Here is a 72089-nt window from a genome sequence, read left to right on the forward strand (position 1 = left end):
GCATCCCTTCCACACCTATTGTATGATTCCAGGAACTGATGGCTTTATACCTTTGATTATGCATTATGTGACTTGAGAGTTAACATATTCCATTTGGGGGAAATGGCCTGTGTCCTGACCTTGCTAACACGAAGTGAAATCAGGGAGGAAGGACAGCCCTCTCTCCAGCAATGGTACTTACTTATACCCAAGCATATTGATTGTTTGATAATGGCAATGATATTTCGGTTCTCTTACCCAATGCCTGTGTTGTCCATTTGACAGGTCCTTTCTTCAAGTCAGAAGTTGCCTGGTAATCTGTTTATATACAGCACCTAGCACAAGCTAGTTTGAATTGAATTAGTTTCCTTGTTCAGTATGGTAATACAGACAACAGAGCACTAGCCATTTAAATGCTGGCTCAGAACACCACAGCCAAACTGCCAAGTTGTGGATGTGTATGGGGTTTCATTCTAGATTTGTGCTCCATGGATACATAGTCATTTCATTTTGCCATCCTCATTCTAAGTTTCCTGAGCAGAGGGTGCTAGCTACATTGACAGGTGGTTTGGAGTTAAAGTTATACGCTGACTGAATCTTGTCAAGCTTATTGTCTTTGGTAATCTGACCATCTGACTCAAAAGAACACAGAGGCAATAGGCTAATACACACCTTGGCAACATAGTACTTAGTTCCTTTGTAAATACATACTGCTGTCTCTACACACATCTTCACATGGCATATGATGTATTACAGCTGCCAGTGCCAAGTGGTGGGGGTAAGAGAAAGGCCTGCTTTCACCTGCCTTTTCTAGCAGGTGGCATCTCCATGTAAAATGCCTGTGAAGATGCAGAGTGGAGATAAAAGCTACAGAGAAACTGGCTAACCACGTACATAGAATTGCTAGGGAGCTAGCTATTATATGAGTACATTCTTAGGTGATTTTGCTGAAAAAGTGCTTACATTTTTTTTTTCCAACAGAATGTTCATATAAACCTTATAGGCAATAGAGGAAAAGGATGCAGTGTCTATAACCAGCTCAGGCTGTTTCTCCCTCTGGGAGATTTCGAGTGATTTGATTCAGCTCTCTAACATTGTTCAAGGTAGACTTCATCTCCCCTAGCACTCATCAAAGCTGCTAATAGGTACTTCAGAACTCATAAAGAGATGACCAAATCTTGGGCATTGGGGACTCTGGCTCATTTATCTTCCACAGGCAGAATCAGATCTGATTTTTTACACTGCCTGCTCAGATGCTAATGCAGTGCATGGTCTCTGCCACTTCATGGAAGCTTCCCTTGCAATAACGGTTTGCTGTTAAAACACGGAAGAGGCAACATTGGCTTCACATGGCTTCTATATTTAGTAATATCTCTATGCAAGACAGCTAGGTAGATAGGTAAATGAAAGCTAAGCTTCATTGCAGGTTAGTTATAGTTAAGTAAGGGAATTCCCCAAATAAGCTAATTGTTCACACTATTGTTCCAGATGTGCATAAGAAGTTTTCTTGAAATGCAAGCAACTGCCCACATGAATAAGGACTACTAACCAGAGTAAATTTTCTGAGTTAACATGAATGATTAGATCTATGCCTCTGTAAATAAGATGATAAAATGATGTTGCTAGTGTCTGATTAGCATTGTGTCTTCTGAGTTATGACAGTCTTTTCCTCTTTGCAATAAAGATCCAACTAATATTATGCTGCTTCTCAAAAAAAGAAATGCAGTGTCTGGATTCAGAGTTAGAAATGCATAGAGGAGTTGCCATAGTGGAGTGACATTTATGTGAGACTTGAAATATCTGCACATATTAGGGACAATTTCATGGCTAACTAGTGAGAGAGAGAAGTGACACTTAACAGTCCTTTTTGCCTAAATGACTGTTTTGATATAAAAATGCTTTCCGTTGATGGCAAGGATGTGCAAATCCATGCTGCTGGGATTATGATTGGGGTTGGCTTTTTTTAACCTTTCCTTTCAGTTAAGCTCAATTTCACTTGATGTGCAAAATTCTTCATACAGCTCTGACTGCTGCCTGTCTTGTAAAATGGGCCAGACTGATCATCCGACAGTCTAAAATATCTACATATTGTCTATCTACACAGCATTGCACATCAGACATCTCTAAGAAAAGAAAGATGAAGAGTTCAAAGTGTCTTGCACTGAGCTCAAAGGCTGCAAACACTCCATGCCTTATGTATAAAATGGAAGGGTATTCAACTGTTATAGTTTGTGCAATCCTAATTGGGCTGGGTGGGGGCAGGGTGGGAGACGGATGAAGATGGCAGACCTTCACAGGTTTAGTGCTTTTCAGATGGTCAAAACAACAGCTAAAAGCACCTAATTTCCCTCCCCCACCTTCCTCCTCAGTCTGTGGTTCTCAGTTCATAATTCCTTCCACAGGACATTACCTGGATAAGGGGTCTTGGGATAAATTGGGCTTAAAACATCAAATTTAAGATTAGTAGATTATCTGTTTCCATCATAAAGAATGTGGTAGCTAAGTGGTTTAATTTGTATCAGGAGCATTGGTTCAAATCATTGCTTGGATTGTATCACAGAATCAAATTCAGTTGGATAGCTGTAGCCAAGGCTTTAGAGGTTGTTTGTCTAAATCAAAGATAAACTGATCCATGATTACTGCTGTCTCCTCAAAGGATGCCTATAGATGAGTTGCAAGTCCTCACTGAGGCATGCTGACAGATATGGGGGGAAAGAAAGGGCTTTTTAATATTACTATGACCCAATTTCTGAAAGCATCAGTGGCTTGCACCTCTGAAAATTAACTATTTAGTCCATTTGTCCCATGAGCTCTTGCTCATTGTTTCTACTTCCTCTTTTTGCTATGAGTTGAACTAACATTTTTAGTTGCATGGGATGTTACCCAATCTGCTTTCTGTCCCCAAACTCACATTCAGCAGTGCCTTCCCTCTGCTGAATTGCTGCTTTTATCTGCCTTTTAGTAGCCTTTGCTAATGACATAAGTTAACACTATACATAAGCTTATTGCTCATTTCCCCTGTGCAGTAGGAGACCATTGCAAAGGCATTACAGGCTTTTTTGCAGACAAAAGAGCGGAGCCAGTCTGAGAGATGCTAATCAGATGAGGCACCATGGTCTAGTGGACATCAACAAACCTGGCCTCTATTCATATCTCTCTGCTCCTGACCTACTGTGCAACCTTGGGCAAGTCACCTCCCCTCTTTGTGTGCCCATGATTCCCCTCTTACCCTTTGTCTGCTTAGGTAAGCTCCCTAGGCAGATGCTGTCTTTCACTGTATGTTTGTACAAGTGCAGCACAATAGGGCCCTGATCTTGGTTGAGACCTCTAGATATAAAACAAACAATCAATTCCACACTGAAGACAAAACAACATAGGATGATGAACAGAGCCATGTTTATTGGAGGGCACTGAGAGATGAATTAATACATTAGCTCAGTACTGGGGGGGGATGCTAGCCAAAAACCGTGAGTGCTCTTGAACAGGTAGTCTTATCCAAGGACAGTCAGTAGCATCGGTTTATGTAGAGTAGGTCATCCTTAGCAAATATGATTAACTTCTCGGAAAGGAGGTGACAATAAGACCTGACAGGGGTGAAACAGCAGACATAATTGACTTGGACTTCCACAAGGCTTTTTGTGATACTGTATTGCATAAAAGACTTAAGGCTAATAAGTCTGGCGTTGATAGTGAAATTCTCAATTGGGTAAAAAAAAAAAAAAAAAGACTTGGAAACTGAGGTTAGACAAGTTAGAAAGTAGTGGTAAATGGATACAGATGGGGCAGTAGTGGGAGGTGAAAAGTGGAGTACCCCAGGAAACAGTCTGAGGTTGGGGCTTGTTCATGCATCAGTGACCTAGAGGAAGGACATATGAAGTGAAGTGTGCACATCTTCAGATGACACAAAACTGTGAGTGCTAATGAAAGGTGAAGTGGGAGACCTCATTTGAGGGGGCAAAGATAAAAATAGGTAAATGAACCAATAAGTATCACTATGCAATTTTGTATTAAAAAATAATAAGTTTCAAGTTAAACTTGACAAATGGTAAGGTATGCATTTATTTTTGGTCAAATGGACACATACTACAAAGCAATGATCAAGGAAGAAATGGGAAATAAGAGCAGAGCAAAACAAAACAAAACAAAAAATCACATCTGCTAAATGCCAGACAGTTGACAAAGCAAAGGTATGAGGAGGGTTTGTCTAAGTAAGGACTGTGATAAGGCTCTACAAAAAGCAGGGAACAATAATGGCTACTACCACTGGATTAATTAATCCACTGATTAGTGAATGGCTTACTCATATATTTATATGTAGTCCTCGCCTTTGTGAGGTACAAACATCTGAAACGATCAGAAAGCTTTTTTTTAAGCCTTAACTCTTGGAGTCAAGTGATTTTATATGAATGTCAGCTTATCTAATCTTTGCTTTGCCATAAATGAATAACAATATTAAAACTATACAGCCCCAAAAAATTACATTTAAGGGACTGTTAAATATCAGACAACCCATCCCAGAAAAGCACTTAACCAGACACTGAACATCAAAAGGACTTAAGCATAAGCTTCAGTGCCTTGCTGATCAGTCATTTTGCAGCGTGAACCCTTTTATACAGCTCTATGGTGTAGGCTTGGAAGACATAGGGTGTGGAGACTAAATGATCACACTGTGTTCCCTGTCTTGTTTTCCTTAAGAGCAAAGCCATTTCACCTATGTCATGTCTAACTTGTAATTATCCTTTGTCTGTTTCAGGAGTTGTGCATGCATTTAAATTCCTTTTTGTGTCCCCTCCCTCTACAGCATTCACCTCTTGCTTCTGATCCCTATCATCATTATTTAAGGAGAAAGGAAGAAGACTTTTTTCTTTATCTGCACAATTTGACATAGAAAACAATTTTTTTGGTTATGCTTCCTATGTTAAAAAGCCCCCTCAAACTCTTATTTTATGGTCTTTAAAAAAAAAAAAAGGCATAATTTGACACATCCCAGAGGCAGCATAGCGCTCAATTACTTGATGAGACAGCTTTGTGGATCACAAACACAATGGCCCCTGAGAAAAATACAACCTCCAAGGCCTCAGCTAGAATCTCTTTGATGCAGAAGGGGTTATTATTCTGAATATTATGCAGAGACTCAGGTCAAGTTCTCACTAATTTAGATTTACTTCTATATTATCCCTTAGATGTTTCTGTAATACACACACACACACACACATACACACACACACACACATATATGTGCGCGTGTGTGTGTGTGTGTGTATATATGTATATAATGTAAATGTAAATACGAGCTCACGGAGCAAGGTCTTAATTTAGAAAATCATTTAAGCTTATGCTTAACTGCAAACATATTAACATCAGTGACTTTAATCAGTTTACTCACATGCTTACAATAAGAATATGCTTTTTACTGTGAGTTACCTTGTAAAAACTTATTAGCTTAATTGCATTTATCCTGTTACAGTTTAACGTTTTAGTAAATTTTCAAAAAATCATATTTCATGTTGCCTATACAGTAGGCATCATTAAAACTCAGCATTCTGCAAACCAGGTAACTAGAAGAGTCATTAGTATCTGTAATAACTAGAATAGCTGGCTGAGTTATTCATTATAACCAACTTATTCAATCAATTTATCCTTTTTTCTGTTCAAAATGTGCATGGGCATAGTAATTTTAACAAATTTGCTCATTATTCACATCTGTTCAATGAATAACTGATGCAAACAAATTACAGCCTATTTGCTTGTGATCTGCTCATTGAATTTATTTATCAGCTCTCCACTTGATTTGTGTGACTGGTCACCCAAAGTACATGATCTCCATTTATTAGAGCTGATCAACAAATCATGAAACAAAGACTGCCCTAGCTCTGAGATTTCCTCCTTTTTTCATTCAAAATAATCTTTACCTTTTCAAGATTTGTCAAATCATTTACAGCACCATTGCCTGTCAACAACAGCAGCTTTCTTTCCATTTCTGATGATAAGACAGATCCTTGGGCTTACCGTCCAGTTCTTAGCACAACTATTTGAGCCTATTATTCAATAAGGTTCCCTATAGGAAAGAGAGAGAGAGACAGTGAGAGTGAGAGAGAGAGAGAGAGAGATCAGCAAGGAATATAACTGTACTTATTATCAAGTAGACTATAGATAGTATTCCTTAGAATGCATTAGCAGGACACTCCCAGATCACGTGTAGCAACTTGTAAATGTTCAAGTGTGATGAATTTACATATGAATTATTGATTTTATTTTCTTTAATATATTTTCTGTTAAATGTTCAGGAAGTGAAATTGCACTGGGATTTCATATACCTCTGAAAGTTTATTCTTTATTAGACAATGTTGTAACTGCTGAGGCAGTTTATTAATTATATGCTTTTGATCAAATACCATATTTTATAGGACAGCAGTAGGTTCTGTGTTGGAAAATGTTGCTCTGTAGAGACTTGTGTAATGAGAGAGAACTTCCCTTGAAGAATTAGCAAAGACAACTGAAGGTTTTAAAATTATGTGCAAATTCCAGAAAACATTCATTTTCATAATTTAAAATGTTTCACTGACAGCACAGAAATGCTTTGAGTTTGTTTTTTTTAAATCTGTGTATAATAAAGCAAAGCAAAATTAAGAAAGGAAAAAAAAAACCTGTGGCTTTCTATTTTCAGAATTTTTTTCTGTCTTTCTTTCTAAACAAAATCGTGGAAAAATCCTTCTGATTTCACAAGCATATTGATCTTAATAGAACTGTGTATTCAGGTACTATATAGTTCTGTCATAATTACTCCAGCCAGCTTACACAATTGTGTAATTAATGATTCAGCCCTATTTGGAGAAAAAAGAAAACCATGGCTGGGATTAGATCTTCTCATAAGGCAGCTTTCTTCTAGTATATGCTGCAGTGCTGTGGCAAGGAAGTCTGGCACCCAGGGTGAAGCCTGCAGTAGCAGCCCACCCTCACCCTGTGCACAGATCCAGGGGACATGTGCCCCCCCCCCCCCCAAGCTTGCCTGAGAGTGCACACAGCAGCAGGAGCCGCTCTCCCCCTGTCTCCGTACCCCCCAAAAGGAGCAAATCACAGCTCTGTCCTGTGCCCTGCCCCAGTTGGGCAACACTGGTTGGTGCCCCTTTGCTTTGGCACCCAGGACGGTTGCCCCCTGGTCCTGCTAAAGCACTGGTATCCTATCACAGAGGCCTTGCAGTAGAAAGCCTAATTGGATGGAATTTGAGGCATAATGTCTGGGAACCACCTCCCACAGTCCTTAACAAAGCATTGTTACCAAAGGAGAGTTCCTAGCTAGCTAGGATTCACTGATTCAGGTGAGACTCCAGAAGGCCCTGAGTGCAGTTTACAGCTGCTCTCCCCTTGCAGAATCCTAGCTCCCCCTCCCTTGCATTAACTCTCACTCTGGTCGGGAAGTGAATGAAATCTAATCTTTCTTATACCTGTATTTGCAGGAATAAACTCAGAGGTTCGGTCTTACTCCTACTGAAGTTAGAAGCAAAGCTCCCACTGAGCGGCCTGAAGTTGAGTGGGAAGGGGACACCAAACAGCTCCAGGAAGGCAAGGATAATCTATTTTTCTCAGTCCCCTTCTACTTCAGGTGAAGAGGAAACAGGGCTGGCCCACAAGTTTTGGGGCCCTGTGCAAGATATAGTTTTGGGGTCCCCGATCCATTGAAAAATCAAAATTGCGGTTAATTGCAATATAAACTTACTGAAATAAAATAGTTGGGGCCAGGCTGTGCACACATGGGCTTTATTGTGCAGGGTGCGGGGTGGGGGCAGCACCTGCTGGGGACACCTGGGTTACCTCCCCATGGCCAGGAGCGGAGCCGGGAACTACTGCCCCACTCAGCCGGGAAGGGCCTCCCTGCTTGCATCGAGCCCTTTAAACATGGTGCAGGCAGTGGGGTGCAAGCAGGGCACAGCCCTTTGGCTTCAGGGCCCTCTGCAGCTGCAGGTTCTGCAGGATAGGACGGGCTGACCCCAAGAGGGAAAGCATTACTCAGAAGAACCCCACACTTTCCCCTGCCTCCCCATTGTGAACCGTCACAAAGGATAGACATGGTCTTAGTTTTGGATTGTCTCTTGAGCTAGAAGAGCTGTGTCACAGATAAAGGGATTACCCTGTTAAGGATGCTCATTTTATCTGTTCTATTCACTACAGTTTGACACCTGCAAGAAACATTGTGGAGAAGAGATCAGTGACTGTTTGGCAAACAAGGTGTGTGCAGAGCCAAAAGACTCTATTATTAGTGATTCACAGAGTTGGCATAGAGAGCTAAGATTTTGTTGATAGCTTGTTTTCAAACCCAGAAAGAAATGTTGGTCTTTAAAACAAGGTTATTCGGAGCTATTGGGATACAGTGATCCAGCAACTAGTCCCCTTATGGTGAGTGAGCCTTATCATGTTACAAAGGAGGGGAGGATTTATGGAAGTGGCACTGAATTATTGACTAAGTCTGCCCTACCTTCTCTAACTACCAAACACATGGGTAACCATTACACAGTACATTAAAAACCAAAGAAGATCCCCACAGATTAGATACAGTGCACTAATACTGGGAAGGAGTGTATGTGTGTGTGTGTGTGTGTAGGGGGAGGGAGAGGTTGTAATTTTGACCTGGAAAGACTTGTTAGCACTTCATCCCACATCCAAACATTGTCTAGAGTCACACTCACTGCTCCCTGAAAGCTGGTTCTCAGAGTTGTCATCCCTTTTGACAACTCTTAGATAGCTGCTAACACTACTTTGACTCATGGGACAACTGTGCTTTCTGCTCAGGACAGTCATCCGGAGCCTCCTTTTTCCCCCCTGCAGCTTATAATCAACAAGAGATCTTGGAAGCGAGCTTGAAAATCCAAAGTATGTGTGGTAACTGCCTACGTAAGCTTGGTTAATTTAATTACTTCTGGGAGATTGATATCTCTTACTGCTGAGCCACATTATTATTACTAATGTCAGCCACACCTGCTGCATACACAGGTTCAGACAGGAAGGCTGACGCTTCACTCAGCTGGGGCACAGAGTGCAAATATCTCTTGAGATGAGGATGAGAAGGTATAAAAGCAGGACTTCTGGCTGTTTTCTTCAATGTGGGAACTCAGATTGGTTGGGAACTCTAATTCTAAGAAACAACTTTGCTTTTTTGAGTTTCATCCAGTGCTCAAAGGAAAAAAATAGGTTATGATCCTCCCTCCAACCACACACCTATACAGGCCCAGTTTGTGAACTAGCTGTATCCAAATGAGTCCATGCACAATACACTGCAGAGGGTTCAGTTTAGCTCCACTGAGACACAAAAGGCATTCAGAGGAGATTGCTACTAAATCTGTTCAGACCTCAGAAAAGGTTTGGTTTCAATCAGAATTGGCTCTTATTTGCAACCCACTTTGCCTGCAACTCTGCCTGCAGAGACTAATAAAACACAAAGATCTGCAAAAGTCATTTAGGTGCTTCCTTTTTCTTACTCCTCTTGGGTGATGTGTGGTCTGAGAGCACATCTGGGCATGCAGCTCTCTCTTACTCTTCTGTTGTGTGTACAAGGATGATGGCAAAGCATTCTGCAAACTAGCTAAGGCTAAGGGCAATCTATTTCCCTGTTCCACATCATCCTTATTATAGCATACATCTTTGAACGGTCTCTATGGTGCATCTATAGACAGTTCTAGAGCCTAGTCTTATAAAAAAGGAGGACATCCAGATGGTTCTCATTTAAAATGCATGATTTCATTCAAACAATTGTAATTCAATCCAAGTTCCAGAGCAGCCCTTTGCAAATAGAAGTAATGTATTTTCATAGCTAATCTCAAAAACAGCATTTACTTCTTATCACTTTCTGTGTCTAGAGTTTTCCTGGTGTCCATGGAAGGGTTAAAGCTATTCTGAAACCATGTCTTTCCTTTCTGAGTTTGATTAACTGATGCTTGAAAAAAAGCAGTGAGCTAGGAGCTGTGAGAAGATAGGGGTAGTACCAGACAGACAGACAGGCAGTTGGAGACATGAGAGTCTTTTTAAGTTCCTGAAACAGATCTGAATGAGGTCTAAATTACACCAAATAATGTGCTTAAATAAACTGCTAGCAAAGGAAACAGCTGTCAGAATATTATACTTCTGTGGATCCAACTGCATACCCTACAGTCACAGAACAGAAAATTACTAAATGAAGATTTAAAATGACAAGTTCTGTGTGCAGAGGCAGCTGCAGGTAAAATGCCAGAGTCATTTAAACTGACTGCTTAAGTGTCCCATCCACTGAGTGTTGACATTTGCACTAGTTAGCTTCTGACCTTTCCCCAACAACACATCTTCTCATCCACTAAATACAGCAGAGTCCAGTTCCCACCTATAGAATCAAAACAGCAGCTAAAATTGGATTTGCTGCTCTTATAACCCTGGTTTAAGGAATAATGAATTTCATTGAACTAAACTGCATCTTTTAGGTAACAATTAAAATGTTTCTTGTCCTGGCGGTAAATTGTGCAACAAGTACACGCACTTCTAATATTAATAGGGAATATTACTTTTGGAGAGTCCAAGAGAGCTTGAATCCAGACAGTTATTTCACAACCAGAGTAACTCTTTTCTAAATTACTATATTTTGTATCAGTGGCTTAACCTAAAATTGTACAAGCCGTATGACATATCAAAGAACAACTGATAACATTTGACACATTCCAGATACAGCACAACATTGAAGGCTGAGTGCCTCTTCCTTCCTAGCAAATGTGAGGTGGAGCGGAATCAGTTTTATAATATTTTATTTGTCACATCTTTTATCTGCACCTAGAGCTTTACAAACACAAATGCAACACACATCTCTGTGCAACACTGTATTATCCCCATTTTACAGTTGGACAAGCTGAGACAAAATGCAAGATTATCATAGGTTCATAGTTGTAGGGTCGGGAGGGATCTGAGCAGATCATCAAGTCCGACCCCCTGCCCTGGACAGGAATGAATACTGGACTTGTGTGACCCCTGATAAGCTTAAGTTCATATGACCCCAGCTAGGTAATTATCAAGCCTCCTTTTAAAGACCCCTGAGGCAGGAGCCAGCACCACTTCTCTTGGAAGCTGTTTGCAGATCCTGGCCACCCTGACTGTGAAGTAGTGCCTCCTGACGTCTAGCCTGAACCTACTCTCAATCAACTTATGGCTGTTGTTCCTTGTTACTCTGGGAGGTGCTCGGGGGAACAGGGTCTCACCCATTCCCCCCTGGTAAGTTTATAGACGGCTAGTAGATCCCCTCTCAGCCTTCTCTTGTGAAAGCTGAACAGATTCAGGTCCTGTAGCCTCGCCTCGTAGGGTCTGCTCTGCTGCCCCCTGATCATGAGAGTGGCCCTCCTCTGCACCCTCTCAATACTGGCCGCATCCCTCCTAAAGTGTGGTGCCCAGAACTGGATGCAGTACTCCAGCTGTGGCCTGACCAGTGTCGCATAGAGGTGGAGGATCATCTCCTTGGCCCTGCTTGTGATGCATCTGTGGATACATGACAAGGTGCAGTTAGCTCTACTGACTGTGTCCTCGCATTGGCGGCCTATGTTCATTTTAGAATTGATAATGACTCCAAGATCTCTTTCTGCCTCTGTGCTTTTGAGCAGGGAGTTCCCCAGCCTGTAGGTATGCTGCTGGTTCTTACTGCCCAAGTGCAGCACCCTGCACTTGTCAGTATTAATCCCATCCTATTCACATTCGCCCATCCCTGTAACCTGTCCAGGTCTAGCTGTATCCTGTCCCTCTCTTCTAGCATGCCCACCTCACCCCAAATCTTGGTGTCATCAGCGAATTTGAACAGGGTGCTTTTCACCCCCCTTGTCCAAGTCGCTAATAAAGAAATTGAACAATACGGGCCCGAGGACTGAGCACTGGGGGACCCCACTGCCCACATCCCTCCAGGCCAAATATGACCCATCCACCACCACTCTCTGGGTGTGGTCCCCTAGCCAATTTGTGACCCATCTGACTGTGTAGGCATCAATGCCACAGTCCTTTTTAATGAGAATGGCGTGGGAGACAGTGTCAAAGGCCTTCCTGAAGTCCCGAAAGACTCATCCACCATGACACCTGCGTCCAAGGATTTTGTGACCTGACCATAGAAGGCAATCAGGTTGGTTTGACAGGACCTGCCTCTAATGAACCCATGCTGGTTGCCCTTGAGCATCATCCCCCCTGCTGGTCCCCCACAGATGTGCTCCTGGATAATTTTCTCAAATTATCACTTCTTCACAACTAGTGGCAGAATCAGGAATAAAATCTAGGGACAAAATTCTGGGGTCTTTGAAATCAATGGCAAAACTCCCTTTTGACATCAGATTTAAATTTTTTAGTCCCCAGGTCCATATTCTAAACTAGAGGTGGCTAAGCTGTAGCACAAGTGGCATGGGCAGCCTCTGTGTGTGGCATGCAGCAGGCTGGGACAACACAGTGGCAGACAAAGCTAGGTGCAGAAAGCAGAGCATCAGATCAAGGAGGGAGCACAAGGAAGGAAGCAGAAAGCAGAGCAACAGCTTAGGCAGGGAGCAGAAACATGAGCAGTACCTCAGATGAGGGAGAAGGATCTGAGTGGGACTCAGGGAGGTTGTGGTGCTAATATGCAATACATCTACCAAAAAGTTTGGCCCCCACCGTTCTAACAGTTGGCTTATATATAGTCACCCAGTCTGCTTACCCATGCATAGGGATAATATTGTATATATTATAAACAATATAGTATAGTATATTGATATCATGTAAATTTACATAAGTCAAAACAAATATGCCAAGACAGAAGTACAATATCATAGAATCATAGAAAATTAGGGTTGAAAGGGACTTCAGGAGGTCATCTAGTCCAACCCACTGCTCAAAACAGGATCATCCCTAACTAGATCATACCAGACAGGGCTTTGTTGAACTGGGCCTTAAAAGCCTCCAAGGATGGAGAATCCACCATCTCTCCAGGTAACTCATTCCAATGCTTCACCACCCGCCTAGCGAGAACATTTTTCATAATATCCAACCTAAGCTTCCCTTGCTGCAACTTGAGACCATTGCTCTTTGTTCTGCCATCTACCACTACCGAGAACAGTTTAGCTTAGGGGAGGGCAAAATATGGCCTGCAGGCTGGATCTGGCCGACCAGGTGGTTTCATCTGGCCGCAGACACCCACCAATTAATTGTATGCTGCCCAGCCCACACTCTTCATTTCCACCTTCCTGCCCAGCCTGCACTCTTCACTCCCACCCACCACCCTCCCACGCTCTTCACTCCCACCCTCCTGCACAGGCTAGCATGTATAGCTTCTGGGTGGGGCCACCGCTGCCTCTGTGGAGGGGCCTGTTCAGCTTCCCTGGCCTCCAGTCACTCCTCCTTGTGTCCCTGCTGCAGCAGGGTTCCCTGCCATTTCCAGAAGACTCCTGTGAGCTGCACATGGTGGCAGGGTGTGGCAACAGCAGCTGGCTCCATCACACAGGGCTTTCCCCCATGGCGCCTGTGTCCCAGGAGCTGCACATGAGCTCTGCATGATACGGGAGGGCCAGACTGGCTCTGCTCCTTGCCACCACGTGAAGCCCCCGGTACTGGCTAGAGCTGTGCGCCACTTAGTGGGAGCACCTGTGTGGACCATGAGCACTCTGAGGGCCCAACACCAGCTGTTGCTGCCACTGCCAGTGGCAGGGGCTGTGTACCATGGGGGGAGGCATGTGGGGGGTCCCCACACCCACCACTATCCCTCACACTCCACAAACCCCACAGCCCCCCACAACCCTCCCACATATACACATGCCCACACCCCCAACATATCCTACATGCCCCACAGAGCCACACCCCCTCACAAACCCCCCACATACCCAGCCCACCATACACACACGCTCCTCCCTCCCACACACAAAATACAAGGATAGGACTTTATTTTTGAGCTATTATGCTATCACCTCTATATACACTATGCAAATGCACAGGACAAAAATATTTTTTGAAAATAAAATTAAAATACATTATAGTAGATGTTTGACTTTTAGTATATGATTTGGTTTTTCCTGGTTCCAAAATGGCAACCCCCTAAAAAGGAGTACTTCTAGGGGCAAGGGGAGGGACTTCCAGTGGCAAAGGGGTTAGGGAGGTGGGACTTCTGGTCCAAAGATGGAGACCAGGGGGCAGGGTACCTGTCAAGTGGCAGGGCTACCATGTGGCCCTTGACAGCTCACCAAAACTTATGAAGCGGCCCTCCAGCCAAAATAATAGCCCACCCCTGGTCTAGCTCCATCCTTTTTGGAACCAAGCTTTAGGTAGTTAAAAGCTACTATGAAATCCCCCCCTCAGTCTTCTCTTTGGCAGACTAAATAAGCCCAGTTCCCTCAGCCTCTCCTTGTAAGTCATGTGCCCCAGCCCCCGAACCATGTTTGTTGCCCCCCTCTGGACTTTCTCCAACTTGTCTACATCCTATCTCCAGTGGGGGGGTCCAAAACTGGACACAGTACTCCAGGGCATTTATACACATGCTCCAGGAGTTGGGGAGGAGGCTCCAAGAGCTGCTCTAATTAAAGCACCTTTAACAGCTTTTGTATCAGTCTCCCCACACTTAAAAATGGCAGCAGGTTGCTTTAACTAAAGCTCATTCGATGAGCTTTAGTTAAAGCACCTCCGCTGCCATTTTAAAGTGCAAGAACACTGAAACATGAGACGCTGGAGTCTGCTGGAGTGTGGTAGTTACCACGCTCCATCAGATTCAATTAATTGAGCCTGCTCCAATGCACTCTAATTACAGTGTGTCAGAGCAGCCTTGCTGCTCATGTATAGGCACCCCCAGATATGGCCCCACCAGTGCCAAATAGAGGAAAATAATTACCTCTCTCAATCTGCTGGCAACGCTCTTACTAATGCAGCCCAGTATGCTGTTAGCCTTTTTGGCAACAAGGACAAACTATTGACTTATCTTCAGCTTTTTGTCCAACGTAATCTCCAAGTCCTTTTCTGCAGAGCTGCTGCTTAGCCAGTTGGTCCCAAGCCTGTAGCAGTGCATGAGGTTCTTCTGTCCTGAGTGCAGGACTTTGCACTTGTCCTCATTGAACCTCATTAAAATTTCTTTTGACCTAATCCTCCAATTTGTCTAGGTCACTCTGAATCCTAGCCCTACCCTCCAGCGTATCTTCTGCTTCCCCCCAGCTTAGTGTCATCTGTGAACTTGCTGAGGGTGCACACTCCATCTTATCTTCCAGCTCATTAATGAAGATATTGAACAAAATTGGCCTCAGGACTGACCCCTGGGGCACTCCACTTGATACCAGCTGCCAACTAGACATCGAGCCATTGATCACTACCCATTGAGCCAGATGATCCAGCCACTTTTCTATCCACCTTACAGTCCATTTGTCCCACCCATACTTCCTTAACTTGCTTGCAAGAATGCTGTATCAAATATCAATATCAAATATGCCAAAGAGAAAAGTACAACGGGGAAAAGCTTGCTAATGCTTTACATTACAGAGACACTGATAAGGTCAAGAGGCCTTAAATTTAAGTGGTCTTAAGCACATGCCTAAATATTTGACTGAGTTGGGGTTTATAACAGTACTGATGGGGAACTGGGCCTATTTAGATTGGGGCAAACTGGTGATTAGATTTTGATCCTGAGCATTTCAGTAATGAGAAAAGTTAAGTTGTGCCTGGTAGGGGGATGAAAGAACATGTTCAAACTGATCTGTCCCTATGGCATCGTAGCAGCTGTATTTTTGGAAACTGCAGTTCTTTACATTTCTCTTTCTCCCGGCTCTGCCTGTGGACCTCATTAATCTCCATAGTATTTGCAAGAGAACAATTACCCTAATTCAACCTGGCTCGGGTAAAAAAAAGTTTGAAACTTTCCCCCTTTTTTTGTTGTTTTTTTGTTCCTCTTTCCTTTCCTTTCCCTCCTTATTCTGGAAATTCCTGGCAATTTAACACTTAGCTACTTGTTAATGATATTTCCAGAGCTAAGTTGTTCAGTACATTTCGAGAAATGGTATGATTAATAGCAGGGCATATGGAAGCTCTCTGTGGGCCAGGCCGCTGCTGTTGCATTGACCTTGTTCCATAGCGGATGATCTTTCTTAACACTAGAGAATCAAAATTAGAATCCAAAGATATAGGGATAGGCTTTTTTTCAGGCTTTTCTGCATTTGATCGACTACCTCATTCTCTTTAACAATGAATGTATGAAAAGATTCCCCCTTGAGAGCCAAAAATAAGGAATATATGAAGCGACCTGTGGATGTAGATTAAAAATGAAAGGATGGTGACGAAAGAGGCCCTTCTTTTTGTGACAGACAACCTGTCACTCAACGGCTACAAAAGTCAAAAGCCTAGTGCTAGAGTAGGGTGAGAGTGGCTGAAAGTTGAGTAAACTTCTCTGGGGTTGGTTTTGCTCAAGTTACTTTTGTGAGAGTTCAGAAGGAAAGGGTGAAAAAACAATTTTCTGACATGAAAATGTTTCCAGGAAGATTGACTTGGGAAACACAAAGAACTGCCCCTCCAAAGTAAATACTAGGCTCTGCAAAGTAAAATCAACTGGCTCCTCCAAGAAAAAGAAGTTTCAGAAGTCTTATAATCTGTTGGCTCCTGTATATTGCTTTAATAGTCTATCCCCTCCCCACAACACAAGGCAATTCCTTTCAATTTAAAGCTCAGTTCAGATAGTGTTGTGCCAGTTTAAAAAGTAGTTTTTAAAAATGGTTTTATGAGATTCTGCCAGTAGTGTAACTGGGCACTGGCTTGAGGGGGGAGGCATAAAAATAGCAGCTGCTGCAGCTACCAAATAGCCATTGCCATTGCCCAGAGCACACAGGTTCTGTATTTATTGTTTCTTTTTAATCCAAGAGCAAATTGGCTCAACTGACACTTTCTATTTACACTGCTCCCTCCACCCTAGTCTCAGTCTTTGCAAATTTTGATTCTGAAGGTCAGATTCTGTCCTCAGTTACATATTTCCAAACCCACTAACTTTAAATTTTACCCCACCAGTAGCTCCTACACCTGCACCTCTCCTAACAGCTCTGTTTTATAATGCATGGGTCAGATTCAAGTCCAACTCATTCTTAGTACTTAGAATGAAAGTTAGTAAAAAGCTTGGTTTGTCTTAATAGAAACCAAATGTGACCTTGAATATACACAGGAAGCTAAATTTGGCAAAGAGTTACCCCAGTGTAAATCTGATACAACTCCAGTGATTTTCATGGAGTTAATCCAGATTTACAGGAGGGTGACATTTTTATATAGTCTCATTTCCAGTGAAATCACACTTAAAAACTTTCAGAACTTCAGTTTCTTTTAAAGAGCACAAAGGGTTTAAGCCAAGTTCTCCTATCTCCAAACAGCCCTTTGCTGCTGAGATTTTCCCCTATTCTCTGCTTGTCTCTTTCCTTTTGCAGCTTTCAGTCTTGTCTCCCTCTCTGACTTGAGAAGTCTTCTAGGAGTAGCTTTGACTTTGCAGTGAGATTTTATTTAACATGACAAATGCAAGACATGGCTTTCCTGAAGGGATGACATATTGGCCAGTGTTATAATTCTTTCAAGCCTACATTAATTCTTATTAATGCCGTTAGCATAATGTATGGGCTAAGGAAAGGAAGGAACACAACTTAGTTTTTTTAGACAACTGCTATTCCCTTTATCCTATATTGTGTCTTTCCATCAAGAGGTTGCCTTCACAGTTGAGGCATTTACAAGGTGTGAACAAGCATTTTCAGGACCCAGCTCAGGTTTAGGTAGCTTAGTTGGAGCCTCCTAAACCTGAGTCAGGATCTGCATGTGCAAGCATTCACTGCTTGCTGGAAGAAGTCACAGGGACTTAGAGACAAGTACACTGGGGGAGGGGCTACTAGGTCCACAGGGGGTAAAATAACAAGTCAAGGGTGGGGGGTGGGGGGAAAATGGTAAAAATGGCACAACCTCAGGGCTGTGGAGAGTGGCTGGACTTCCCAGCCCTGGGGCTATGCTGTGAATGTGTGCAAATGTTCAGTAGCCTGGAATAAACTTCGATAGATCAATTTAACCCCATGCCAATCTAAATTTAGTTCATGTTGAAGAAGAACTAACTTCAGATTGGGGGCACCATTTTTAAGATAACACAAGTCCTGTGAATGCTTATGCACCCAGCCATTTAAATTGCCCTAATCTTGGCAAGTGTAATGTTTGTACATATGTCAAAACACAAAGGGTATGCCTACACTGCAGGTTGGAAAGCACGCAGAGAAATCCAAGCTAGCTTTGAATTATCTGCCTTGGACATTGGTAGCAGTCTAGTTAGTAGTGATCTATCCAAAAAACAGGATAAATTAGCCCATGCTGAGTTTTGGGTTGCCACAGCTGGACAGTTAGTGGTTTCTCATCCTGTTGTATAGTGACTACAGGTCATTAACATGATGCCTGTGGTTAAGTCCATCTCAGTAAACAAAGCACTTAAGCAATGTGATTAACTTTAAAGGCTACCTATACACATGCTTGGAGGTTGGGGAGTGGGGGGTAAGCAGCCGCTCTAATTAAAACACTCCAGCATCATGTGTATTAAACCCCTGTGCATTTAAAAAAATGGTTGTGGGACTGGTGATCTAAGTATCATTCAATAAGGCTTAGTTAAAGCACTGCACAGACATTTTGAAATGTGTGGGGGCCTCAGACACATGATGCTGTGGTGACACTGCAGCTTTCTAATTAGAACGTAGAGCCAACTAGATTAATTGAACACTATTTAGAACGTTAGTACTAAATTTAGAAGGTTAGTGCTAAACACCAATTAGAATGCTAACAAGCACATGTATAGGAAGCCAAAGAGCCTAACGTACTGAAAGTGGGTCACTTACCCAGCTTTCCTATTGAGGCCAGTCAGCTCCATGGTTGGATTTACAGACTGTTTGTTTTACCTGGGTAACCTTCCACAGAAAAGACAAATAACAAAACATGTGAGTGTGCAAACCTCAAACAATTGAACAAACAAAACTCAAAAGCTCTGGCTTTCCTTCAGACCCTGAGAGACATTACACAGGCTCAGTAATTCCCCCTAAGCACTACACCTCCCTCTTCTCCAGGAACTCTTAACTCCCCTTCTAGCTCCATCCTTGAATACTGATCCTCAGCTGCAGCTGTTCCCAGCCTTCCAGCATGTGCTGTGGTAAAGTGCCTCTGCCGCATGGCTCCGAGTCCTTGCTTGCGCACCTCCCCTGAGCGCTCCTATGCGCTGTCCAGGATCAGCCACATGTGGACAGCTGTGTAGGGGCCCAGAGAACAGGCATGGGCTAAGAATGTCATCCTCATTATCCTCTCCATTGAGCCCCAGCCTTGTGCATATGTACAGGCCCCCAACTGGTCCTGGGAGGAGGTTGGCAACTTCATGGTGCTCTGGGCCTATGTCAACTGCAGAGGCAGTTCATGTGAGGTGGGTGCTCAAGTGCCCACATTTATGAGGCTCTATTGGGTGGCATGCATGAGCAAGGGCACTCCTGGTTGGCCTGACAGTGACACATTAAGGTCAAGGCCTTCCAGGCACAGTAGATAGCCATGACTGACTACAATCATAGGAGGGGGTTCTGTTTGTGGAGCAGGGAGGGATGGGGGTGGGTGTTGTTAGGGAAATAACTTTTTTTTGTTTCAACCATGTGTGTGTCCTGAGAGTGGTGATAGGGGTGGGCAGGGGCTAGGGGCTGTGGGGGTGGTGGGGCAGGCAGGCTGAAGTAACAAGTACAGGAGGAGGGGCTCGCCCAGGGCCTCCTGCAGCCAGCCAGTACCTGGCCCCTGCTAGTGGGTAAGTGGCTTTTCTGGGGCCCGGGTGTGGGGAGGACTGCTGGGGTCAGCAGGGCCAGCACCATGGTCAGCAGGAGCATGGGATGCTGGTCATCAATAGCAGGGGCAGGAGCAGCCCTGCCATAGGGAGGCAAGGTGGGCAAGGAGGGAGCTGCCACATGCTGCCCCTGCACTGGGCACATGGCTCATGGGCAGGGAAGGGACCGGCCAGGGATCAGAGTTTTCAAGATGTCTGCCAAGTGCTGAGAACTGACTCTGGTTTCAATGTGGCTGCTTAAGCGCTGGCAGCCATGTGGCTGGAGGATGGAGCTCCCCTCCCCCCCAGTGGCCACAGGGGCATATGGCAGGGTTGGAGGGACTTGGCACTAGTTTTAGTGTGCAGTAAATTTAGTTGCACATAAATGCATGTGTAGACGTGCCCTATGTAAATTAAATAAAGAGCATTCATTAATAATGAAGGTGGCGTGTTCCAAGCTTTTCCAGTTATATTAAGTAACTGAGGAGCTGCTTAGATCCAACTTGTACAAGATGCTGGGCATATCTACACATGCATTTGATCCTGCCTAAGTTTACACTTGTGTAAGCTACTCTGGAGTAGGCACTTTTGGGCAGGTGTCTACACATGCAGGGATTAGGGAGAAGATTTACTGCCTTGCAATGGGCACTTGTTGCCATTGGGGAGGAACTCTAGGCTCCCCCTGGGTGCTAGCGCAGGGGCTGGCGGGGAGCCCTGGACTAGGAAACAGCTGTCTTCTAGCCCCAGGGGGCTGCTTGCTCCTGGGGTAGGGACACTGTCCCCCTGCCTCGGCAGCATAAAGCTCCTGGCCTTGGCTCCCCAATCAGGGGCAGGGCACTTTGAAAGAGTTGCAGGGGAGGGGCAGGTCCCAGCCACCTGCCCTGATCTGCCATTTGGGCAGCTAGCACCTAATTGTCCCTGACGAGGACAGTTTCCAGTCCCCACTCTGCAAGCTGGGTGGAGGCTGGACAGCTTGTTCCAGAAGGGTCTCCCAGCACCAGCCCTGCAGTTGCGGAGCTGGCACTGGTAGATAAGGGTTTCCCAGAGTCAGTCCCATGGTCACAGAGCTGGTTACAGATTTCATAGACATTAGGGCTGGAAGGGACATCAGAAGATCATCGAGTCCAGCCCCCTGCCCCAGGGGCAGGAAGTCAGCAGGGATCATAGGATCCCAGAAAGATAAACATCCAAATGTCTCTTGAAGGTGTTCCAAGTAGGTGCTTGAACCACCTCCAGTGGCAGTCTATTCCAAACCTTGGGGGGTTGGACAGTAAAGAAGTTCTTCCTTACGTCCAGCCCAAAATGGTCATGGAGGAGTCTGTGACCATTCAACCTTGTCATCCCTTGGAGTGCTCTGGTGAATAGACATTTCCCAAGATCCTGGTGAGCACCCCTGATAAACTTAGGTGCCCACGAAATCACCCTGAGCCTGCGCTTTTCCAGGCTAAAGAGCCCCAGGGTTCTCAGCTTGTCATCATAGGGTCTGCTTCCCTGACCTCTGATCATGCACGTGGCTCTCCTCTGCACTCTCTCAAGCTTCTCCACATCCTTTTTGAATTGTGGAGCCCAAAACTGGACGCAGTACTCCAGCTGTGGCCTCACCAAGGCCGAGTACAATGGGAGAATGATGTCCTGGGATTTGCTTGAGAAGCATCTATGGATACAAGCCAGCATTTTGCTTGCTTTATTAGCTGCAGCATCACATTAAAGGCTCATGTTCATCTTGTGGTCAATCATGACCCCCAGGTCCCTTTTGTCCATAGTGCTAGCCAGTGTATCACTGCCGATCCTATAAGGATGCTGCAGGTTTTTCCTCCCAAGGTGGAAATTTTCGGTGTTAAACACCATCAGGTTCTCATCCGCCCATTTGCTGAGCCTGTCAAGGTCAGCCTGGATCACCCTCCTGTCCTCAGGTGTGGACGCTTTACCCCAGAGTTTGGTGTCATCAACAAACTTGGCCAGTTCACTTCTGATACCAATGTCCACATCATTAATGAAGATGTTGAATAGTGTAGGCCCAAGGACAGAGCCTTGAGGGACCCCACTGGTCACAGCGCACCATGATGGCTGACTTCCTTCAACCTCTGTGTCCTACCATGGAGCCAGTTCCCCAGCCTGGCCAGTGGATCGTGGTGAGGCCGAGGCCACAGTTAGCCAGTTTTGCTAAGAGGTGATCATGGGATACCAGATTGAAGGCCTTTTTAACGTCAAGATATATGACATCAATTTTTTCTCCCTTGTCCAGGTAATAGGTCATCTAGTCATAAAAGGAAATAAGATTGGTTAAGCAAGACCTACCCGCAACAAACCCATGCTGGTTATCCCTCAGGATGCTGCCATCGATTAGTCTGTTAAGAATGGGCTCTTTGATAATCTTTTTTAAGACCTTCCCCGGGATAGAGGTCAGGCTGACAGGCCTATATTTTGCCAGATCCACTTTCCTCCCTTTCTTGAAGATAGGCACCACATTGGCCTTCTTCCAATCTTTGGGCACTACACCAGAGTGCCAGGAGTTCTCAGAGATCCATGCCAGGGGCTGAGCTATGACTCTAGCCAGCTCCTTGAGTACCCTGGGGTGTAAACTGTCCCTTGGGTTGCAGCATATGCCCATCTGCATGAAGCTGCTAGTAGGGTGGCTGCGGCTGGGACTGCCTACCCTAGGGGGCTCATAGGCAGGGCCTTGGGCCCTCCCACTCACCCTCCTGCACAAACTCCCACGCTAACTCATGTGCTGGGCCCAGAAGCGCGCCTGTTTGCGTGTCCTGTTCGCATGGCTCCCTGGGGGGCTGGGTGGAGTAGGAACCAGGGCAGGGTGAGGCCCTCCTCGGCTCCACTCAGCCTCCCCACAGCTGGGCTATGTCCCTCCCACCACGGGCCCCGCTTACTTCCAGCAGTGCTGGGGGTTGGCGGGGTGCGCTGCGGTCGCTGGGGGGGCCTCGGAGTGTGGAGACATGACATGCTTACACCAGTGTATCTCCTGCCGCTCCTGGGGCCAAACTGAGGGTTTTTTTCCAGTTGGCGGGCCCTTTTAAACTCTGCGGATGCGCAGTGGGCCCGCCGCCAGCAACATGCCACTTCCTGTCAAGGGAGGCTCTACCTGGGGGTTTGAGGGACCCTGATCTTCTGGAGAAGGACTGGTTAAGTACCCTCTCTCCCTCTTCTCTCTCCCCTCTCTTTCCCTGGGGGGCTGGGCCAAGTAGGAGATGGGGTGGGGTGGGGCGAGGCCCTTCTTGGCTCCACTTAGCTGCCCTGCAGCTGGGCTATGTCCCTCCTACCATGGGCCCCACTTACCTCCGGCAGTACTGGGCATCAGCAGGGTACTCTATGGTCGCTGGGGGTCACTGGGGGGGGCTCGGGGGGGGGGCATGATGGGCTTACACCCGTGCATCTCACGCCACTCCTGGGGCTAAACTGATGTTTGCTACCTGCAGATTAGTAATGGTGCAGTAGTGCTTGTGTAGACACCTCACCTGGAAAAAAATCTGCTCCCGGTCAGCCATGCATGAGGGGGCAGGAGAGAGCTCCCTGCCCCCAGGAGCTGCCTGCCAGATCTCCCAGCCCCCAATTACAAATCTCAGAGTAGGGGGTTTGGGGCTTCCTGCTGCTGGGGCAGGGGGACGTAGTCCACACCCAGGCTCCTGTAGCAGCTCTGTGGATTTCCACAGAGGACATCTAAAAAATTAAAATGAAAAATCAATGGGAGATTATTTGCCAATTTAGACAAAAAATTTCAAAATTAAAAAAACACTTTTCCATGCCATGTTGAGACAGAGACAATATCTAAAAAAAATTCAAACAGAAACCTGCCCCTTAGATCTGGTCAATCTTTTTTGTTTTCCTCCAATAATGACCATTTAAATTGTTTTCCATACATTAAACTTAAATTTCAAAATGAAAGGTCACTTTAGTCCAGAAAAAACAAGCTCTTAAATAAAAGAAAATGTCTAAAAAGCATGTTTCAATAATCTCTGACTCCTGCCTGTCTTTCACTCCTCATTTTTTCCCTCCAAATGGGAGATTCATTGAACCAGATGAACTGATCTGATGGATAAAAAAATATTTTGTAGAAACCTTGACTCCATTTACTGCAACTCTTCCTTGAAAGGACACAACAACAAATCAGAGGGGAACGAAGATAGCGAACCAAATTGTTCCTGCATTTACAAGAGTGCAATTTCATTGTTTTCACTGGATTTGCACTAGAGATGTTGTAAGGTAGATTTGTTCTAATATCTCTTCACTGAAAATTTCTATAAGTATGAGAATGATTGTAAATTTGTATTGACACTTTCAAAACATGCTTTTCTTGATATTTTAGAAACGGTGTTGTTACAGACTAGCAGTGAACTGAAACTGTGAAATTAGAGTGGTGAAAACAAAAACAGAAAAGAAATGCAGAAATGCTGGGATACATGGAGAATCTTAACCATGGTTTTCATTGCAACTCAGCAGGGCATTTAGCACATATTACATTTTAAACACATGAATACCCATACTGACTTCAAAATTAAGCATGTGCTGTAGCCCCAATTCACTGGAGCAAACAGGCCCTGATTCAGCACAGTCCTGAAGCATGATCCTTGACTTTCTTTGACTCAAATAAGGCTTAAGTGCATGTGTAAAGTGCTTTGCAGAATGGGAGATAAGTGAAAAAATGGTTAAAGGGCATAATATTAGCTGTGCCTAATTCATTCCTGGTAGAAGCAGCCACTGAAGTAGCACCTAGTATATCACCAGTGGATTTTAGCAGATACAAACTCTGCATGCGACTCCACAAAGAGTTTCCAATTTCTAGTGGCATAACTGATCTCTTGATTCAGTTCAAGTATTCCTGTTAGTTATTTTATTTCTCTCTCAGTGAGATATGCACTAGACACAGTAATCAATGGAGGTTTTTGAGCAACTATGAAATTCAAAATGTTGCAAAAAACAGCAATGAAATCTTTAAGATGTAAAGCTGTTTTTCTTCCCCTTCTTCCTCTCTTTTAAAGAGCTGGTAATGAGAAGGAACTAGCCATTTTCCAAGCTGCCAGGGTTTCAGAGGGAATGAGATTTGAGAAAAAAATAATGGCATGCTAAATATGTTGTTGAAATGCACTGAGAATGTCTTTATTTTAAGAGGAAAATAGCTTAAAATCATGTAAAACAGAGGTCAGGCGTGAGCAGGAATGTGTCCATGGAGAATTGTGTGTATACAGAAAACTATCCACAGATTGAAAATATGCACAGTTAGCACTGAATGACTAATCTGAGTAAACAGGGAACTTTAGAGGGAATTATTTGCTTTTGTAATGTTATTTTTGGGCACACTTCATTATTTTACATTTTATAATTTATCACACTACTATATTCAGTGAAACAAGTGAATATGACAACATGCTTTGCTACAAATTTTGGCATGAGAACAGGAACACGATAAAAACAGGCTTTTGATTTTTTTTTTGATGATTTTGTTGATTTTAATAGTAATAGCTCATTGTTGTATAGAGAATTTAGGGACAGTAAAATTTTTTGAATGTATACCAGTAGAGTTCAAAGCCTACCTTTTAACTAACTATAATTTTCAAAGTCCTCTATGTAGTGATTTGGTCTTATGACTCCAACTGAGTTTATTGGGAAGATGGTTATCACAGGGCTGATACCTCACATATAACGCTTTGAAAGTTTGCTTCTAAATATCTAATCCAGGAAGAAAAAACAAGAAAGAAAACTCTACTGTAATCCCTTTTAAGTGTCTTTACCAATCTGGCTCTCTCAGAACTTTACAGAGAAGAATCAAACAAGGCTAAATAAAAGAACATCCAAGGGTGAAGAGCAATTGAAGCAGAGATCCAGGAGGATAGAAATCCCATCTGTGCAACCATAAAAGCATATTAAGTTACAGTATAGAAGACCAAACTATATAGATCAATTGTAAACCTAAACTTTTAATCAGCTAAAGAAATGGAGCCTTATAAACTTTACTGAAGGGGGAAGTTCTCTCACTGCAGAGCCTAATAAACATAGCCCCCCAGAGGTCCCTAAAAATGGCATTTTGAAACTGGAGCCCTCATGAACCTGTTTCCAAGGAGCATGGGAATAAAACAAATAAGTAGAATTGTATTCCCTTTTCTAAGCTATTTAGAAGGAGTGATTTGGACCGTGGAGATGGAAAGGAATTGGGTCAGGCCTAAATTGAATGATTTTGAAGTCAATGGGAATCTCCCAGTTGTTTCAGTGGGAGCTGGTTCAGATAAATGACTATTACAGTTGGTCAGAAGAGTCTGACAGAACATTTTTTTCTGCCTGAGAATGCATCAAAATGTTTGCAGGATTGTGATGGTTCTGATGACCTTTCATTTTGGTGAGGAAAAGCCTGAAATGAAGCATGTCAAATATTCTGTTTGGACATCATCAGAACTAAAAATTTTGAGTTTTCATTTCCAAACCCATACACACAGAAATATATTAAACTTAGGTTCTTCACCAGAAAGGATGAAGAACGCATGGCCCAGGGTGGTTTTAGGTCGGGGAACATGACTGTCTACAAGGAAGGGGTGTTACATGAGGGATAGCACCTTGTCAGAAACCTTAGCATTTCCAAATCCAAGGGGTTAAAATAAAGGTATCTTTAGAAAGAAGCATTTTATTTCATTTAAACATTGATGATTTTTCAGCCTGGCAAGCAAGACAGGCTTATTGTGCAGTCTCTAGATGGTTCTGTTTAAATTGCATTTGCATGGATTTTCTATTTTTCTATTTGCTACAGTGTGTTAAATAAATCTGCTATTATTTAAGATAATTTAGATTTATTGAGTATTACTGAGGATAATTACTCTGAGCGATGCCCAAGAGGATGAAAATGAACCTCTGGTGAGAGACAGAACAAGCTAAAGGTACTGACACTTATGGCTGAAGACATGGGAGCTCTTTAAGAAGAGGTGCTGAAGTTACTGAGTATATAGAGCCTGAGAAAAACCTACAGACCATTTAACTGGTTACTGAAATTTGCACAATATATTCAAATTAATTATGGTTCTCTCTCTTGCATATGTTTATGTTAGACAATTAGGTTCCAAAAGTCACACCTATACATGCCCATTTGTGCCTGCAAGACCCACGTGGTACTTCCACCAGTAAAAAAATTGAAATTCAGATGTTATGCTAATATTTTGATCCCCAAAGGTGAGTTTTAGCTGAAAGTACATATCAGTGTATCAAGCTGAGGAGCAGAGATTACCAGTGTCAAACCGGTTCAGAGAAAAGAAAAATGACTTCCCCTATCCAAAAAAAAAAAAAAAAAAAAAAAAGAATCCCACATGATCATTCTGGGGTGTAAAAGAGTTCACTGAGATTTTTTTTTTTTTTGATTGTTCCAAAAATACTGAAACAACACAAGAAAGTTTGGTCTTGTGGTTTTAGGAACAAGTTCTACCAGAAGCTTCCTGAGGCCTATTCTTGTTCCTTGTGAGGTCGTTCCATCCCAGTTTTGCAGAGTCAACACTTCAGGCAGCAAAGAAAAACATCTAGGCATTTCAGGGCCAATTCTTTAGTTTATGCAAATTCATACGACTTCAGTAGTGACTTCTGTGGAGCTACAAGGATTTCCGCTTGCAGAGAATCTCACCTTCTTGAGGTTGTGCAGCACTACAAAGAATACCCTAAAACGTACAATAGCTGATGTTACAAGGAACAGTAACGTGGATTGATTCCTGAAGAGAAAGGTAGTGCGGGCTGGAGTGCAGGGCAGTGCATCCCCCCACAACCCGCCATGCTATTATTCCTAGGGCTGTCTCTGTGCAGCTGTGGGACTCCTAGCATTTCCAAACTTGGTCCTCCCCAACTCTGTATGGTTGAACTTAGAAATGGTGAATGTCAAGCTGAATGAACATACGTATGGGGATCAAATGCAACCAAATGAAGGCAGAGGAATTGGTCAGCCTTCTAGTATTGTGGCTTCAAGCAAAGAACCTGATGTTACAGGTATCCTCAGTCTGGCATACACCCTGCTCTACAGGTCCTGTTATTTCCAGGAGAAGTTGTCAATCAGATCTGTGTCAAAAGAAACAAAATGTTGTCATCCAGAAGCCTGCTCTCTGCTGAAGTGTTTGCTATATGGTGCCAACACAAAGAGGCTGGGCATGTCTACTGAATATTTTTTTTGTAAGGGCCTAATAGAAAAAAAATGCTGGGGCCCCAGGGAACACACACAAGAGCACTATTCAGGCCCTGGGATGTGAATATCACAGCTCTCTATTCATCCTTGATCAGTCAGTTATAAAATTCTCGCTTGCTTAAGTCCTGAAAGCAAATAGCAGCTAAGTAAAAAGGCATCAGATAAATCCTTTGCATGTGCTGACATGTCTTGGAACTGTGTATGTGTGGAGAGGGGGAGAGAGTAAAAGGTTAGTGGGGGGATTATTTCAGCATTTTTTCTCCCTTTGGTGGGACATGGGTGTGAGCTGTTGCTGCTCACTTACTGTGTGAGCAGAGAAGACAGAGCCAGGGAGCAGAGAAGACAGAGCATTAAGATTTATAGCTGTTTGTGAAACAGATAAATCAGGGCAAAGGAGGGAAAACCATCCGAGTCCACAGCCCCCTCATGATTTTTTCCTTCTATTCTGGTTCCATGCTTACATGTTCTTCATCATTCTGAAATGAGGGTTGAGTTCAAAGGTTAAAAAAAATCCACTTCATTTTTAAACTAAACCTTTCAAGACTCTTCCAAGTCATATTTAACTCACAATATGTCCTTTTAGTGAAATAGTAAAAAAAAAAAATCAAGGCGGGGGTGGGGGGTCATTTGTTGCCTTCAAAAATATAGACTCCAGCACATGTTTAGCACTGTAGGTATCTAATATCATAATAACACATTCTGTATGCACAGATAGGCGCACACAGGTAGCATTACAGAAGCCCAAATTGTATAATGTAAAAAATTAGGAGAGAGAAACTTTATGATTCATTGACTATACGGTATCATGTGAATTTCAATAACCAGCTAAATGCACACACAGCACGCTACTCTCAGCCAGCCAGTTAATGGCTTCAGAGGCAAAACACTGGCTTTTATTGAAAAGAAAAAAAAAGAAAAATAATACTACTTTTATAAAGTGTCTAGGAAGTTGGATTGGACAGCTCAGGTGGTTTGCAATAGAGTAACTCTCACCATCAGGTCATGGTCTCAAAATCAGACCAAGTCAGCAGTGAACGATCAAAAGTCTTTATGTTCTGATTGCATCTTGGCAGCCGGTATGAAAAGGGTTAGTGGTATCAATCCCTTTCCTGTTTTTACTGTGGACTGAATGAACCTGAAAGCCAAGTATAAAGTTTAAAGTATGTTGGGAGAAAAATTTGCACTGCTGCTGCTGTCCCTTCAGTACCTGTGTTGGATAACAATAGCAAGTGTTTGAGGTACCATTTTTCAAAATGATATTGATGCGTAAAATTTCCTGGATGAGACTTCTTTTCTACAAGAAAGATAGGGTCAGATTCTCCAAAACAATTCACACATTTGTTTCAATTTCAATTTTGGCCAGTTGCTTTGGCTGGTGAAAAGAGAGAGAAACAAATTCTCAAACCATTGAAACATGCTGACTTTTGAAAAGAAAAAAACACTAGTATAGCTAAGGGTGACCAGGGCATTAGCCCCAGTTGCTGAGTTGGGAGGCTGTGTAAAAATAGTTACTGCCATTGTTGTTCTCCCAGGCTCCATGTCCCCACCCCTGGCAGCCCGGCTGCTGCCACTACTCCATGTACAGAACTGCCAAGATACTCCTCTGAACAATACAATTTGATTTTTCCACTCCAAACATATTTTGGTTTCAAAATTTGCTTCAATGTTATTAAGTATTTTTAAATGTTTCCTCTGAGGTTGTTCAATTTTTTACATAACATGCATTTTTTCCTGTCTTTGCCCAAGAACAATTTTTCTCAATTTAATTCCCACAGTTCTATTCATTATTGGCCTCCCCCTTTTCCAGTCGAAGCTAATGGGAACTTTACCCTTTACTTCAACAGCAGAAAAGCTAGGCCAACCCTGAGTGATTTTGGGAACACTATCTTTTGTTGCTAGAGCTGTCAGTTTGGCATCATTCAGCAATATTGAATTCATAGAAAATATTTACAGTTAAACAAATGATCCTGTCCATGTTATAATGATTGGATTTAACAGTTGCAGAAGCTTAATTTAATTCTTGTATTTTAGGGTACAGACAGAAGAGCAGGTCCCTGCTGTAACTCATAATGCTTTGCAGGAAGTGTTCTAAGTTACACCAATCCCCTGGACTGAACAGAAGTTTGCTGTTGGGTCTGGAGGATTGGGGAATCCAGTTGCTGGCTTGTAGCCTGCAGACGGTTTCCCTTAGCAATGGCCCCTCTTTCCTCCCAGTCCTGTCAGGTTTCAGAATGGGAGGGGGAAAGGGAGCAGAGAGCTCATTCTAGGGGTTCCCCAGCTGGTGCTGCAAGGTAAGGTGAGTGGATTAGATCCCCCTCACCTAGGGGGGCTCCAATACGCCTGCACCACCCTCCAGCGCTCACTGAAAAAAGCCCAGGCTGAACTCCTTCCACTCCCTTCCCTTTCCCCCGTTCTGAAAATAGTTCCAGGGCTGAGAGACAGGCAGATACAAGTTACTGAAGATGCTATGTTTTGAAACGTCTTCATTTGAACCCTCATGTAAGGCGAGGACAGATTTTCATGGTATTGGGTCCTTTTAAAGTGCTTTGCAGCCATGCACTTCTGTTTGGTCACAGCTGTAGAGTGCTTTCAGGGGCCAGATCGTGTGAAAATTATTACTTCTGTCTGCACCCTTAGTTTTCAAGAACATTTGGTTTGGGGTTTCTTCTCTTTCTTTCTTTTTTTTTTCCTTTTCCATCTGCTCCCTTTAATAATAGAAGGAGAAAAACATAACATCTAAACCAGATTATATTCAAGTATGAGGAACAATACTACCCACATAAGCTGGGAAATGGAGGTAAGTGTAAAGTTCTGCGCACTGCAATTCTGCTTTTGTAATTCAACACATAAGATGTGGACAATACAGTAAGACTGTGTACTAGTCTTACATCACCATTCTGTGTACATCAAGCACAACAGGGGCCAAGGGGAAAAATAACGATAAAGTTCAGTTTGAAGTTGCAATGTTTTGGTGTTCGGGGTCTCAGGATCTTTGATCAATGCTGGGATTTAAGTGCTAATAGCACCATTTTCATATGTTATGAGAGATACTTTGGCACTTTTTTCAGCCGGTCTCCCACTGGCCTAAATCCAGCACTATCCTTACTGAGCCATCATTTCTGCAAGTCAGTACTCTGTAATACTGTGCTATATGCAAATATATCACATGCCAAGAAAGGCTGAGTTTGGCTCCTGAATGCCTGCAGAGCACCATAAACAGTATCCTTTACTTGTGAAAGTAAGTCCTTTAAAGAACAGTGGATGTTTCTGTTCCTTCTGTATATACAACTTTGAAGCAACACCAGATATGCTTGGTTGGATGTGCCCTGGGTGTACTGATTAATTTTTCTTAAGGCGTAAATGAGTGACATTGATGGGACCTGACTGCACAGTTATGGACACAAGCAAAAACAAAGCAATGCAATACTGGGTTACAGTTAATTTTCAAGCTCTCATTTTTGCATGGTTTATATGTATTTATATTGTATATGTTTTATTTTTCTCTCAAATTTCTGTTTTTATCTACTTCCACGTACTTCTCTACCTCACTTACTTACATGACTGCCCACAACCATTTGCTGTTGGTAACTGTATTAGTTAGAGATAATAGTAGGGACTTACCTTCTTACTAAATGAACAAGATGAACATGAGTCGGCAGTGTGACGAAGCCATCAAAAAAGCCAATGGCACTTTATCGTGCATCAGCAGATGCATGACGAATAGGTCCAAGGAGGTGATACTTCCCCTCTACCGGGCACTGGTCAGACCGCAGTTGGAGTACTGCGTGCAATTCTGGGCGCCGCAATTCAAGAGGGATGTGGATAACCTGGAGAGGGTCCAGAGAAGGGCCACTCGTATGGTTAAGGGCCTGCAGACCAAGCCCTACGAGGAGAGACTAGAGAAACTGGATCTTTTCAGCCTCCGCAAGAGAAGGTTGAGAGGCGACCTTGTGGCCGCCTATAAGTTCATCACGGGGGCACAGAAGGGAATTGGTGAGGATTTATTCACCAAGGCGCCCCCAGGGGTTACAAGAAATAATGGCCACAAGCTAGCAGAGAGCAGATTTAGATTGGACATTAGGAAGAACTTCTTCACAGTTCGAGTGGCCAGGGTCTGGAAAGGGCTCCCAAGGGAGGTGGTGCTCTCCCCTACCCTGGGGGTCTTCAAGAGGAGGTTAGATGAGTATCTAGCTGGGGTCATCTAGACCCAGCACTCTTTCCTGCCTATGCAGGCGGTCGGACTCGATGATCTATTGAGGTCCCTTCCAACCCTAACATCTATGAATCTATGAATCTATAAACTTACATCCAGCTAAGGCCCTATTCCAGAAGCACTTTAGTTCATGTCATGTTCCTGTTATTGCAGAGGCTATTTGCATGTGTGTAACTATGCAATACTGGAATAGCTTTGCATGCAAATTATGCACATAGAGTTCTAAAAACTAGGCTACAGGTTTTGTGAGTGTCTGCTTGTAGGAAACTAAAGATTTATACCCAGACCAAGAATGGGTCCCAGAGTTGTTGAATTCTGTTCTGGGCTTTGCCACTCACTAGATGTCTGCATGAGATTTTGAAAAACATCCACTGTTGGCCTAATGCTGCTCCCTAAGAAAACAGAACTTCTTTTTTCAGTGGGGGCAGGATTTGGGCTATGCAGAGTGCAGCTATAAATCCCACTCACAAATCAGTCTCTGATTACATCTGTGAAACAAGGACAATCATTCTCAGTTCAATACTAAGCTCAGTGATTACGTTCCTGGGACCTTGGAAGTTTTTAAAAGCAGGTTAGACAAACACTTTGCTAGCCTGATTTAAACAGTGACAACCCTGCTGGACTAGCCTGCTTTTTGAGACACCTTCCAACCTAGTTTCTCTATGATTCGTATCTGTAAAGCTCTAAATAAGTGCCATATCTAAAATGCTCTAAGTGCTTAGAATAATGGGCATTGCTATTATCCCAGCTTGTGTTGGCACTTCACTATCTTAAATTCGTCCACATAATATATTCACTGCCCCCTCCTGGAGTATATACATTAACTACTAATACAAGTCTTTCATTAGACACAAATAGATCGTTAACAGAATACAGGAGAAAAGATGTTTCCTAGGATATTAAAATCCATGACTTGCCCAAAGGATACTCACCTAAATGTATCCCAGTTTATGTTTCATCACTAGAAAAGATGGCAAGGACTAGTGTACCTGCTATTCTTATTCTGAACTGTCCAGTCTTTCCACCATTTTTGCATGATAGCACAAGAATGACGAGACACTTGCACACACACATACAGATAAGTTGCCTTGCTTTCCTGCCAGTGCAATTCCAGGAGAGATCCAAGCCCAATCCTTGGTATTTTATTTCAAGTGTCTTTTCTGTAACTCCTTCCTCTGTAGGTTAATGAAGACTTAAGCACTCCATCTTAGCAGCAGTGATGTAAAACGGCTGCTTATTGCCTGTTCCATCTCACTGACTTTTATTGTGATAGTTAAACCAAAATGGTGAACTATTACACTTCATAGCCTGCAAATAAAAGCAGAATGTTAAAAAGTAGAGGCTATAACCTCTGATCCAGTCAAAATTGCTCTAAACGTCTAAGGCTCATAATCTTGAGACAACTTTACTCAGCTCACAAGGTCTAGAGATTGGTGTGGATTATCAGTCAGAAGATAAAAGTCTTTCATTGTAATACTGCAACGTCTTTTCATCCTACCTGTTATCAAAAATCCTCAGCTGGTATAAACCAATGTAGTTCACTGTAACCAACAGGGCTAGCTAGAGAGACAAATGTAATGAAAATCCTTGCAACAGAGGAGGATAATTTGTTTTTTCCTGTCCACACACTCAGAGCAGCCCCCCAGCTGAATGCCAAGCCACCCACATATCCTGTTTTCAGGTAGGCAAAACCTACCTGATCCATAAATATTCCATAGTTTTTTAGTCATTTGTGCATTAGGTTATACATTTTTAGGGTGGAGGAAGTTGTGGAGTCAGAGCATTAGCTGACCAGTGAACAGAATTCAAATAGGAGGTCACAGCTAATATGACTTTGCAGGCCAGCTTTGTATCATCCTGATCCTGGAGGAAGCCACAGATCATACAGCTCCTGACACAACTTTAAGCAATGCTAGGGTGGCTCTAAGTTACATCTGTTTTTTTTGGTTTTTGGGGTTTTTTTTTTTACAACCCCAGGGACCTGTTTTGGCAATCAGGGATCCTCTAAGGATAAAGATGACCCATCTATGCCCTATTTCATCTGGTAATACTGCTGACTCTGACAAGGACAATCCTCAAGTAGTTTGTTATGCTGAATTTACAGACCCTATGGATTTCTGGAGTGGAGGAAAGTCCATAGATTGACCAAGAACATGGCCCATTACCTTTCTCTCTCAGTTCACATCTTAGGGCTGAGGCTGATCTCACTTTTTCCAGATTTATAGAGTGTATTTCCACTGAGCTTGGAAGAGTTACTCTGTTTTACATCTGTCTGAGAACAGATCAGGCCAATTATATGGCATTAAATATAGAGATCCATTTCCAATTGCATACCTAATGCACTTAATTCACCCCCTGCTGGCACAGAGCATGGCTAATTACTTTGTATGCTGTGCAGCAATATGGTAAAAGTGTTTTTAAGCCATGTAAAGCTTTTGCCCATACAGTCATGCTTCTGACTTGTATGCCAGATCTAGATGGGTCACACATTTCAGTCAGTTCACAGTAGTGTAATTGGAGGGGGACAAGTGGGGCTCTTGCTGTTTCAGCAGCAGCCAGGTGCATGAACACTGCATCACTGCTGTAGCAGCAATCGAGGCAGGCAGACTATGTTGTGGCAGCACCAGTGGGAGAGGCAGGTTGCAGCCACCTCTCTGAGTACTGCCCTTGTGAAGTGGGGTGAGAGGGAAGGGTGCAAAATAACTTCTGGTACAGCTGGTCGTTGGCCACACTTCTGCCACCAACAGCATAGCAGCTGGCACTACCCTGTGTGCCAAAGCTGCCCAATGCACAGAGCTGCTCTGTTATGGCTCTGTCCATGCTCATTTGACTGACCTCAGGAACCTGTGTTGTGACTAGTATGCCTTCCACCTGGAACGTGAGGATGTATTTACAAAAATAATTACAGTTTTGCTAAACGGATATACTGCATTTTCAAATGGTCTTAACACTGGCTTAAAATTATGAAATTTCTTCTACAGATAGCAGAAGATGCTGAATGAGGGTCAGGTGAACTGATACGGATGAAATGTCAGGTGAGGTTTTAAAACAATGTTATTTTAATTTTGATGCTGCCTCCACTTCCTGATACTATATGGGACAGAAAGCAGAAACCGTGAATTTACATGAGTAAAGCTGTTTATGAGGTATTTTGGGTCTGGCCAGAATTAGAAATCTCCCAAATCTCCAGGCTATTTTGGTGAAACTTGTATCTGTCCTTGTGAAAAGCCTTCTATCCTCTTAGTTTGCTCATTAGTAAATCCAGAGCTACCACAAAGTAAACAAATGTGTGTGCGAGTAGGAAGAATATGATATGATACACAGCCCATTAGGTTAGACTGAGGTGAGAATCGCTGCAGTGAAACATCACGCACGTATTCCTTGCACTCTGTACCTCCAAAACTGCATTGTGACCAACTTTAAGGCTGCAACAAGATAAAAGACTGAACGAGCAATGCTGAGAGATAACTATCTGAAATAATTCTGTGGTCTGTCACCATAGTAGTTAAGTACCTCATAAACTTTAATGCATTTGTTTTTATCTCACCCATGAGAAAGGGCAGTGCTAAAACCCCTATTTCACAAATAGGGAACTGAGATCCAGACAGAGTGAGACAGGCCCAAGTTCACACAGGAAACCTATTACAGAACAGGGAATTGAACCCATATCTTTCTAGCACTAGGCCACCACTACCATTGTTGTGCCATCCCTCTTTCGGAGGATACCCCTATTGGAAGCTGCTAATCCTGCATGATTTGCTTGCATCCTGTTCCTTTCATAATATCTCTGGTTTCCTATTGTACACTGTACATAGTGTGACCCGACTGTTGTACAACCATGGCTCAAAGCCAAACAAATTCAGTTTCTCCTCTTCAAATCTACTCTCTCTCTCTCTCTCTCTCTCATGGTAATGAGCACTTTAATCTATCAGGGAAATGTAGAGCTTCTTGGCGCCGCTTTTTATTTCTGATCTGTGTTTTTTCTCTCCCTCTCTCCCTCTCTTAGGTTAATTTATCTGATTACATGCAATGCACTGCAGCCGTGTTAAGGTACCAGTCGAGTTTCCACTTGGAGGCTTGGAGGAAAGATTACCATTAAAACGTGACTTCCATTCACTGTGCTGAAATTACTATTGATTGCCAAAGAAAAATATTTGTGCTGTGAAGCTGGGAGCTATGATGTTGAACCGTATTAACATAATGTTAGCATAGCTACGGGTGTTTAGTGGCACGCAATCAGATTTGAAATGAACGTTGATTATAGATTGAGATTAATGTTCACATATTCATAGGAACACAATGAAAAGAGCAATTTCCTTTCTACTACAGATCAATGGTTTCCCCATTCAATTATACAGCTGTAATAATTGCATTATGCGGAAATATTTCTTAATGGCTTATTTCATTCTTCTTGTGCATGTGCGTGTGTGTGTGCCTGTGTAAAATCTTTTGTCAGTGATACCTGCCAAATACTGCAGACCATGTTAGATGCTTTAATCACTGGTACAAATTTGCAAGCTTTGGCAAAGCCAATAATCTCTCATCACTCTCTCCCCTATGCTTTTTATCCAGTAGCAAAACCTGGCATTTCCTTTTGTCTATATGAGACTTACAGGCTGAATCCCCACCATGTAATGTGTGTGACAGATCAGTGGGCATTGCGTGGTTCCCTCCGTGTCCAACCCACAGAGGACATGAGTCTAATGGTGGCCACTTAAGTCACAGCTACTCATGCTTTTAATTCTGGAAGTGCCTTGGTGAGCTCAAGGTGTATGGCTTAGTTGGCAGCCTCCACCCAGAGAAACCAACCTGCTTGCTGAGCCATGGCTTGTATTACCCACAGAACCCTCCAATCTAATCTCAAAATTATACAGGAAATTAAAATGTTTATACTTATTGATAGGAGGAGCAGAATGTGATGCTCTCCATCATACATTATATGCTCAGTATTTTTGCCCATTTTGGGCCGCTAAAGATTGAGGGCTATTGCTGTAGTGTATTGTCCTTATGCTGCATTAGCTGCTCAAACAGAGGTCTTCTACACTGTGACATTTAGCTTTCCTATCTACATTATTTTCTGTGAGTAGGCAGAAGAACAGCAGTCTAGCTGAAGAAATTTAGCTAAGTAAAATACTTTTTAATGATCTTATCACCTTGTCCTTATTAAGTTGATGTGCTCTCAGTTCAGAATGAGGTTCCATAGCAAAGGCATGTGTATTCTTGTAGAAATGGAAAGTGATAACTAAGCCTTCCCCTTTCTTTTTCTTGCCATCAAGTGGAGAAAAGAGCCAGGCTGAATGAGGGAGTAGTTTCTTTTATGGGTGGAGAACTGGAAATCACCTAACTCTCACTTCTCTTCAAGAGGGTATAAGAGGCTTTCAGTTGGGAGAGGCAGTGCTTCCTATTTCCCTTCAGAACAGTACAAGGAGAGTCAGCTTCTTCTCTAACATCTCTACTTGGAATGAAGGGTCAAGGCTGGGGAAAGACAGCTTTTCTTCCTCGGTGGAGACAGAAGACTGGTCCCATTTAATTTTTCTTCAGAGAACCATCCCTCGTCTCCATTTCTCACTGGAGAAGCACCACATGGGGAGCCAAGTGTCTGAGAGAAATAGGAGTTCCACAAGAGCGATTTCTCTCCTGAGGGCCCTTGTGCTCCTTAGGGAAATGCATATCATGTATATGCAGATGAGGGTCTTGTGTGTTAGACAGATAGGCATGAAAAAGATACGAACTTTCCAGGTGCAGGTGTCTCAGAGAAAGAGGCTACTATTGCAATGAAAGAAGTACATGAGGGGCACTAGAAGCTGATAGGACACTATCCCAGGTGCCCCATAGAGTAGAATTTAGTGGTACAACCCTGGCTTTCCTACTGCTGGTCCTCTTTTGTGGACTGGCTTATATCTCTGCAGATATCTTCTGTTTGAGGTTGCCACTGACTGATGTAGGTGGAATTGCATTTTCTCAGGATGCTTCACATTCGAGCACAACAGCCCAAGATTGGTCTCTATAGGGCATGATCTAATCTTTAGCTTTCTATACACCATATAATCAGCACACCATAATGAGGAAAGCTTTAACTGCCATATTTTCCCTCATTTTAGAATCCAGTACAGAAAAACATTCAAGTGTCTGCTTGCTTAAGGCACAGTGTAGGGGCATTATGGCCATGCTCCCTATACTTGCAGCAGAGAGGAAAGAGATGTAGTAGTCATTATGCTGGGTCTATGCTACTAAATCATTTCCTTACATTGACTGATGCTCCCATCACAGGTTACTTTCGCTCTATGGTCAAATACGCCCAACAGTATAGCAGAAAGCAATCTCTCTGCACACCATCATACACTTCATTGCATCTTGCATCATGTAGATGCAAAGACTGCAAAGTCTTTGAGGCAGAACTTGCCTCTTGCTAAGTATCTATCTTGACAGAACCTAACACAATGGGGTCCTATCTTAACTGCAGTCTCTAGGCACTTCCAGAGTACAACCAAATACTACCAATAGCTCTGAACAATGCATCAGAAATATTTGAAGCTGGGTATCAGACCAGTTAGAACTGAAAAAAATACATGATTTGCATGGAAAGAGCTTCCAGACAGGGTTTCAAGAACTGCAGTGTCATTATTCCCCTTATGATGCTGAGTCATCAGTTGGTGGCTTGATAAACAGTGAAGCAACAGAGCCCACAAACTCAGCACTAAAACTTGCCTCATCCTTTTCCCTTCCCTGGCAGTTTCACATCTCTATGGGCAGAAGTTCTTTGGTTTTTCACCCTTCAAAGTTAGTCACAAGTCACAAGGAGGGACATTCACAGAATAATGATTGCTCACATCCATTTTTTAAGTTGCAGTCAACGATAGTCATGTACTCATGGACGTGGAAACTTAACTTAGAAAGGTCTCATTGAGGGCATAAGGAAAGTCTAGTAACTACCATTTTATTACAATAGGGTGTTATTGTAAGGGAAGAGTGATTAAAATAAAATGATAAATGTGTGAAAGAAAAAGAGGGTGCAATGACTTTACATGCCAAGTTTTGTTCTCATATACATTAGTATGAGTGTGAGTACCTGTACTAATTTTAGTGGATTTACCTGAGATTCAGACTAGGGTAAGCAAAACCAGGATGTGGCCTTGTGTACCTCCATCCTAATTCACTTAATAGACCGGATTCAGCGCTCAACTGACCTGAAGATCTCCTCAGGTTAGAATGGCAAAATCCCTCTTTCACTCTCAACTACTATCTTTTAGAATGAATCATTAATTAAAACTCAAATATGGTATTTGAGACCAGAGTGCTTGTATACATAAAACTGTAACGACACATCTGTTGATAAAGAAGTATCTTGGAGACATGACCAAGTCACATCTCACCAACTAATAAAGATTGACTAGGATTCCTTCACTAAACTTGCTGAAAAAAATTATAATGCATACAATAGTTTGGAAATAAAGGTGGTGTAGACATAGTCTTAGATTTGTCTTTCCCATATCTAGTCCCCCCCACTGCAAGTATGGATTTCAGTGAACAGTCTCTCCTTGACCTCTGTGAGTTTTGCATCAGGTCTCTTGTGCTGAACTTTTCTATGATTCTATGATCTGTAAAGTAGGGCTGAAAGGATCCTCTAGAGGTCATCTAATCCAGCCTCTGCTCAAGGCAGAAGCGTCCTATCCAAAGTACCCCGTACACATCCTTGCCTAACTGATTCCTAAAACTACACAGTGAACCCTGGGCTCTCTCTCTGTAATTGACCTGTATAGAAATCTGGAGTCTAAATAATGTGAACAACATGAACACTCAGACCTTGATCAGAATGCCAAACAAAATATCATGATTATTGCCCTCCTTCATTGATTATACCCTGGCTGTTGGACATCAGCCTTTGAAGAACAAATATTCTTAACATACAGTGAATGTTACATTTTATGAAAATAATGAAGTGTCCTGGGTTGCAGTTGTGTATTAATAACACTCTAGCACAGAAATCACTGCAGGTTTGTTTGACCACCAATTACTCCGAAATCACAAACAAATTAGGAGGTAAAGGTCAAGTAATACATCATTCAGTAGGTAATTTACAGATCTACAGAGTGGTCTATAATTTGACTTAACACTTGACCTTGGAAATGTGGAAGCATGTGGCATAACCTTCAACTCCTAATAGTCTAAGGGAGACTGAAGTTGGATCAGTCAGGGTCATAGGTAACAACTGAGAAGTCATAGGTCAAATTCAAGACCATATTGCAAATCCAGGAAAAATTACATTTCCAGTAACTTATGGCATGACCTCTAGCTTCTATTACTCTGTGAGGAGTTCTTATCTGGTCAGTCATATATTCATGTATTCATAATTCCCAGATTACATATGAAGAAAAAGTTATTTTAACTTGCTAGTTATGGTGGCTTTTTTCTCTTTAGGAGTAGTTCAGTTTTTACTAAAATATTATGGCATGCTGATTATTTTGTCACTACACTGAGAGATTTTGAACTCATGGAAATTTTGTAACAGTTTACCTTAAAAGCTTCAGTGGAGTTACCATATTGGTTCAAGTGAGAACAGAATTAGGTCCTATTGCCAGATCATTTTCCTTTTTTGGATTCAGTTACATCTTTGAAGATTAATTTATTATGGTTAGGGACCTAGCTAATATGTGGTTTTGTGCATTTTTCAGAAACCAAGAAATCAGGAATTCTCGGTGAAAGCAAACAGAAAATTAAATAAATAAAAAAGAAACCTCTTAAAATGCTGGCTCCCCAGTGAGAGTCAGTGGTCCTTGCTGCTGGGAGAGGAAGGTGCCAGCTGGTGGGATGGCACAAAGGGCAGCAGACAAGACGGTGGCTGCCCCCTCATCCCTCCTCCCCCCGCCGAGGCCTCTCTGCCAATTAGCACTGAGCAGTGGGGCTACCGCGAAATGCCAGTGAAATAAGCTGTATGTACTGTGAACGGGTTATGAATAAACCTTCACCTCGCCACACTGTAGGTAGGTCCCTAATTATGGTGGAAGGCCAAGAACTGCCTATTAGAGAGGTTTTATGCATTTGTGAAAGAATACCCATCTGGGGCAGTGTGAATGAATATTCCAATATTCCATACTTGTGTTTTGCCTATTTATATAACTAGGTGGCTTATTTGTCTCTCGTCAACCATACTCATGTTACTTTTAATAAATGTGAGGCAAAAGGACAGTGTCTAATTGCTGTAGCATATTTCTTATAGGTATATTTCTAACTTTTCATACCAAAATAAGGAGAAAAAACTAACCTTTTCCACTGGTGCCAGTATGAATCAAATAACTTTTAAATCAATGGATATTTCTGCTTTTGTTTCACATCTGATTTTCTTAATGAATTCACTCTGGTAGACTCCTCATAAAAAAGAATTCTGTCTAAAACCTTTTTTAATGACAACAGACGTCTGTTTGCTAAGTGGAGGTAGAAATATAAATGTGTATCAACTGTTCTGCATAGCTGTAGTTTGTAGAGCAGTAAGAACAGTAAACTTCCACAATCTCCCTGCTCTGTGTACGACGACTCTCTTTCATGTCGTGTAGAACTGTACTAACTGCTGCCAAGGAAACTTCTCAAGAGCTTTCTAAAATGCCAAATGTATTCTGACAAGTTAAGCTGTTATAAATTTGCACACAATAATCACATGCCTTTTTCTTTTTTCAGGGCAGATCATTGAGTTTTAGGCTTAAAAATTCATGTTGGCTGAACACAGAGATGTTGGGAGGATCTGTCTGTTCTGTTAAGGTTCCATCTTCATGGACCAACAATAGGCCCCAGCCATCCACTTGTCTTCTTTCCATTACACAAGCCCTCAGCTCTCCGTCTTTTCTCATAACATTTAAACAGCCCTCAAGTTCACTGTCCCTTCCCACAACCTGTCAGAATGCTTCACTTTGAATTTCATTATCAGCCTCCATGATTCCCAACCTTTCCCCCTTACCTTCTAGTCTCCATTTCATTCATACATTATGCCTGTGGGGCTTACATGAGTTTTGTCACACAGATGCTGTGAAAGAAAGAGAAAAGACACTAATAAAGCAAAACCTCATAAATCCGGCATGCTTGGGACCGAGCACCTGCCGGAAATTTGAAAATTCTAGTTTTTTTGAACTGGAGAGGCAGCTGGTCGTGGAGTGGGGGGGTAGCAGCGGCTGGTCCCAGAGCAGCGGTTGCATTTGGCATGGGCTGGTGGATGGCGGTGGTGGCCTCTGTATGCAAGCTTCCCCCTCTGCATCCACGGGAGCAGATGGGGAAGCTTAAAAAGTGCCAGATTTTTGAGAACTCCAGAGGTTTGATATATGAAGTTATACTGTAGTGGGTTTCAGGAAGGGCAATGAGTTCTGTGACTGACTGGGAAGTTCTAGCAAGTGAATCTCAGAAAGTCTAGGTATCTTGTAAAAAAAAAATAAAAATAAATAAATAAATAAAATTGACCTGCAAGAAAATCATGACTCTCACAGTCCAAATCAGAAGGGCATTAGATACAACCAGTATTATATATTTTTGCATCAATAACCACATAATTTGCTCAAATCTTAAAATAGCTTTCATGAGTTGGGCGCTTGCTCATGGTCGGAGAACTGTCTATACAGGATCACATGTATAATAAGAGTTTTAAGATCTTCCCTTTAGAATAATGTGTACTGTAGTGGTATGATAATCTATGTCTCAAGAATGTGAACCACTGGGTAAAGCTGCCCAGAGGTGCAGTTTTAGGGACACTGCTGTTCGAAGAATAAGAGAGGTGATGACAGACTGCATCCATATGGCAAAGAAAGTGAGAGGGGGGAAAAAAAAGAAAAAGAAAAACATTACTGCTTTATGACATATTCAATAGTAAAGCAGTGATAAAATGAAGATCACAATTCCCTCCCCCCTAAAATACCTAATAGGAAATGCACCTGGGAAGGATCTCATAGTGATCTAAGTACAAGGAGCTAGCAGAGGCCACTTAGATGCTCAATAGATGGAGTAGTACCTAGTTCCTTCTATCTTTCATTTGATTAAGTGGGCAACAGACCTTTCATCTCTAAATCAAAGTGAATCTAGTCTGATGCAGGATGCACTTGGAGAATATAAAAATCATGCTGAATGAGTAAAAAACCCCAAACCTTCACAAAACAAGAAAGTCTGTATGCTGTTTAAATTGCTGACCATGAGTTTTGGCTCTGTCTTGGTATGTCTCTACACTTTTGGGTGCCATAATAATAAATTAGTGCATAGGTACAGTCATATGTTGATATACAACCGTGCTTTAACAACAGCACTTTTAATTGCCATCAATAACACTGTTTTATGGCATCTGTGTTTTATGGCACGTGTCTGTCTTCACTCAAACTAGAGAATCCCCAATGTAAGCTTCCCAGAGAGTTTGCAGAAGTACATCATTCCCAAGTATGGTACATCATTCCCAACTGTGCTATGCAACTATTCAGGAGACAGCTGACAAGAGTTTGCAAAATACTCTCTTGTGAAAGCTGAGCTGCTGTCACCAACAGTATAAACATAAGGAGCTTGAGGAAGTAACTCTTCATTAACGTTAGTAGCAAAGCATTTTTTTTATATAAGGAAAGGAAATGATCATACTTGTCTAACAAATATGCCTAAACTGGGACAGGAAATCAGAACCCTATTAACTGTGGGGCATTTTAGATTTTGAGCCACATCCAAACCACAGGGTCTCTAAGTGCATCCCTAATGGATGAATCTAAAGAAGAACACTGGAATTTGAGGTCTAGAGCCGGGTCTGGAGCTGGATTTCATGGCTAAACTCATTGCTAAAGAATGTTAAAAGGTTCTTAACCAGTTCAGTAAATGGAAGCACACTTTTGGGATTTTAATGTACACCACATAAGATTTCTTCACCAGCCACCGTTAGACTCGTGTTAAGATACTGCCAGCATTCTTAGCCAGAGGTATCGATATTCTCCAAAAAAAATCTGTATGTCACCTCTTGTTTTGTTGTAACCTTTTGTATTCCTGCCTTGAATGATTTGCACGTCAACATGTCTTTTCTTGCTATCAAGTTGCTTGTTCCTAAATACTAGATTTTCTCCCAAAACGTCCCTGTAGAAGGCTGATGTGCCTTAGAGATGTGGCCTTTTGAGCAATTCCTACTTTGCATGTGTAACTTCTGCTTGTTGTTCTGGGTATTCAGAGTCACAGTGTCAGTTTATACCGTTCTGCTGCTGAAACACAAACATGTGTCCTGTTCATTTTTGCCTCTTGGCTCTTCAGAGGTGGATAGGGCAGGAGATGTTTTTCTCTGTGTTATTTTTTCCAACTGAGGATTCAGAACTTCATTCCCAGTGGCTGGTTCCTACTACAGGATTCAGGGTCAGATTCTGGTTTCAGAGCCAGTTGAAGAATGACCTGCTAGTATCTGTATCCCTTACTGATAACAATTCAATATCTGGGGCAAGAAACTGTGCAATAACCCTCAGAACACAACCCTGCAGATGCGTGGGGCCACTCCTGTTTCAATCCCATGCAATCCTGGATTAGGACAGCCACAGCCAATGATTTGATGACTCCTTGTGAACAGCGTATCTTCCCTTTGTGGTAAATGCTTGGGCCTGTATGTACAACTACCTCACTGAGGAGAGGAAAATTCACAGAGTGGATGAGAGCTATCATTTTGTGTTTGGGAATGAAAAACATCAGTTGGGGAAGAGTACAAATTTAGCACTTCAGGTCAGGCTGAAGCCTTCATTTCATAGATCAATACAATAAAAGGAAAGCCCACAGGCAAGGGCTGTGCTAGCTAGCACCTTGTAACTGGAAAGGCTTATGTGTCACACCACATTGAGCTATGCAAACAGTTTTCACCTCAGCTCAGTAAGTTCTTGGCATCAATCACAACTGCCTCCTTCTGCATCTGAAGTGGTTTATACAAAACTGCCCATAATTCACACTTTCTGAGGATCAGCAACTCAGCGAACCAAATCAAACCACCCTGGCACATTTCAGGAGGGTCTTATTGTTCCCTTCCCTGGTCAACAAAGCAAATGGAGAAGTAGATAGAAAACACAAAGGGCAGATTGCGAGGGGCATATTTGAATTGGATATGTTCTTGATTTGACATTTAATTCCCAAGTTCTTTCTGTTTCCTGATCAGCTTCCCTTCAGCAGGGCACAGGCAGTGACAGATGTTGATATGCCACTTGCTTTTACAGCAGTATCTCTGCTGCCTCATGTGTATAGGCCAGGGGTCCCACCATAATGCATTTTCTGTCAAGACTTTGTTCTTATGAAGTTCAGCATGCACACGCACTCCTCCCATTCTTATTCAGGCAAAGCTACTATGGAGAATGAATAAAGATCTCAGGACCTGGCCCCTTTAAGTGGTTTGCACAAGTGACTTACTGCACTAGACAGATACTTCTGTGCTAAGATGGCAACGGAAAGCTGCTGCAGGGAGCCATGAGATCGCTCCGCAGATCCTCCCCATCCAGCCAGGTGCTGATAGAGGACATGGGTCATGTGGAACGGCCAAGTAGAATGCCTCCTATTTTCTAGCAATAGAACAGGATTCTCCAGGGCAAAATGTTAAAACAGAGAAGATATGGTTGAGGTGTGAGAGAGTACAGAACAGGGACAGAGTATGTATTTCCTGTCTTTATAATGGATTTGTAGCTGTTTAATTTGATTGAAAAGTACTGAGTCATTTCCCTTGGCTGAGCATCTTGGCAAGTATATTCAGTTTGATGGTGCATTTCAGTACGTTCCTTCTGGGGGGCGGGGGCATCTGGTGGGATCAACAGGTTCTGGGGCAGGTCCTTTAGCTCAGTGTCTTCCACCCCCTGTCCACTCCCCCTTCAGTGCTCTTCTGGGTCAGGCAGAAGTTCCCATTTGTTATTTCCCTCAAGAGTCTCCCTGTATACCTGAATTTCCAAAACTTTTGCAAATGTAGATCATGCACTATCTGAATAGGCTAAAAAACAGAGTTTTATGGTTAGCAGTGCTATAAACACCTTCCTGAAAAATATGGTAAGGACAAGGGGTTGAGGAGAACTAGGTGATGTAGAGGGCTGAAGCATTAGCCAACTGCCTCTGAGGACTCTACATTGTTTGCAAGTAGAAATGAGATGTATTTTTTAATTTATTTTTACCTTGGGCCTGAGTGAAACATTGCAGAATAGAATTTAGAGCAGTTAATTTCACCTCTCTGTCTCTTCCCCCGTCCCCCTTACCAGAATGTTCACCAGCTGATTACCAGTCCTTCACATTTATTAGTTCTTCAGATTGACTCAATTTTTGCCTGTGACTTTTAAAAATAATATAGTCAAAATATAAACTAATTATGAAAGAGTTTACTGTGAGGATTTGATAGTCAATAATGAAATTCAATCTGACTTGGTTAATAGCTGGTCATGTAAATCACATTGCATAATTTGCATTCCATAACTGGACAGATGCAACTCATGCGTGCAGGAGAAGACTGAGCTTTTGGATCTCATGGGAAGGGGGAGGGAGGTCAGATAAACAGGACAAAAGGAGTTTTAAACAGTTTTATCCTTTTATCTTCTTTGAATGATCAACAAACATTACCCTAATGCAGCGGTTCTGAATCTTTTTCAGTCGACGTATCCCTTGGTCTCAGAGTGAGACTTTATGTACCCCCTAGGAGTGATGTTTTCAGTGTGAGGTTGAGGCATGGAGCAGGAGTAGGATATCTGGTTTCCACATGCATGTGCATTTTACGGCAGTAAAACCCCAGCAATTTCAAATTGTCAAGACTTTTTTTAGGCCCTTCAACCTGTGTTAGACAACGTATGAAATATATCTCATGTACCCCCTGATGAGGCTTCACATACCTCTTGGGGGTACATGTACCCCTGGTTTAGAACCGCTGCCCTAATGTAAGATTTCTTGGCTGTATGCAGCATTTACCATTTAGCTTGCTCTCACTGCTTGTTCACATATTTATTAGATTCCAACTCTGGTTGTGGACCTATAGAAAGGAGAGTAGGGACCTCTCTCATATTTATGTGACTAATCTATACCTTAGGGCCAAAGGAGAAGGTGAGTGGGGAATGCAGGATGCAACCAGGAGAAGAGAGAATTGGGTTGGGGTCTTGGCTCTGTACTTGCACTCTCTGGCTAGACTGTTCATGCAGGTTGGAAACAGAGGTATAATTGGCTACTGCTCCAAGCCAGCAGTGAACTCATATCTTCTGGTGGAAAAAAAGCAGCTGGGAAAGAACTTTGACTGAAAGGCATCAGAGATAAATGTCATGCCAGGGCTATTCCTGAGCTCTGCCTAGTGAGGGTCTAGTTTAAAATAATTATACAGGTGTACATAGCTTTAGTCTCAAAGAGTAGACTCAGGTCTATTCTTAAAACTCATTTAATTGTCTCTGTACAATGGTGACTGTAGAACCCTCTTCCCCATACTGTGTTAAGTCATGTCCCTCACCAATAAAATATCTCATGGAAGTGACCTCTTGAGGAGGGCTATTTTAAATCAGCTTTCAAAGAATCATAGAAAATTAGGGTTGGAAGGGACCTTGGGAGGTCATCTAGTCCCCTACTACAAGCAGGACCATCCCCAACCAGTTCATCCCAGCCAAGGCTTTGTCTAGCCGGGTCTTAAAAACCTCCAAGGAGGGAAAGTCCACAACCTCTCTGAGTAACCTGTTTCAGTCTTTTACTACCCCCATAGTGAGAAAGTTCTTCCTAAACTTCCCTTGTTGCAACTTGAGACCATTGCTCCTTGTTCTGTAATCTGTTCCCATTGAGAATAGTTTAGAACCATCCTCTTTCAAACCCCACTTCAGGTAGTTGAAGGCAGCTATTAAATCCCCTCTCAGACTTCTCTTCTGCAGACTAAAAGTGAAAATCCTCAAGTGAAAATCAACTGACTGAAATCTTTGCATAACTCAATGTAGAAGGGAAGCATAGAACATTCTTGTAAAGGACTCTCCTCATCTTTTATTGCAATAGCAGGAAGAGTGTTTAATTATCAGGCAGAGGGACTTTGGCAGTGGTGCATGGAGAAGACTGCACATCACCTGCCCATACTGCCTCTGGTGCTCTCTAGTAAGCACAATACCATTAATCTCAACTGTACATGAAATCCAAATTTAGCACACAAGCAGTATGTTAAAATCATATGGGAAAAAAGACTCAGAGGCATGAATACATAATGTTATCACCAGAAGCATGGTATTCTGAGGCAGCTGTTGGATGCATGGGCTTGCATATACATGAAAATCCTTGCAGAAGGCCTTATGGAGAGGAACACATGCTTTATTTCTGCAGTTTCACCCTTTTGTCAAATTCTACTTCTTCTAGTTCTTCACCTTCAAAAAATTCCAAATATGTCCCATTTGCAATGAAATGCATATTCAGTGCCCATCACCCCAATGCTAATGGCTTTCTCAGATGGATGATATTGTGTTAGGTCAAACAAAGAAAAAAAACCCCTACAATTAATGGGCAATGTTCATTGTTTTTTACATGTCTTAATATTTAGCTTTCCAGATTGGCAGCACCCTGGAAAACCCTATACTTGGATGAAGAGCAATGCATATGGTGAACAGGAGGAAGCATTCTGAAGCTGTAATTCAGGTAAGTGAAAGCAGAAGTTTATTTTCTTTATTCAGGCAGCAATTTTATAATACATACCATCAGGTGAATATTAACAGGATCAGGACCATACTTCCCATCCTTGATTCACAGATATTGTAATCATTCCAAATACTACTTTAAAACATCTTAGCTGTATAAAATCCTCACAAGTCACACACCATTAGTTATGACATACCATCCTTCCCTGGAACCTGTATAGAAACTCCTCAAACAATTGCAACTCATACTAGATAAAGACCCAATTCTTAAAGAGATCTTCCCAGAACCACCCATCCTAGCCTTCAAACAAGCACCAAACCTCACCAGCCTCATCATCAGAAGCAAGTTTCCTATGGCCCAAAGTGCACCAAATGGATCCAGACCATGCTGAGACAAGAAATGTAGAACCTGCCAACACATCTCCACCACTCCCACAATAACTACCCCCCACAACAGAACCATCACCATTCCTAGATCTTACATCTGCACATGCAGAAATGTTATATATCTCATCTAGTGAACTAAATTCCCTGATGGAAAATATGTAGGAGAAATCAAACAACAGCTCCATACGAGGATAAATGTATACTGGAAATCTATCCAATACCAAATTACCTGTGGGTGCCCACTTCTCACAAGACAACCACTCTCTCTCCAATCTCTTAGTTCTAATCCTCAAAGGGAACTTACAAAACACCTTTCATAGATGAGCCCATGAACTTCTCTTCATAAATCTACAGGAATCAGAAAATCGTGGATTCAATATAGACATTGGATTTATGACATACTATACTGCCACTTGGTAACACCAGGTAACCTCTCTACATTTTACCAGCCACATTCTATCACCAGGTCAACAACCCTGCCACCCCCTGTTTCTCTCGTCACCTACCTGTCTCACATCCATCATCTCCCATCGCCTCTGATCCTCACTGCCACACATTTGCATTTTCACAGACCTGCATTTTGCATATTGACTTCTATTCCTTCCAGAAGAACACAAAACAACATCAGACTCTCCCTGTGCCTGAAGAAGGGTATTTGTGCCCCAAAGCTTGCAAAGAACAATTTTCCCAATTATTTAGTGTCTAATAAAAGATATCATATTTACCCAAAGAACCTTGGCTCCCTTAGCTGTATAACTACAACCAGACTTCAATGTTTCCCTTGTGGACAAAAACAAAAATAAGTTTTATTAAAAATAAGATAATCAGAAAAGTATTTCTAGTTAGTTTCGAGGAAGGGAAATGAACAGCCATCTAATTAAGAGCTTGATTTTATTTTTTAACTAACATCTAGCTTTGCACCTGAGAATTAGTTGTAGGTCAAAGTCATAGCTGCAAAAATGCTGGGGGTTGAGAAGGGAGAATTGTCTTTGAGGTTGTAACTCATGAGAGTCAGGGCAGGGGCAGGCAATTATTTTGGGTGGAGGGCTGTTTACTGAGTTTTGCAAGCCATCAAAGGCTGTATGACAGGCAGCCGGGGGTGGATAAATATTAATTTTCTAAATCTTTTAGGGGCCCTGTGGGCCAGATAAAATGGCGTGGTGGTCCACATTCAGCCCGCAAGCTGCATTTTGCCCACCCTTGGGTCAGGTCCTTAGTGCTGGATGCACAAAGGGGACTTAAGTCTCCTGACACCTAGTCATAACCGCCGCCCCAGGTACTGGGGCTGTATGAGGAGGCATGTGGAGAATTAAGAGCCAAAGAATCCCCACAATGGCCAGCCATCTGAGTGGCACCTAACCTAGCCAATAGGAAACGTTACAGATGAGAGTGCTTAAATTCTGCTCCTCTCAGGAATTTATCACCCTCTCTTCACATGGGACTTCCAGCTATTAATTTTCTGAGGGACTTAAAGAAATGCAAAACTCTAGAACTCTTGGTTAAGAGATGATACTTTTTATTAGACTAACTAAGAAATTGCAAGAAAAACAATTCTTTTTTGACAAGCTTTTGGGCACACACCCTTCCACAGGGACTTAGACACTTAAACCACGTTAATCTTTTCTGCCACAAAAAATGCACTTGTTGCCCTGTTTTAATCAATAGCCCAGTAAGAAAGACTGAATCTGGATCTCTGACATCCCAAATAAGTGCTCTAATTCTTGGCACCTCCTTTCTTAGCACTGCACTGTTGCTAGACAAGAGCAACATCTTTTTGATCCTTGCACACAACACCGTTGTCTGCAGCAGCAATTCCCAGACATCTCTTGGTGTCCTCCTCTGAACAAGGCAGGGACTTCAGCAGGTCCACAGAATGCTTTGCCAGCTGGCCGCTCTCTCTTATATAATAAACTACTGGTCACAAGACTGACCACTTTTGGGGGGAATTCAAGCAGGATTTTTATATCCTTGTGATCTGGGCCTGCTGTCTCCAAGAGAGACTTATGGGATCATAGCAGTGATCTCGCTCAACATTTTAGGCTGGCATGTGAATTAAAAGAGAAAGGCAGGAAAGAGCAAGAAACCCACTGGGGTTGAAAGGAAAGAACCTTTGCAGTGGGATACAGGGAACCCCAAGTTTTGATACCTTCATGACTCATGCAGCTGTAAACCCCTGCTGCACTGAAGTAAAACCAAAAGCATGTCAAAAGCAATTTGCTGCATCCTTCCCATTGTTCCACTGTGTACCTCACAGTGCAGTTCCCACCCTGTGCTTATGGGAACTAAAGGAGACAAATCTATTAACTCTATGAGAAGCTGTGCCACAAAATTAAATCTTTTCATTTTTTTCTGTGTGAATTAAGACTAAAGGAATTGGTGGTTTGTGTGAGTCTCTCTCCCTCCTTTTTTCCTCTTGCAGACTGTCTAATGTGACAGACTTGCCTTGCCTCAGACAGTGTTCAGCACTGTCAGTAAGTGGCTAGGGATCCTGCATCTTTAATCACTGGAACAGAGAGAGGGGAGGAGGAGGAGGGGCTGCAGGGAGGGGGGAGCAGAATAAGAAAAGAACAAAGCTGACTTAGATTGATCGCATCGTTTGAGCCAGGACCGCAGACTGTACACCTCAATCCAGAGATGACACTAAATAATGGCAAGCCCTGAAATTATCAATAGGCTGCCGAGTATGGTGTCTGGATGCGGACTTTATCAGATAGAGACCTGGAGATTAACCTCCTGGCCCCCTAATCAGGATTGTGCTAGTACACCATTTATTACCATGGCTGGGTGGGGGGTCAGCCAGCTAAACAGAAAGCGGGTGGGCTGAGAAGCTTAACTGGGCCAATCGTGCAACCTGCCACTTGATCTCACACTGAATATTTTTGTTTTGTTTTCTTCATCAGATTTTCCAGTAGATTCTTGAGGATTTTTTTTATTGCCAAGTGGAGCCGTGTGACTCCGGAAATACCCGTCGCCTAATTAAATTGTCTAGAAAGGAATTTTAGAAATAGCTCCCAATTCAGGAGCTTAATTTTGGCTAGGCCTGTGCACCAGGGCTCTCTGTCTTATTATTAAATGGAATTTTAATCATTATGGATCCCCCTCTGAGTTTCTTCCTCTTCCTCATCTCCTAACAACCTGAATCTGGCACAATTCCCTTCCCCTTTAACCCTCTAGAGTTAAAAATAATATCCTATTGGAACCAGTCAAAAGTGAGGGAGAGAGTGCACTGAACTGAAGGTGTTTAATTAGCAGGAGTGAGCTAGAGATGGGATCGGCAATCACATTTTACAGCAGTCTCACAAGAGAGAAACCCCATGCATTATGAAAGATTCAGGTTCATGGGTCCTAGGAGTAAGGAAGATGTTTTTAGCTTTCCACCCTTGGCTAAGGACATTCAAAAAGCCCAAGCCTGAACTGATTCACTTTCTGCAGGTTAGTCTAAGCTGTGCAGCTTAAACTGATTAATAACTGGACAGACATTCTCTTTTAAATCAGGAAATGCAGCCATGTGCCTGCAGTGCCTCAAGCCAGAAGGTGGGGGGCACTAGAGCATTCCTGCCAGCCACTGCCAAAAGGGGAAGAACGAGAGACACCCTCCAAGGCTCTCACCCCTCCCTACTGGAGCAGAGGGGGCATGGCCAGGCACCAGCCAGGGCTAGTACAACACATGGGATGCCAGCCACCAGCCGAGGAATGGGGGGCAACTGTTTCCAGACTGAGGAGTGGGGGTGGGGAAAAAGTCCTTTCTTTGAAGCAAGCGTGTATTGAACATAGCAGTTTTCAAAGCATACAACAGGGAACTACCAAAAATCTTTGCCTAAGCTAAGATACAGCCCAGTAAAACACAGCATATACAACTTAGTTTAACTTAACGTCTAAACCAGGAAGATAAGAATTAGTCTTACTAAATCCTGAGGGCAGAGTGTCTCCTTATAGCCAGGCATTCCAAAAGTCTTTGTTTAGGTATTCCCACCTTTTACACATTCTGCTTTTGAATGTAAATGTAGCTCTCTGCATTATTTGGTGACACTGTCGGCAACTTCCCTTAACTACATCTTCAGCATGTGTGATGCATATCAGGTCTTTGCCAACACTTCCCATCTTTCAGTCTGTTCCTGAAGGTCTTAGCTCTGGGCTCACAGGTGCAGGGCTTGGATCCGCACACAGGGGACTAGTTGCCTCTCTCTCCACCCCACTTCCCCTCCTGGGACACACTGTGGAATTAATCCCCTTCCCACCTGGCTTAGGCAAGCTGCAGAGACTGAAGCCAAACCCCAAGGGGTTCTGAGGGAGAGAGGGAGGAATTAATTCTGCCCCTGCCTGGCTGCAGACAAGCTGTGCAGGTGTGGCTGGGGCAGGCAGCCCCTAGCTGTGGTCCCCAGGGTTTGCCAGTGAAGAGGGGGGATGGGACAGAGGGAGAAATTTGCCTCAGGGGCCATGGCAGGCCAGCATCTGTCCACACCTTGCCCCTGTTCCAGCTGGAGGGCAGAGGGGAAGGGCCAGTCCAAATCACTAGAGCAGAGAGCAGAGCTCCACCCAGCCTAGAGAGCATGCCAGGATACTGGGGGAGTCTGATTTAAACTTAAACCAGCAAGGGGTCTGGGACAGGTATTGCATAAACTGGTTTGAGGTTTATGCAATGGTCCAACTACATTCAACCAGGTTTATCTCAAACCAGTTTTGGCCATTTTCAAACTGGTTTATGTGCACTGAATGTCTGTTCTGTTACAAGTTTAAATCAGTTTCTGATCACTTAAACTGGTTTGTTTGTAATGTCTGTCCCTAGCCTTGAGTTTAGCCTTAGCCAGCAACATCTCGAAAATATAACCTCCAGTGTGCGTCAGGGTGGACAGGGAGAGTCCTAGTGGGCACAATGATACCATTATACCACATATCTTCTGTATTATTTAAGAGAACTCTAATCATTTCCGGGTTTTTACATTTAAAACAGGCCTGGCTAAGTTCTTTGTAATATGGAGAGTGTGTCCTGGGATGCTACACAACAGTGTAGGATCCTACATAACAGAGGGTCCTTTAGAGCACAGCATTTGGACTTGGGATGTTCTATTGCCTATTTACACCTCTGATCATCATGATTTTTTATGAAGTATTGTTTTCCTGGGCCTGAGTAAGATGCCCCCTCTGGCTCATAGTAAAAGACAAGAAAATGCATTTACTCTATTCAGAAGCCTTACTCTGGGTTTAGACTGCTATAGCTGTCATCATGATCTGAGCCCTGGCATTTTTCATTGGAAATGAAAGGAAATCCTGAGATTTTCATTTTGCCCGGAAAAAAGGCTGGCAAAGGTTGTGTAAACAAACTTCAGCTGGGACCCTGGAAAACCTGTAGAAAGTCCTATTGAAAAAAATATCAAAACCTGGTGAGATCATTATAATAGGCATGCTATTTCCCTCATTAATTGAGCAGCAGGATGAAAACCAAGCTACAACAAAATGCTCAGGCATAAAGTATATTAGCACTGGACACTGGAAAGACATATTAACTGTAGAGTTACACACTGGGGGTTTATGAACCTGATTATATGCTGCTACTGCTGCACTGTATATTGAAAGAAGTCTCGATCTGCATAGGGAGTTGAAATTTCCTTCTTTTGAAAGAACCAGGCCACCTTTCTTCCTATCTCATAAACAGGATTTAGTCTGATCTCCCCCATCTGATCTCCTCCCCACCCCACCTCCCCCAGGGTTTTCTCTGTGTAGCAGATAGGATTTCTAATCTAATCTGGTACTAGATCTGCAGGCAAATACATGACCAGGTGTTTACTGTGTAAAAGCCACTACTTTTAAAACCAAAGAGAGTAAGTAATAAGAGAGGCAGATATATTGGACTCTCACCTGTCCCTGGAAAAAGGTACCTATAAGTGTGCTTTCCTATTTCCCCTGTCTATCCCTCTTAAAAGAGAATCCCAATGCCATAGTAGACCAAGCCACAACCTCAGAACTTGTGAACTTTAAAGTAGTGAAAACCTAAATGGGGATCTGGGTCTGAATTTCCCAGTTTCCACTCATCTTAAGCTATGCCACAAGGAGCTGCCATTGGCCAAGGAAGTTAGCTCATTTAAAATAGATTTTATATGACCTACACAACCATAGGAAGAGAAAGGGGTGTTACGAAAACTTTTGACAGTCCTGCAACTTTTGTTTTGTGATTTTTGATTTGGCTTTGTTTAGCACTGGCCTGGTTGGCCTGCCAAGCACATTAGCTTTTGCCCATTTGTTGTTTTATTAGGGGTTTAATGACTTTCTGATCAAGTCTGTAATTGTAGCTAAAAACAACTTTAGCATTAACTTGAAGAAACCTTCCTAGAGGCCACTCTTCTTACTGTCTTCTATCTACTATCACTGGGACCTTAATGGAGATGCTGTGTCAGACAGGAAAACAGTATCAGACAGATCCTTTATTTGTGCAGAATGTTGGTTTCTTTTATATGCAGCTTTGTTTACTCTTCATTGCAGGTTAATAAATGACTCACTGATGTTGATGTATTATGATACATTTGTCTGATAAACATCTAGCCAGCAGTTAGAACATCCCAATAGTGGCCCAAAAAGACCGCAGTCATAATGTGCTGTAAAACGGCTCTTCTCTTTACACGTCATCTTTTCTTGTTCAAGGCAAAATCCTGGTCAAGCTGCGTTAATTATTCCATTGCTTTTAATCCCCAGGACTGCAATGAAAAGGCAGGTGCTATTTCAATTTTTGATATACATACATGTCCATAGAATCTGTCCGAGGTGAGAAGCAGGACACAAGGAGTAAGCAAGGGTAAAAGGGGAGAGCAACAGAAGGGGGAGCTTTAATTGCAGCAGATAAGAAGGGGAGCTGGAAGGAGCACTATTTTCCCAAGCAAAAGACAGAAGGAAGAGTTCTCCCTCTCTTTATAGCAGAGGAACAAGAGTGGCACTTCTCCATCTACTTCCTCATAATTTAGCCCATAAGTGTGGACTGCACACAACCTGTGGCTATGCTGCTGTACAAAAATAGAGAAGAAAATGAACTTGCATGAAAATTCCATGTTGCTTAATCAGAAGGAGAGCAGCTTGGGCTGGAAAGCAATGCATGCTGGGATGATGGAGAACTGGAGCACTTTTATTAAAAAACATCAAGTAGGGCCTGATGACAGTGTTATTACTTTTGAACCTATGCAGTAAGTGATCAAGACTTGGGGCCTTTCATGGAGATTAATAACCGACTTGGAGGGACTGACATCCTCAGGTTCAGCTGGGGGCCATTAACCCCAGCTGGTCATTAGCCTGCAGAAAATGCCCTGCATCTAGGTCATTATTGCTATAATAAGACAACAACAAAATAAATATACTATTGCTTTTGTTTAAATGCATAAAATACTTTCAGTTGGTACTTGCAGGGAATTAATACCACTCTGTTGTGGCCAATTAGATTTCTCCATCATTATCTCAACATTCCCATCAGCTTCTACTGAATACTGAAATAGATATTTGACTACTACATTATATTGTGGACTCAGGTTTTGTGGTCAGGGGGCTACTCTTGGACATCACCACTAGACACTTTTAGCACCAGTCCTGTTATCTTATGAGATGCCTTCCAGTCTAAGGAAGTACTTTGCATCTGCGAGCAAGATAGAGGAACTAGCTCACACCATTAAAAACCCATCCTTCAGGAGGCCGTAGGGCCCAAACCTCCATTGATTTTAATGGAATTAAGATGATGGAAATCAGGTCTCACAGGTGCAACATCTCCCTCAGACTATTTACATAACCTTCCTCTGTAGCATGCTTCATTGCAAGTATTAAGAGCAATCTTCACTCCTAACCCCTATATTATGATCCCCTCCATCCCTTAGCATATACAGCTGCAGGTAATAATGAACCTTTGTGCTAGTTGTAAGACTTGCTTTTTTTCTTGTCATCACCAGGTTGGTTCCACAGTTTTGTCAAGTGCTAGATCATTTCCTGCCTGCATTATCAGAGACCAGCAGAAAAGCAGTTAAGTGCCCTAGTAAGTACAAGAGAAAAAGACAGACACCCTGATAATTTGTGCACAGTCCTAGGCTCTGCATATAGCCAGAATCAAGGGGAAAAAAAAGATCTGTTCCTTCTAATCTCAAACCTAGCTCTTTAAATGTGCCTAATAAGATATACCTTAGAGTATCAGGCTCCCCATTTACCAAGTGATGAACTAGACTGGTTAGTCTAACAAAACAGCTCAGGCTAAACTCTGTTTTCTCCAAGCCTTAATCCCTGAGATTTAGAATTAAGATGTTATAATGAAGGACAAAAGGCCTTGCAAAAACATACACTCAAACAGGAAGAAAACCCCAACCCAGACTCAACCCTCCCACAACTTTTCTCTCTCCCAGCTGCCCATTTTTATAGTTTTTCTGTCTCCTGATTGGCCATTATCCAAATCATCCTGATGACTACACCCTTTGCATCTTGGTGAAATCTAAGCAGGGAATTAACTCCTTGAATGCTGGAAATGAGTAGATTTATCTAGGTCCCATTCATGCAAGGAATGCTTTCTAGGCAGGACCTTTCTCCAGTTTGGAGCCCCTTTGTGATCTGCCTACCTATAACATGGTGAGGGGCTCCATATTGCATTTTTTGACAATATGGCATGTTTTCTTTGTTGGTGTGGGTATAACCTGTAGGCAGCAGCTACCCCTCAAAGCAATAAGATTAAAGCAGAGAGATTCAGATATAGACCCTAACTTTACTTACACTATGCTCAGCAGTGAAGAAGAACTGCAATGAAAACTGACAATAAGCATTTCTCTAAGAGCTAACTGCTATACCTTAATCAGAATTTACAGCACTGTCTGTTAGCAGTGCCATCTGGTAAACCCCAAGAGTGTGATTCAGAAACATTCACTGCAGTTCAGAGCACCAGTTTGAAGCGTATCTGCTGTTCAAATTCTTGGTACAGGGTTTAAATGCAGTTTAGGTCAGTCAAGCTTCTGAAAAGAGCTAATCTATGTAGAATGGTGCAGCCATGCCGCTGTATTTAAAAACAATCCTCTCATTTCTTTTACAATTCAATTTTCCCAAACCAGTTTCACCACTGCCTCTCACTGGACAGAGTTCTGAGTACGTATCTCCTTTGGGGTTGGTTTCTTTTTAATGACCATCTTTTGAAAATCTCCCATTTCACTGGATTTGAGTTGTACATTAGTTCAGATAATTTCTGGAGAAAATTCTTTGCCAGGAGTCAAAGATGGGAATGCATGTTCTGGATTAGGTATCCAGGTTGTAGCTCTATTGGTCTAGAGGAAAAGGCAAGAGGACTTGTAGTAGAGATGATATCTTTAATTAGACCAACAAGATTTTTGAAAAAAAAAAAAATTGCAAGCTTTTGGGCACAAACACCCTTCACCAGACATTGGAGAAAAGATTGTAAAAGTTCTCCTGGGTAGAAATGAAAGTTCATATTTCATAGGATTTTGCAGAGGAGTCAATAGATGGAAAACTCCTCTGGGCAGTCAGTTCATAGCTGATATGGAGCCTCTCACCTCCTGTGAGGATCTGTGATGATGCAAATAATCCAGATTTTTTCATAATGTTTTGGATTATGTACTTTCCACATGATAAATTTACGATGCTGTTACCTATTTTGAGTACTGGCAAAGTCAGGTTGAAAGGGACATGAGAGTGCTGTATTCTTTTTGGAAAAAAAAGTGATAATTTGAGTGTCAGCAGCCTTTGGAATTGTATTGTGGTTCTTTTGATGCTTGGTGTTTTTTCTTAAAGCTCTAGCTCCTGGAATCGTGATTATAACATAATCTCAACTTTCTTTGAAGAAAATTAGATTTTAGCTTTCACAGTGGCAGAGAAAACTTGAAAACAGAACTTAAATTCACTCTGAAGGCTAAAAAGTACTCCCAAAAGCCAATAAAGACAACCCCAAATGTATTTTTTAAAATTTATGATTATAAAGCTACTTGCTATCCTGGGGAAGCCTGATTTTAATGATTTCTGAATGCTTCTGGCTTACAAAACACTAGTGTCCTAGTCCTGTCCATGGGGGTGCTTCTGTCCATCCCTGCTGATTCCCCATAAGTGCACAAGTAAAAAGATTCTCATGCATGGAGCTCCTATTGAGGTTTGGGACCTAGAAGAGAGTTCAGTGTTGATCCTACATTGAGATGAGCAAAAGCAGGACCTTACAGGAGCTTTATTGGGATTCACACAAACAGAGATACACCCTGCATTTATTTCATGGCAGGATTGGACTTTAGTTAAGAGTAATTACTCCCAACCCATGCTGCTGTGAGAAATATGAATGCATGCGTGCATTTTCTGGTCTATTCCTACTGGTCTACACTTCCATATAAAATTAAAATGGAAAGACACATGTTTATAATAGCATGATTTACATATTCAAATATAGTCAACATTGGGCGCACCTACACGAGATGCTACGTTATTGTAGTGACAAGCTATGGCAACATAGTGTCAGCAGGCACTAACCATGACACCACCGCTACTGCATGGTAGCAACAAGTTCGTACTGGTACCGCTCAGTCATTTAGTACTTAAAGCAAGTACTAAATGACTGTGCAGTGGGGCACATGTGTAGACATGCCCACTGTGTAACATATCGCTCTTTGCTCAAAAGGTGGTGGCAAGCACAGGCTCTTCTACCCTGGCAGAAGCAAGCATAAGGGCCTGGTGCATTACACTTTTACTAGTATAAATGATTGGAAACTGGTCTATACCCATAACAAAATAGAAGTTCAGCACACACAGACTGGTTTAAAAATGGCAGAACCCAGTCTAAAATTTGTGCCTCCACCAAAGAGCAAATGTGTTTTCTGTTTGCTACTGATCTAAACTACACTTACAGAAAACCACGTATTTAGAGAGATTCCACCTCAAGCTTTTTGGATGTCTGTACCTAGCCACAGTGCCTTCATTATTCAGCAGACACTCCCTTACTCTATAAACTTCTTCCATTACTGGTAGGAAGAAGCATGTGACAGAATCCTGAATCTTTATGAAGGTGGGAGTGGATTGGAATTGTTTGTATTATAACATATTTTCTATAAAAAATGACTTTCAAGCACAATAAAATTTGGTCAGAAGTTTCCAGTTCTTGAAACAAAAAAAAAAAAAATTAATACACAATCCATGATTATTTCTTATTTTTGGTTTGCAGTAAGCAAAATCTTTTTCAAAGCCCAACCAGTTTTATTTGTTGCAAATTTGTTTCAGGTCTTAGTTTGGGGTTTTCACAAAAAAAAAAAAAAAAAAGAAAGAAAAAAAATCACAGGTACTGTGGGGGTTGTTTTTTTTTATGTTGTTTCTTCTCCCCCTACCCCCATCCCAAATCTCTTATGAAAATAAAAATAACAATTTTTGGCCAGCTCTTCCAAGAAAGGGGCATGATCAAACTCAACAGCTGTTGGGGATTCAAATGAATGTTTCCAAACATTGTTTTAACAGGATATGATAAATTCTGCTTTCTAAGCAGCTCAGAGTTCCTCAGAGCAGATATATCCTTCTCCTACTGTGCTAGTAACTGGTCCTACATTTTACTATGCATTTTCTAAGAGTTATTTGTGTATTAACAGCCCAACTTCTGCATTTACCATACTGGGAATCAAGCAGCTAAAGCTCATGCACAGCTATGAAAATGTACATTCCCTAAGTACACAGGGGGGAAAAAGGAGGAAACAGAGAAGGCAGGCATATGTGAAGGCTCTGTACAGCATATTGGAGGGAGAGGTAGTGAACCCTATCAAGGAAAAATATACATCATGGGCCAGTGGTACAAGGGTGTGCAAAGGGCAGACAAAATAGCATCCCAATCACCTTTTCTTTATAAATAACTGCCTGGGAGCACTCAAATGTACTCTGAGTTAATCAGGGGGATTTTTTAAACAAACATCACTCTGGAGCAGAGCTGACCCAGCCATCCAGAACCCCATTTGGACATGGGGAAGAGCCAATCAGAGATCTGGAGCTGAATTCAGCCCCCTGTCAAAGTCAGCCTAGTTCTTTAGAGCTTGATCTCCTGTCAAAGCAGACTGACAATCCAGATTCAGAGTCAGACCTGTATGAGAACTGACCTAAAACAAAACTGCAACTGATACTGGAACCGGTCATGGATCAGAGTCTGCCCTCACTGAGAAGCAGGACTCAGCACTGGAACACAGGTGGCCCAGTAGCCTAAAGCTGGAATCGAGTCTGAGTCGAGACCTTGGCAATTCAGATCACATCAATGTCTACATCTGTAGTGGCCCAGTAATCCAGAATGTGAATCAGCACAAGTCTTGCACTCAAGGGGTAGAATCAGATCCAGGTCATGAATGATTTAGCAATCCAGAGGTAGAAGACTTAGATCACAGCAGATCTTTTAGGCCAGAAAGAGAATCAAACTTGGTTCAAAACTAAGCTGGGCATTCAGCCCTAGAATGAGACCAGTGACGCAGACAAACAGAGATATTTGGATGATTAAAAATTGCAATTAGGAGCCTAGCTGGATTTGCAAAAAGTGGGCTGAGTGCCTCACTCATTGATTGTCAGTAGGATTTAGGTGTCTAATCTTATTATGCATTTTTGCAAAAGCCAACCTGGCATCCTTAGGGTATGGATAAATGATCAAATTAAAGCAAGTTAATAAGGCCAGGGATTTACTGCAGAACAGCACATGTGCTCTAACTGCTCGTGTGGCCCCAGTTGCCCCATGGTAAGTGAAAGCTACACCAGGGCAGTTTCTCCAGGAATTAAAGGGGCCTAAATTGACTGTCACTTACCGCAGAGTAATTGCAGATATGTGAATGATTCCTGCATGTCAAATTCTTCCATGGCAAGTCCCTGCCCCCTGTTAAATTACTCTAATTTTATCATTTGTCCATCCCTTTAATAACTAAAATATCTTTGTCAATCTAGTCCTCCTTCCCCTCCTTTGTTTCTCCCTAGTCAGAACTGAGCCAGGTGCCAAGAGGTAGAATCAGAACCGGGCCACTGCTGACCTTCCCGCTCTCCCTTCAAACTCCACGCAGTATGTTTTGTAAAGCTTCAAAGTGCCACTTAACGGGACCTTCATTTTCCTTCCAGCTGAAGGGAAAGTGTTGTTAAACTCCCAGGCTGGCAAGACAGAGTTTACACAGATGGAACAGTTAGCACAGACCACAGAACAAATACCAGCAACCAACCAGTTTCACACTTCTAAAGAAAGAAAGAAAGGAATGGGAGAGACAGGCCAAAGCAAACAGGCCTTGGAAAACTCGAACCCGCTGGCTGGAATTTTCAGCTGTTACTGTTCTTTTCACATTCAAGGGTTTTTTGGAGATCTCTTGATTCAGCAGAGCAGAGAGAGGGCTTTTGCATTCATACTAAATGATTTAAACCTCCTCGAGGAGAACTGCTCTCAGTCCCAACAACCACAAAACATACATTGTTAGAAATGTTATAAACGTGGTTTCACTGAGAGCCCCATTTTTTTTTAAATACACTTTCTTTCCAGCAAATAATATGTTGTTGAATTTCCCACATGACTTGCTGTGGCAGCGGGTGTGTCATGTCTTTTAGCTTTTTTTCTTTTTTAAATCCAGGAGCTATTCCTGTGTCCTCCATAGAACCCAAACAATCTCTCCTTTTCCCCAGGTTGTCATTCTCCCCCACCTCCCTTTCAGCAATGCTGTCCAGATGAGGTGGGCTGGGGTCCCCTCAGGGCCTGTCCACCCTGCCCTTTAATCAATCATAAGGGTCACTGCTGAGCATCAGAGGCTGAAACCTCTGCATCACCCTGAGATGTAGCTAGCCCAGGGAGCAAAGGACCAGAACAGGAATCAAACCCAGGTCTCCTATGGCCAAGAAATCACAACCTCTAGTCTGGCCCTAGAGTATTTTATTTTATTAAGATATAGTGATCATTCCTCTTCTTTCATACTATCAGCTTTGCAGTCTCTTCCCCTCTACAAGGAGTTTCCTAATGAATAAGGAATCCTGCCAATACACAGAGATACTCTAGTGAACTCCTATTTGGGAAATTCATTAGGGAAGTATAAATTAGTTCAGACAAAATGATGCTTCTGCATTCTCAGAAACCTACCTCAAACCATATGAAATTCAAATGTCTCACACTGTGTAAACTGTGAATTGTACTTAATAACAAAGAGATTCAGCTCCCAGGTACTCTGGGAAAAATTAAAGTAACTCAGATTCTGCTATGATTTGCTTTGGTACAGTAACTCTAAAATACTCTGGATTTGCATTGGCGTAGCTGAGATCACAATTTAGCCCATAAACTTTCAATTAACACTGGCCATTTTGCTGATGAATGGTCTTCAGTGTTGGTAAATGACTTGCCATTCTATTTTAATTAGGGCCCAATATTAAAAATGTTTTTCTGGGAAAATATAAGGAGCTGGATTCTCCACTACTGTGCCTCTCGTGCCCCTTGTGCAAAATGTTACCAAATCAGACTCCTCCATTCACTCACATGGCAATTGTTTTACAAACACTTGGCCTAGTCTAAATAGCTACACAAGGTAAAAGAGAATCAAGCCTAAAGATCCCATCCATTCGTAATATAAAAAAGTACCTTTAGCCTTGCTAACTCGGGTTCCAGTAGCCACGACCTAGTTAGTTTAAACCAACCTTAGGTATCTGTACTTTGTGATGTTGCACGTGCCAGCAATGTAGACATATTTTTATTAATTAACCACCTCTTCTCCATTTTATTTTGCACATTCCTATTAATTGCTTTCTCTGCCACACTCCTTTCTTCCTAGAGTATAATTTATACTTGCCTTACACATTATCTGAGCATCCTAATTTTCTTTTACCCTATACCTTGTGAGTGTATGCACATCTCTGTAATGGGAGGACAATAGAGGTGTATAATGCTAGCAAATCAAAGTAACAGCACTATCTATCTCCTGAGCATTAGTGGAAGTGACTATACAAGGTACACAGTAAAGTAAAATTAAAGCCCAGTTTTCTACTGGTGGTAACTGGCAACACACCATCAACTTCACCATGCTACAATCAGCATTGATTATACTGTTTTAGCGCTTCCACTGCCATTTACATCAATACTGAATTTGGCTTGGTAATTTCCATGGGAAGTGTCTCCCCTTTTACAAGGTCTGAGTTTGGTCTAAAGTACTCAACCTATTTAAACATTAAGGATGTTAAGGGGAAAAAAACAACTGACTTCTCTCTTTCCCTTAGTTTTCTGCTGTCTCTGCCCATGGTGGCTAGTCCCTCCCTTTCAAACAACCTTTGCTGACAGCAACCCGCAATGATACATTGCAGGATGCACTAGAGTGCCATGGAAGGCAGGGCAATGTGACGCATTTACTGTACTACAACGTACTGTATCTCAGTGCTAATGACGTCTGGGTATTGAAATAGCCTCCACAGGGAGCACCGCTACAACACCTGCTTCTTGTGGATAACCCAGCCTTCATCTCCCTGCTACAGAAGAAAAAAAAGACCTCATAGAGACTGCTGAAGTAGAATGTCACATTCAGGCATGCTTGTTAATGACAAGCCATTACAAGGTTGGCAAACTGTTTTGAAAGTTGTTCTTAGGACCCCTAACATACTGGAACATGTTATGTATCATTCCAGTTTTCAAGTTTTAATTTCTACACATAAAATAAAATATATGTTTTTAAAAACCCTCTTGCATTAGCTGATTCTTAATGATCATGTTATTTTTCAATAGAGAAGAAATAAGAATGGGAGTTGAAATTTATGCTCTGTGGTCCAGTATTTCCTGATGCAATAGTGACACCAGGGGCAAATTCTGCTCTCCATTATACCAGCCAAACTAGATTTAAATAGTTAGTATTGTATCTTGTCTTCATACACAAAAGGGGAATACACACAAACCCTGTCCAAGCACAGACCAGAGGCAGACCTGGTCACTCAGAGGCCCAAGTGGGATGTGAACTAGCCCTAATGGAAGATTGTCCAGATCCTATATTCTATTGTAGTTCTTTATATTAAAATGCTATTTTTAGCATGACCTTACTTGACTTTTAGTCACAGTTCTTGCTTAACACAGAATGGAACATATCAGATTTCACAGGTCAAGGTGAGTTAACCTGGTCTGTATTTAGACAAAAAGGTCTCCCTAAGGAAAAGCTAAGATGGAGTTGGTTGCTCAAGAGACAGTGCTCTTCTGTCTGAGGGGAGTCTGCACTGCACAATTAGCCCCGCTGATGGGTAAATGGATTTGAACGCTTGTGTTAGTTTAACCCAGACAAGTGTTCACACAGCCAGACCTGCATTACTATGTCCTCATTGCTGCTGAAATTGTCTGCATGTTTCTGGGGACACATCCTATATCCTTTGTGCTGAGATGCCGCTTTAGGATTCCTTACCAATCAGATGTTCCACTTCCAGGAGTACCTGACTATGCCTGCGGGGACTGTGGGAAGGGCATTGAAGGACTATCAGTATTCAACTGCTTTTTGCCTCCATCTTCTTTAAAAAAGTAGGCAGCTTCCAGCCTAGCCCACATCCCCAGCTGTATAAACTAGCCAAAACCAGATCAGAAGGTTTTCTGTGCAGAAAGTAGAGAGAGGGTTGGGTTAAAACCCAAGTAGGAGCTTGAGTTAACTGTGCAGTGAAGATGTACTTAGAGGGAACCAAAGCTAGCATTGGTTTAGAGCCAGCTCCCTGTAGAGTATTTGTCTTTTGAATGAGACATAAAACCAAGGCTTGAGAGACTTGTAGTAATTAAAGATTTACTAGTACTTTGAGTAAGAAGTGGAGCCATTGCTCCCAGTGATCTAGCCAGATTCTACTTTGTATTGTGTTCTCTCTCTCTCAGAGCTCTCTGCAGTTGCAGATTGGATGTCAAATTCTTCTTCACTTTAGGCCCTAAAGTGCTGTGTAACTCTGCATGCTGTAAGGCAGCTGCCACGTTTCATCCAAGAGGTGGCTGCATTTCAGTTGTGGAGGAAGTCTTTCCTCTATATACATTGGAAAGCTCTTTGGGATAGTTTTGGATGACAGATAATATTACTGCATTTAATTTTTGAAACTCCACTGGAAAAGTTAAGCACTTGAAGAAATCCCTGCACTTACTACATTCAGCGTTTTCCCTTGTAAGAAATGACTGGTGAGTTTGTGCTTTTAATTATTATCATTCTCCCTTGAAATTATAGGCAAAGCACTCTGTGACATTTGAAACATAAATTACTGGCCTGCAGCCTCATGCTACTGTTTCTCCACATCCCTGCCAGGGCTGCAAATCAATTTTCTGCATTTCTTTCAGATTTTCTGAATAAAATTGTGGAAAATAGCTGTTGGCACATGGCATTTTTCCACAATGGTTAGAGTTATTGAATTGTGCAGTAATGTGCTGCCTTCGAGAAGCCAGCTCTGTTAAAAATGCCAACCTCAAAAGGATCAGAACACTTTCTCAATCTGGATTTCATAATTTTTCCACAGGAAAAGCAAAATAATCTACTTTGGTTTTGCCTGTAGCCCTGTGCCACAGTAAAAAAAAAAAAATCCTATTAATTTTATTGCCCTCTATTTTTCTTCTTTTTTTCCCCCTCTGTATTTTATTTTTGTGTTAGTTTTGTTTAGGCTTTTCCTATGGTCTTCTCTAATTGTAGAGGATTGTGTTTAGTTTCCAGTTGTTTAATCTTTCTTTGTCCAAGTTGCATTTTAATGAGCGACCTTGAATTAATCTGGCCGCTGGAAGAAATAACCCTAGATATTTGATGGGTAAAACTCTTTTCCCTGTGTGTAGAAGCAAGTGACCAGGGTGCTTCTATGGCACTAGCTTTTTGAAAGCACCATCTTTCAAGTGGGTACATTTGAAGCTGCTGATCATACTGGGTTATAGCCCTTTTAGGCCTGGCCAATCCTGAGGAATGTTATACCTTCACGGTTGGCCAGTCTCCATGGGTTTGGGGTTTCAGCTAAAACACACTGTGCTAGAAAGAAAGAAGAGTGTCTACCAACTGGAACAGGGATAGATTAACCAAGAGGGAGCTACTGTCATCTATCCTTTACCTTTGTAAAAGAAGCAGGGGATAGACAGGTCTTACCCACATGAGATATAAGAGGAATGGGTGAGTAAGCAGTGCCAGACTGAACAGGAATCCATTAGGAGATTAAGGTAGGAGGTGACAAGAGGCTTTCTGTCTATGCAGGAAGTGGGGAGGGTGTAGACTGGGCTTCAATTCAGCTTCTTGGGGTGGGGGGGAGGGGGACGGAGCCAAGAACTTGTCAAGGCAGATAGATGAGAGCTGAATTTTCTGCACTGAGAGACCAATGGAGGAGAAAACCCATTTTTGGAGTTCAAAGTGATAAAGATCACATGGCACTTTTTACAAGGCTTGTTAATGTTGGCGACCTGGGCAAATTTTAGGTCTGCCCCAATAAAGTACCTACCATAATTATGGAAAGCTGATTTAAATGTGAAGTCCTAGAGAACACTTGAGAAGCAAGGTCATATCTCAGATTCCTACTCCTGAAAGAATGGTTCCTCCAAAACCCCCAGAGAAGATCAGCATCTGGGTTTCTGATTATACGTTTCATTTCAAGGGAATGATGTAATGTCATCCATGATAAAATGTGGGAACTAAGCTTGAATTGAAATCTGTGGAAGTTTACTGGCCTAATCCAAGCTTGGGTACTTCAGATTTATTCAGCCATAATTTTATGAGCAAGCATTTGAGGTTGGAATATCTTATGAGTGACATAGGCTGTTGGCTGGTTTAGTCTGAAGCATATATTGCCACTGCAGGAAGAACTGCAGGCATACAGATGTAAAACAGTCGTTTCAAAAGGGAAAACCCAGTTAACCTCTGGGTTCTTCAGCTAGTATAAAGTAATGAATTGCTATCTTCATTAACAGAAAAGATGCCAAATAGGCTAAATGAGTCAGAACAAGCAAAGAGACAATTCGGCAGCCTTTAATGAGTCGAAGAGGAGCTGATTTGTAATGTGAGGTTATTGATAATCCCTGGGTTTATATAACAGTGCAATTCTGGGTCAGGGAGCAGAAAGCACGCATTCACACACACTGTTCTATACACTGTCAGATAGCGTGCTCATCTAACCAGACGGCCTCGGACTGGGTTAAGTGTTTGCATTCTGTAAAGGTGACATTTTCAGATGCTAAGTTCTCTTGTCAGTTTTTGCAGCTCAATGTGTAGGGCAGATGTTGATTTTTCAATTAACAGGTTTGTTAAGGATCACTTGGAATGCTGCCGCACTTGATCAAAGTAATTCATCCCAAGAGAGTCTAAGTTTGAAGACATTTTTTTTAATTCTTTGCTAAGATCTTGGCTGTGACTTGAAGAACATGCTCTTTTTAAAACTAAATGCCTGTGTATATAATTGGGAATTTACCATCTTGTGTGGGACAGTATCTGGGGATGGGCGATAAAATTCAGGGTAAAATAAGACCTGATGACTCTCAGGCCTACTCTATACACAGCTTTAGTATAACCATGTTGGTGAACAAAATGATTTTTATCAGTTTAGGTATACTATTGTGAATGCAGGTGCTATGTAACACTATCACTTATTCCCATTTCTATATGAAAATAAACAATTCAGGCATAAGTACCTTTATAACAAACTTTGACGCTAAGGGAGATGCATGACTTCAGTTATGCCATTAAATCAGGATAGTTAGAGTGAGACACTTTTTGTATATAGACGATCTCTTGAAAGTAAGAAATAGATAAGATCTCCTATGATATCTATTCCCTTCCCTAGCCAGTACAAGCATCTTCTCTAAAGTAGAAAAAGGCCTCAGATATTATAAACCTGCGTTCTGATAAACCAATCCAATTTATACCAGCTAAAAATCTTGGCCACTATGTTTCTTAACAATCTATACTTTACTGTTTTAAAATGTTTCAGTTTTGCATTTATAGCATCTGAACTCTTTGCCTGGAATTCAGAAGAAAAGGAAAAAATCTAAAAATCCTATTGAGTGCTTACAAAATCTTAGGACTGTTGGTGACATGGCAGCCATAGGTATCTGAAGGGACAAGGCTGCAGGCGATGAAACCGTGTTAATGAATTAAGTTAAAATGAATGAAGACCATATTAATGCTGTATGAAAATTCCCCACAGGTGTATAATGTAGTTTAACCAATCTATTTTAAATTCATACTTTTAGTTAACCCAGATTAAGAGTTATTCATTTCCCCATGTAGACCAACCCCCCTGGACAAAGGAAGTATGTTCAAATGGATTCCATCCAGCCGGGCATGGAGAGGAGACCATTTGTGAACCCATGAGCAGTGCTTGTATCTGAATTTAAAATGTATTTAATGTATATTTCTTCCCAAATGGCAGAGTAACTGGATGATGAGAAAGCAGGGCCAAGGGGCAGCCTAAAGAGAAGTTTCAGCTGTTTGTGTTTCACAGTATAGGCATTCAGTCTGCTATTGTATAGTGGGTGCCGTTAAAGAACTAGTGCTAGTGATAAATTTCCAAGTTGTAATAAGGCCCCTGTACACAGAAACTAATAACATGTTTGTAGAAATGGGTGTTTAGATTGTTATAGTTGATTGTTAAGAAAGCAGCATCAGAAAAGTACATGCTCTGAATATGAAAGGTTAGCCCCGAATGCCTATCATTACTAGTCATCAGGGCAAGCAGTGGAACCATGTGAGAAAAAAAACATTTGTTTAAAGCCAAGGATGGCCCCAATAGCCAAGGATGGCCCCAATGACTTCTGAAGGTACAAATGTCAACACTTGAGCATGTGGCAGGTGTTGATTGTTTAAAGGGCATATGCAAGTGTTATCATGCACAGGTGTTTGTGATTGTAAAGTGCAAGTGCCAATTTGGGCATGTCTGTACAAGTGAATAGATATAGCAATCCAGTGTTTAATCTTCACAATCCCTTACACTGATGAGGCTTGCAGTCTTATTCACCCTAACAGACAAACCAGACACTCTTTTGAAGTTTGTGCACTCTTTAATTGCCTGGGACAGTCAATTCAGTGCCTTCTTAGGCAGGGGCAGGGTGTTTCATTCTCAGAGTTGTAGTGCTCTCCTTCGGTTGCACTTCAGATTTTTGTTGCTGACATTAAGTTGCTGTTCCTAGAAAGCACAGAGCTGAGCCACGATTGCATCTGAATTGGTCCTGTTACACTGGCAAAAACAGTGCAGGTTACTGAACGTACAGAGTTCACAATGCTGTAGTAGAGTATATGGAAGACATCCTTTCCTGGGAAAAAATTACACATTCCCCTCAGCTACAGAAAAGGATCATCATTATGGAAAATCACTATGTAAAATGCACTTGGTAATTAGAGAAAGACCAGTCACAAAATTCAAACCTTGATTCTGAACATGCAATTTTTAGGGGTAAAGAAAAATGGAACATTTTTGACAAAATGTTTTTCCCTGACAAAGTTTGCCATATCACTGAAAACAGTATTTTGTGGAAATAGCAGTTTTGATAACACTTTCTTTTCAAGAAGTTTTCTGAAATCAGAAAAAGAAAGACTCCAGCTTTATAGTCTTGCAGTTATGGCATTGCCCTACAGTATTTTTCAAGTCCATGCCCTCCCTAATTTGAGGTAGGATCTTTGTCTGTAATGTCCCATACATGCTGTAAGTAGGAGTTGATACAGGAGGTGTGCAGTAACTACTAGAAGAATCAGAGCAACCCTCTCTTTTTTCTCCCTCATTTCATGAAAACTTTTGAGGAACTCACATTCACTCTGCATCCAAAGTAGAACAAATCTGGAAAACTGTCAAAGCTTTATGCAAATGGTACTGTTGTTTCCTGGCCAGCCCTATTCAGGTGGTTTGGACTATAAAGACTGAAAAAATTGGACTTAACATGGGTTCAGATACTCTCAGAGCTATGGTGCTGCCTGGCTCAATATCCACCTTTGGCCCAGTGCTAGTAATGATGGATGCAACTGACTCATATACAAAACCAACACAATATCTGTGTGATAAGCCCTCAAACTAGATGGCACGTAGGTTTTGTGCCAGCTCATTTTAAAGGGATGAATTCCTAGGAAATCCAGTAAGAAGGCACTCAGTTTTGGATGTAAAGTTTCACTGACAGCAGAACCTTTTCTTAGCTCATATAAAGAGTTGTTTTAATTTTCAAGGAGGAATTTCAAGGCAGGCAAAGAAAATATACTTTTTCCCTGCTGCAAATACTACCTGACACCAAAAGTCCTCAAATCTCCTAGTTTTCATGAAACAAAGTCTAACATAGTTACAAGCTACTTAGCAGCTCTGATCACCCATGGTATTTGCATTGCTTTTTGTTTTGGATTCTAAGAAGAAATGCACCAAAATGATCCTTCTTAGGAAGTTCAGAGGCTCCCCTTATTTGAGGTGTCCTTTTGTCAGCACCTGTCTGTAACTATCACCCTCATACACTGTTGCTACCTGACAAAGTAGGTAGTTACTCCCTCTCTACCTCTAGAACTTCCTCTTCTAATCTAAATTGAATAATAAGGTCATTTTAAATATAAAGATCACTTCCAGCAAGAAGAGGGTTGCACACCACCACCTTGGAGAAAGGAGGCAATACATGAAAACTGTAGAAAGGGAGGTTTTCACATGCTACTTTACATGGAATCCTTCAAATCCTATGGCCCTATCCCCACCATTCAAGCTTCCCCCACCTTTCATTTCCTACTATGTAGGAGTGGAGAGAGATCAGGACTCCTGAGTTGCATGGAAATGAGTGGGTGAAATGGCTCTCATGGAACAGTGTGTGGCAATAGAACAAGGAAATGCTTATTGCTGTGATCCATTATCAAGAGGTAAAAGTCACAATTTAGGGAGCAGAGAAGGAACAGGATTAATATATTGGAGGAACGTAAGAGACAGGAAAAAGTGCATGAACATGCATGCCCAGTATATTTTACCTGTTCTGTGTTTTAAAAAAAGAATCAAAAGCTTCAGGTCCAAAATAGACTTGGTAGTATGATCACACAGATTCACTTGAATCAAGATCCAATGAATTGTCTCCTGCCCTGTCCTTACCACTCGTCCCTTTACCTCCACATAGTTCCTCATACAGTG

At 42.2% G+C, this 72089-nt stretch overlaps 1 long non-coding RNA gene across 1 annotated transcript; it reads right to left on the reverse strand.

Annotated features, from left to right (window-relative positions):
* Window positions 1-3349: 3349 nt before the first annotated feature.
* LOC109282483 (uncharacterized) lies at window positions 3350-26388 on the reverse strand. Its single transcript, XR_002089486.2, has 4 exons — window positions 23221-26388; window positions 18798-22007; window positions 5892-6037; window positions 3350-3563 (listed from the first exon to the last, which is right to left on the reverse strand). It is a non-coding gene; the product is annotated as an uncharacterized LOC109282483 (long non-coding RNA).
* Window positions 26389-72089: the final 45701 nt, after the last annotated feature.

This window comes from Alligator mississippiensis, chromosome 9 (assembly GCF_030867095.1).
Source record: "Alligator mississippiensis isolate rAllMis1 chromosome 9, rAllMis1, whole genome shotgun sequence".
Classification (NCBI taxonomy): domain Eukaryota; kingdom Metazoa; phylum Chordata; order Crocodylia; family Alligatoridae; genus Alligator; species Alligator mississippiensis.